This window comes from Amblyomma mixtum, chromosome 2 (assembly GCF_055824585.1).
Source record: "Amblyomma mixtum isolate Tamu chromosome 2, ASM5582458v1, whole genome shotgun sequence".
NCBI classification, from domain to species: domain Eukaryota; kingdom Metazoa; phylum Arthropoda; class Arachnida; order Ixodida; family Ixodidae; genus Amblyomma; species Amblyomma mixtum.
This window is the reverse complement of record NC_143013.1, coordinates 156,060,909-156,132,997: the sequence shown is the minus strand read 5'-3', so window position 1 is coordinate 156,132,997 and position 72,089 is coordinate 156,060,909. Positions and strand designations below refer to the sequence as shown.

Here is a 72,089-nt window from a genome sequence, read left to right as displayed (position 1 = left end):
GCGGGTAAACGTCCTTTTTGGTCACGTTAAGTTTCCTGTAGTCCGCGCAGAAACGCAGAGTATTGTTCTTTTTTTTGACAAGAACCACAGGCGATGCCAACGGACTGGTGGACGGCTGACTGACATCGTCTGCAAGCATCTCGGCAACCTGATTCTGAATGGCTTCTCTCTCCACCGGGGAAACACGATAGGGGCGCTGGCAGACGAGTCGCGTAGTCTCATCAGTGATGATACGATGCTTGGCGAGTGGAGTTCGGCCGACCTTCGAGCACGTAGCGAAACAGTCCGCAATATCTGCCAAGAGGTCCGACAGAAGATCCCCCTGAACCGACGGCAGGGCAGGATTTATTCTGACTGACTGAAGAACGTGATGTGGGCCAGCATACTCCGGAGTGGGTGCTCCCACGGTGCACAAACCTGGAACCTCAACAACGTCGTGGAGGAAGGCAATAGCCATGCCTTTGGCCAGGTGCTGACATTCGTTGGCAAAGTTAGTCAGGAGGACGTGGGTGTGGCCGTCACGTAGTTGGACGAGAGCTCTTGCAACGGCAAGTCTCCGCTTAAGCAGCAGTGGACTATTGCTGTCCGCTAGGCCCTCGTAGTCGTGAAAGAGGTCATTCCGCACGAGAACCAGAACACTGCACCGCGGCGGCACCGTAACGTCGTTCTCGACAATGCGCAGGGCGTTGCTGCAGGGATCGCGGGAGTCAAAGCGCGCCACGGCCTGTTTGGTCGAGAACGTGACGCGTGCCTCCTGAAAGTCAATCACAGCGCCGTTCGACTGCAGGAAGTCGATCCCCAGAATCAAGTCTCTGGAACACTCGGGGAGTACAACAAATTGACCAACGTACGTGAAACCACTAATCCCAACTCTAGCCGTGCACTTGCCCACAGGGGAAATTAGGTGGCCACCAGCGGTGCGAATGGAGGTCCCCGTCCACGGTGTCAGAACCTTCTTGAGTTCTCCAGGAAAGGCACGGCTCATAACAGAGTAATCAGCACCGGTATCGAGCAGCGCGGTAATCTGAGTGCCATCAATTGTCACACACAAATCGGATGCAGCGTATCTGATACTGTCGCTGCCTCTCTCTGTCCAGGTATCGTCGGCTCGAGGGTTGCACGATGGAGGATCTTGACACGTTTCGACGTCAGCGGCCTTGCCTCCAGAGGTCGCTGGTGTTAGTTTTCCCGACGCGGACTCGGCGAGCGACGGCCAGCAGAGGTACTCTGGAGGCCAGGGCTGGAAGAGCGATAACGTAGAGGCGAAGGCGAACGGGACTCGCGCCTTCCAGAGTAGACAGGGTTCTGGCGTGCCCAGAGATGCTGCGCAATCTCATGCGGTCGTTCGCCGTTCTGAGGGCAAGGTGCGTCGGGATGGAAACCGCGAAGGCCGACTTGGCGGTCCGGACACGCTCGGTAGAGGTGACCAGGCTCCCCACAGTGGTAGCAAAGAGGCCTGCGGTCCGGTGTTCGCCACAAATCCGACTTGCGAGGGCGTGGACCAGCTGTAGCAGCGGCGATGTTACTCACGGGGGTCGTAGGGGTCATACCGTAGCCAGGCATGTTTGCGTGACACGTACCGATGTTGGTCACGCCAGGCGTCGGGGTAATGGGACCGTAGCCAGTCGCGCGACGTACAACGGATGCGTACGTAGGTCTCTCATCGAACCGGGGCGGCGCTTCGGGTACAGGAGGCGCCTGCGCAACCTGTCGCACCCCGTCCCTGACGACTTCGGTCAGCGCTGCCAGCGGCGCAGGTGGTGCAGCCTGGGGCAGATGGATCCGTTTAAGTTAGTTCGCGCAGTGTGTCTGCACTGCCTCTGAGACACGACGAAAAGCCTTCGGGCACCATGCTGTTGATGTCCCGGATGTACTGGCGGGCCCGATGCTGCAGCGTCGTCTCCATCGTGGTCGCCTCGGTTATAAATTCCGCCACCGTGCTTGGTGGGCTGCTCACGAGGCCCGCGAACAGATCCTGCTTAACCCCACCCTTGAGATGGCGCAGCTTCTTCTCCTCTGTCATGTCGGGGGCGGCGCGCTTGAAGAGACGGGCCATATCTTCGGCATACATGCGCACACTTTCGTTCGTGCGCTGATTTTGGGAGTGCAGCGCAGCTTCAGCCTTCTCCCGGCGGTCAGCGTTGGGGCACGTGGCCAGGAGACTCCGGCAAAACGCCTCCCAGGTGGGAAGGGTAGCCTCGTGGTTCTCAAACCACGTCCTGGCAGACTCTTCAAGGGCAAAGTAGACGTTATGTAGCTTGCGCTCGTCGCACCAACCGTTGTAGCGTGCCACCCGCTCGAAAGTCTCCAGCCAATCCTCAGCGTCTTCGAACACGTCACCGTGAAAAGATGGCGATGTTCGCGGTGGGTGGCAAAGGATCGGCGCCAGGGACCTGGTGTCAGCGGCCATGGCAGTTGGACTCGACGGTAGAGGCTGGATCGGCGGCGGGGGCCTGGTTTCAGTGGCCATGTCAGTTGGGCTCGGCGGTCAAAGTTGCGTCGTCCTTGTTGGCGGGGGAAGAAGCCCAAATTCAGGCGACTCTCCGCGGAGACGGCGGCAGGGTCGCTGGTGAACCGGTGTGAGGTCCGTAGTGACGCTCTACGGAGTGCGCGGGTCGGGAGGCGTACCCAGCACTGCTCCACCAAACTGTAGCGTGCAACGCGAATAGAACACCGGCGCAGAGACGAAAAACCTGCGGCGGTCCCTCAGTGGTTCGAGCGCGCGCGCGAGAGACCACCAACTTCTTCCTCTACTAGCGCATGCACTACTTCTGTCTCTTCGAAGGCATGTATCAATATGTTATTGCTTAAAGCTATTTGATTAGAAAAGCAGAAGAAAAAAAATTACCGACGATTACGTTACTTCCTAATGCGAAATTTGAGCGCAGCAAATAAGCTGTTCCACCTTTTCGATAGATTGAGGCAAAGAAATCGAGCAACACATGTATGCGCTATCACAGAATTTTTTTTTTAGCAGACGGAGGACTTCCATCGGTCGTCTCGCTCATGGCTCAGAAAGAACTGGCAGATAATTTCGCAGTGGCGAACGGCAGCGGCAATTTCGGCTCGGGCGGTGCACATATACAGATCCGCCGCCACCGATCTGGCTCTCTGATTGCCACCGCACAGGGCGAACGGCAGCGGCAATTTCGGCTCGGGCGGTGCACATATACAGATCCACCGCCACCGATCTGGCTCTCTGATTGCCACCGCACAGGGCGAACGGCAGCGGCAATTTCGGCTCGGGCGGTGCACATATACAGATCCACCGCCACCGATCTGGCTCTCTGATTGCCACCGCACAGGGGTTGCATTGGAGGAGGAGCGAAGAAAGGAATTAAGTTCGAGCCGGCGCTTTGACAACCGGAGACTCGCAGGAAGAGGGGGGAGGGGGGCGGCGTGTACACCCAGCCGCAAACGATGGGGGCAGAAGCGCACGCAGCAAGCGGACAACACGATAAAGGGAGGAGGGAAGAGATAGCAGCGACTGACTGATGCCGCTGACGCCTATAGTGAGTCAACCCCAGCTGCGGATGAAAGGGGGGCGGAGCTGGTTACGAGGCCGACGCCGACGACAAGGGCCGACGACGACGCCGACGCGAAACCCAGGAACGGACGCCAAAGAGCTGCGCTCTAAAAACAACCACATGCCGCCAGTAGGATCCGAACCCACGACCTCCGAATTACGCGTCCGGTGCTCTACCGCTGAGCTACGGCGACGGCTGTCAAATATTCTGCTTGGGGGGGGGGGAGGGGGGTATTTATGTTTACAAATACCCTAGCCTTGAGAGTGTTCATCAGCGCCACCCACGTTCTTAAGCGGCGCACATAGCAGGTCCTGAGTTACCGCTGATATGACGTAGAACATCACAGAACTGTGAGGGTGGAAGCTGTGTGAGCACCCTCTTATGCTTCCTATGGCGTCAAGACTGCCTGAACCGATGCCCACGCTAAACAATTAGGCAAACAAGGAAAGGTTAATGAGGGGCTGGTTATAAATATGAGAGAAGCCAACAGCAACGGAAAACAAGGGGCAGAGGGGATTTTAAATTATTTTTTATTTTGTGCTGTTGTTCGGTTTAGAATATTACTGAATATGTTATTGCTTAAAGCTATTTGATTAGAAAAGCAGAAGAAACAACGACATGCCGCCGGTGGGATCCGAGCCCTCGACCTCCGAATTACGCATCCGGTGCTCTACCGCTGAGCTACGGCGACGGCTGTCAAATCTTCTGCTTTCGGGGGTATTTATATTTAAAAATAACCTAACCTTTAGAGTGTTCATCAGCGCCACGCACGTTCTTAAGTGGCGGACGTAGCACGTCCTGAATTACCGCTGATATGACGTAGAACGTTGTCGAACGGCGAGGGTCGAAGCTGTGTGAGAACCCTCTTATGCTTCCTATGGCATCAAGACTGCCAGAGCCGATGCCCTCGATAAGCAATTAAGCATACAAAGGAAGAGGAATGAGGGGCTCGTTTAAAATCTGAGAGAAGCCAGCAGCAACGGAAACCAAGGCACAGGGGGGATTTTAATTAATTTATGTATTTTGTGCAGTTGTTCACTTTAGAATATTACTGAATATGTTATCGATTAAAGCTAATTGATAAGAAAAGCAAAAGAAAAAACAAACACATGCCGCCGGTGGGATCTGAACCCACGACCTCCGAATTACGCGTCCGGTGCTCTAAGCACTGAGCTACGGCTACGGCTGTGAAATCTTCTGCTTTCAGGGGTATTTATGTTTTCAAATACCCTAACCTTGTGAGTGTTCATCGGCGCCACCCACGTTCTTAAGCGGCGGACGTAGCAGGTCCTGAGTTACCGCTGATGTGAGGTAGAACGTCGCCGAACGGTGACTGTGGAAGCTGTGTGAGAAACCACATATGTTTCCTATGGCGTCAAGGCTGCCAGAACCGATGCCCTCGTGACCATTGGCAGTTCACACTACCTTCTCTTGCAGCATGAATAATCACAAAAGAATTAAAAAGACAATTACACTTTATGATAAAGGCAATTACGTAAGCATAAATCGCGACCTTACAACCTTCTTAGATAAGTTTACACCTGGGTTTCCTTCTCGCTCCGTCGAATCAAACTGGATACTTTTCAAATCGGAATTTCAGCGTCTCTTAAAGCTATATATACCAACCAAAGAAATAACCAAGCGGGCTGGTTCCCCATGGTTTAACGTATCGTTAAAACGATAAATAACAAGAAAAAACGCATATTTCGAAAGGCTAAGCTCACTAACTCTCCCCTAGCATGGACGAAGTATTACGGCGCCGAAAAACACTACAACACGCAAACAGCGCAAGCAAAACGTACCTTCTTCTCCAACACTTTACTATCAATGCTACAAAATAACCCCAAGCGATTTTGGAAAACCATTATGCCTCATGAACCTTCTGTCATTACGCTCTGTGATAATTCCGGATTTCCGATTAATGAATCTGATGTGGCGAGTGTCCTTATCTGTGCGTTTTCTTCTGTGTTCACTAATGAACCTGCCGATAACCTTCCCGATATCCCATTTTTGGATCATCCTGTCATGGAAAGCATATCATTTGAACCTCAAGGCATTGCAAAAATTATTGACTCGCTAACCAATACTTCGTCCTCTGGTATCGACGCCATAAATTCAATAGTTCTCATGAATACTAAAGATATTATCAGTGTGATCTTGTCGCTCATTTTTCAGCAATCGCTGTCATCAGGGTCTTTACCACGTGACTGGCGGATCCGCAAAATCATTCTGGTGTTCAAAAAAAGGTAACCGTTCATTCCCGTTAAAATATCGCCCGATTTCACTCACCTGCGTTTGCTGCAAAATCATGCAGCATATTTTGTACTCGCATGTTGCTGCCTATTTAACTTCTGCAAATTTCTTCCATCCTAATCAACATGGATTCATTAGAGGCCGCTCACTCATGTGAGACACAGCTTGCCCTTTTCCTACACAATTTACACTCGTACTTAGACCGTATTATTCATTGTGACGCTGTGTTCCTTGATTTCGAAAAGGCGTTCGATAAAGTTTCTTATGGTCGCTTAATACACAAACTCTCCCGTCTAAATCTGCACCCCTTCATCGTTAATTGAATTCGTGCCTTTTTAACTGACCGTCATCAGTTCGTCTATGCTAATAGTCACTCATCATCTCTTTCACCTGTGAAGTCTGGTGTCCCACAGGGAAGTGTACTAGGTCCCCTTCTTTTCCTAATATATATTAACGATCTTCCACCTAGTCTTTCTTCCAACGTCCGACTGTTTGCTGATGATTGTGTCATATATCGCCCCATAACAAATTCTTCAGATATCGTCGCTCTTCAAGAAGACCTTTCACAAGTGCAACATTGGTGTAACACGTGGCTCATGTCTCTTAATATTTCAAACACCTCACTGATTTCTTTTCACCGTCGCCCCAACTTCATCGCGCCAGTGTACACTATTAATAACTGCCCCATTTCTTCGGTCAATCATTAGAAATACTTGGGCGTCCAATATCTCTCTTGATCTAACTTGGACTCTCCATATCACCAATATAACTAACTCCGCAAGCAGTGTCCTTGGGTACCTTCGGCGCAACCTTGCTCTAGCACCAATTTCTCTCAAATCGCTCGCTTACAAGACTTTCGTCAGACCTAAACTTAAATATGCTAACTCTGTCTGGGATTCCCAACAAACTAACCTAATTAGTACCATTGAGTCAGTTCAGAATCGTGCCGCGAGGTTCATCTCATCTGACTACTCCTATCATACCAGCATCTGAGGTCTGAAATCACGATTATAATTGCCTACGCTAAACACCTGTCGGAACACAGCACGTCTCTGCTTATTTTATAAATTCTTCCACAACTTTACAGAAGCCAACCAATTAATTCCACGTGTGCATCGCATTTCCCGCCATAATCACCCGAACGCTGTTTACCCTGAACGTGTCCATACCACGACTTTCCAGCAATCGTTTTTCTTAAAGACTGCCCGTGACTGGAATGACCTCCCTGCTGAAGTGGCCACCATCATGATTCACTGACTTTTCAAGACCACCATCGAGGAAGCTTATTCATCAATGTAATTTTTGTCCATTTTCTTATTAATGTATAATATTTTTTTTGCCGTGTTGTCCCCACTCCTCATGTAATGTCCCGAAAGGGACCTTTGAGGGGTAATAAAGAAATAAATAATTAAATAAATAAACAATTAGGCAAACAAGGAAAGGGGAATGAGGGGCTGGTTATAAATCGGAGAGAAGCCAACAGCCACGGAAACCAAGGGACAGAGGGGATTTTTAATTATTTTTTATTTTGTGCTGTTCTTCGATTTATAATATTACTGACTATGTTATCGCTTAAAGCTAATTGATTAGAAAAGGAGAAGAAGAAACAACGACATGGCGCCGGTGCGATCCGAGCCCACGACCTCCGAATAACGCGTCCGATGCTCTACCGGTGACCTACGGCGACGGCTGTCAAATCTTCTGCTTTCGGGGGTATTTATATTAACAACCTAACCTTGAGAGTGTTCATCAGCGCCACGCACGTTCTTAAGTGACGGACGTAGCACGTCCTGAGTTACCGCTGATATGACGTAGAACGTCGTCGAACGGCGATGGCCGAAGCTGTGTAAGAACCCTGTTATGCTTTCTATGGCGTCAAGGATGCCAGAACCGAGGCCCTCGCTAAGCAATTAAGAAAACAAGGGAAGAGGAATGAGGGGCTCGTTTTGAACATGACAGAAGCAAACAGCCACGGAAACCAAAGGACAAAGGGGATTTGTAATTATTTTTTATTTTGCTTTCTGGGGTATTTATGTTTACAAATAACTTAACCTTCAAAGTGTTCCTCAGCGCCACCCACGTTCTTAATTGGCGGACGTAGTATGTCCTGGGTTAATGCTGATATGACGTAGAACTTCATCGAACGGCGGGGGTGGAAGCTGTCTGAAAACCGTCTTATGTTTCTTATGGCGTCAAGGCTGCGAGAACCGAGGCCCTCGCTAAGCAATTAAGCAAACGAGGAAAAAGGAATGAGGGGCTCGTTATAAATATGAGAAGCCAACAGCCACAGAAACCAAAGGACAGGGGGATTTTAATTAATTTATGTATTTTGTGGTGTTGTTCTACTTAGAATATTATTGAATATGTTATCGATTAAAGCTAATTGATAAGAAAAACAGAAGAAAAAACAAACACATGGCGCCGGTGCGATCCGAACCCACGACCTCTGAATTACGCGTCCGGTGCTCTAGCGCTGAGCTACGGCTACGGCTGTGAAATCTTCGGCTTTCACGGGCATTTATGTTTACAAATAACCTAACTTTGAGAGTGTTCATCAGCGCCACGCACGTTGTTAAGTGGCGGACGTAGCACGTCCTGAGTTACTGCTTATATGACGTAGAACGTCGTCAAACAGCGAGGGTGGAAGCTGTGTGATAACCCTCATACTTCCTATGGCGTCAAGGATGCCAGAACCGAGGCCCACGCTAAGCAATTAAGCAATCAAGGGAAGAGGAATGAGGGGCTAGTTATAAATATTAGAAGCCAACAGCGACAGAAACCAAGGGACACGGGGGATTTATAATTATTTTTTATTTTGTGCTGTTCTTCGATTTAGAATATTACTCAATACGTTATCGCTTAAAGCTAATTGATTAGAAAAGGAGATGCAACGACATGCCGCCGGTTGGATCCGAACCCACGACCTCCAAATTACGCGTCCGGTGCTCTAGGGCTGAGCTACGGCTACGGCTGTGAAATCTTTTCTTTCAGGGGTATTTCAGCTTACAAATACCCTAACCTAGAGAGTGTTCATCGGCGCCACCCACGTTCTTAAGCGCCGGACGTAGCAGGTCCTGAGTTACCGCTGATATGACGTAGAACGTCGCCGAACGGTAAGGGTGGAAGCTGTGTGAGAAGCCACTCATGCTTCCTATGGTGTCAAGGCTGCCAGAACCGATGCCCTCGCTAAATAATTAGGCAAAAAAGGAAAGGGGAATGAGGGGCTGGTTATAAATATGAGAGAAGCCAAGAGCCACGGAAACCAAGGGACAGAGGGGATTTTTAATTATTTTATTTTGTACTGTTGTTCGGTTTAGAATATTACTGAATAGGTTATCGCTTAAAGCTAATCGATTAGAAAACGAGAAGATGCAACGACATGCCGCCGGTTAGATCCGAACCCACGATCTCCAAATTACGTGTCCGGTGCTCTAGCGCTGAGCTACGGCTACGGCTGTGAAATCTTCTGCTTTCAGGGGTATTATGTTTACAAATACCCTAACCTAGAGAGTGTTCATCTCCGCACCCACGTTCTTAAGCGGCGGATGTAGCAGGTCCTGAGTTACCGCTGATATGACGTAGAACGTCGCCGACCGGCGAGGGTGGGAGCTGTGTGAGAACCCTCTTATGCTTCCTATGGCATCAAAACTGCGAAAACCGAGGCCCTCGCTAAAAAATTAAGCAAACAATGGAAGGGGCATGAGGGACTCGTTATAAATCTGAGAGAAGCCAACAGCCACGGAAACCAAAGGACAAAGGGGATTTTTATTTATTTATTATTTTGTGCTGTTGTTCGGATTAGAATATTATTGAATATGTTATCGCTTAAAGCTGATTGATTAGAAAACGAGAAGAAGATGCAACGACATGCCGCCGGTGGGATCCGAGCCCACGACCTCCGAATTACGCGTCCGGTGCTCTACCGCTGAGCTACAGCGACGGCTGTCAAATCTTCTGCTTTCGGGGGTATTTATATTTACTAATAACCTAACCTTGAGAGTGTTCATCAGCGCCCCGCACGTTCTTAAGCGACGGACGTAGCACGTCCTGAGTTTCTGCTTATATGACGTAGAACGTCGTCAACCAGCGAGGGTGGAAGCTGTGTGATAACCCTCTTATGCTTGTTATGGCATCAAGGCTGCCAGAACCGAGGCCGTCGCTCAGCAATTAAGCAAACAAGAGAAGGGGAATGAGGAGCTCGTTATAAATAACAGAAGCCAACAGCCTCAGAAACCAAGGGACAGGGGGGATTTTAATTAGTTTATGTATTTTGTGCTGTTGTTCAATTTAGAATATTACTGAATATGTTATCGATTAAAGCTAATTGATAAGAAAAGCAAAAGAAAAAACAAACACATGCCGCCGGTGGGATCTGAACGCACGACCTCCGAATTACGCGTCCGGTGATATAGCGCTGAGCTACGGCTACGGCTGTGAAATCTTCTGCTTTCAGGGGTATTTATGTTTTCAAATACCCTAACCTTGAGAGGGTTGATCGGCGCCACCCACGTTCTTAAGCGGCGGACGTAGCAGGCCCTGAGTTACCGCTGTTATGAGGTAGAACGTCGCCGAACAGTGAGGGTGGAAGCTGTGTGAGAACCCACTTATGTTTCCTATGGCATCAAGGCTGCCAGAACCGATGCCCTCGTGATCATTTGGCAGTTCACACTACCTTCTCTTGCAGCATGAATAATCAAAAAATAATTGAAAAGACAATTACACTTTATGATAAAGGCAATTACGTAAGCATAAATGGCGACTTAACAACCTTCTTAGATACGTTTACACCTGGGTTTCCTTCTCGCTCCGTCGAATCAAACTGAATACTTTTCAATTCGGAATTTCAGCGTCTCTTAAAGCTATATATACCAACCATAGAAATAACCGAGCGGGCTGGTTCCCCATGGTTTAACGTATCGTTAAACCGACTAAATAACAAGAAAAAACGCTTATTTCGAAAGGCTAAGCTCACTAACTCTCCCCTAGCATGGACGAAGTATTAGAGCGCCGAAAAACACTACAACACGCAAACAGCGCAAGCAAAACGTACCTTCTTTTCCAACACTTTACCATCAATGCAACAAAATAACCCCAAGAGATTTTTGAAAACCATTATTCCTCATGAACCTTCTGTCATTACGCTCTGTGATAATTCCGGATTTCCGATTAATGAATCTGATGTGGCGAGTGTCCTTAACTCTGCGTTTTCTTCTGTGTTCACTAACGAACCTCCCGATAACCTTCCCGATATCCCATTTTTGGATCATCCAGTCATGGAAAACATATCATTTGAACCTCAGGGCATTGCAAAAATTATTGTCTTGCTAACCAGTACTTCGTCCTCTGGTATCGACGCCATAAATTCAAAAGTTCTCAAGAATACTAAAGATATTAGCAGTGTGATCTTGTCGCTCATTTTTCAGCAATCGCTATCATCAGGATCTTTACCCCGTGACCGGCGGATCGGCAAAATCATTCCAGTGTTCAAAAAAGGCAACCGTTCATCCCCGTTAAATTATCGACCGATTTCACTCACCTGCGTTTGCTGCAAAATCATGGAGCATATTTTGTACTCGCATGTTGCTGCCTTTCTAACTTCTGTAAATTTCTTCCATCCTAATCAACATGGATTCCTTAAAGGCCGCTGATGTGAGACACAGCTTGCCCTTTTCCTACACAATTTACACCCATACTTAGACCGTAATATTCATTGTGACGCTGTGTTCCTTGATTTCGAAAAGGCGTTCGATAAACTTTCTCATGGTCGCTTAATACACAAACTCTCCCGTCTGAATCTGCACCCCTTCATCGTTAATTGGATTCGTGCCTTTTTAACTGACCGTCATCAGTTCGTCTATGCTAATAGTCACTCATCATCTCTTTCACCTGTGAAGTCTGGTGTCCCACAGGGAAGTGTACTAGGTCCCCTTCTTTTCCTAATATATATTAACGATCTTCCACCTTTTCTTTCTTCCAACGTCCGACTGTTTGCTGATGATTGTGTCATATATCGCCCCATAACAAATTCTTCAGATATCGTCGCTCTTCAAGGAGACCTTTCACAAGTGCAACATTGGTGTAACACGTGGCTCATGTCTCTTAATATTTCAAACACCTCACTGATTTCTTTTCACCGTCGCCCCAACTTCATCGCGCCAGTGTACACTATTAATAACTGCCCAATTTCTTCGGTCAATCATTAGAAATACTTAGGCGTCCAATATCTCTCTTGATCTAACTTGGACTCTCCATATCACCAATATAACTAACTCCGCAAACAGTGTCCTTGGGTACCTTCGGCGCAACCTTGCTCTAGCACCAATTTCTCTCAAATCGCTCGCTTACAAGGCTTTCGTCTGACCTAAACTTAAATATGCTAACTCTGTCTGGGATTCCCAACAAACTAACCTAATTAGTACCATTGAGTCAGTTCAGAATCGTGCCGCGAGGTTCATCTCATCTGACTACTCCTATCATACCAGCATCTGAGGTCTGAAATCACGATTATAATTGCCTACGCTAAACACCTGTCGGAACACAGCACGTCTCTGCTTATTTTATAAATTCTTCCACAACTTTACAGAAGCCAACCAATTAATTCCACGTGTGCATCGCATTTCCCGCCATAATCACCCGAACGCTGTTTACCCTGAACATGCCCATACCACCACATTCCAGCAATCATTTCTCTTAAATACTGACCGTGACTGGAATGACCTCCCTGCTGAAGTGGCCACCATCATGATTCACCGACTTTTCAAGACCACCATCGAGGAAGCCCATTCATCAATGTAATTTTTGACCATTTTCTTATTAATGTATAATATTTTTTTTTTTGCCGTGTTTGCCCCACCCCTCATGTAATGTCCCGAAAGGGACCTTTGAGGAATAATAAATAAATAAATAAATAAACAATTAGGCAAACAAGTAAAGGGGAATGAGGGGCTGGTTATAAATGTGGGAGAAGCCAACAGCGACAGAAACCAAGGAATAGGGGGATTTTTAATTATTTTTTATTTTGTGCTGTTCTTCGATTTAGAGTATTACTGAATACGTTATCGCTTAAAGCTAATTGATTAGAAAAGGAGAAGATGCAACGACATGCCGCCGGTTGGATCCGAACCCACGACCTCCAAATTACGCGTCCGGTGCTCTGGCGCTGAGCTACGGCTACGGGTGTGAAATCTACTGCTTTCAGGGGTATTTATGTTTACAAATATTCTAACCTTCAGAGTGTTCCTCTGCGCCACCCACGTTCTTAATTGGCGGACGTAGCACGTCCTGGGTTACTGCTGATATGACGTAGAACTTCATCGAACGGCGGGGGTGGAAGCTGTCTGAGAACCGTCTTATGCTTCCTATGGCGTCAAGGCTGACAGAACCGAGGCCCTCACTAAGCAATTAAGCAAACAAGGGAAGGGGAATGAGGGGCTCGTTATAAATATGAAAAGTCACCAGCCACAGAAACCAAGGGACTGGGAGGATTTTAATTATTTATGCATTTTGGGCTGTTGTTCGGTTTATAATATTATTGAATAGGTTATGGCTCCAAGCTGATTGATTAGAAAAGTAGAAGAATAAACAACCACATGCCACCGGTGGGACCCGAATCCACAACATCCGAATTACGCGTTCGGTTCTCCACCGCTGAGCTATGGCGACGGCTGCCAAATCTGCTTTCGGGGGTATTTATGTTTACAAATAAACTAACCTTGAGAGTGTTCATCAGCGCCACGCACGTTCTTAAGTGGCGGACGTAGCACGTCGTGAGTTACCGCTGATATGACGTAGAACGTCGTCAAACAGTGAGGGTGCAAGATGTGTGAGAACCCTCTTATGCTTCCTATGGCGTCAAGGCTGCCAGAAACGATGCCCTCGCTAAACTATTAAGCAAACAAAGGAAGAGGAATGAGGGGCTCGTTATAAATATGAGAGAAGCCAACAGCCACGGTCGCCAAGAGACAGAGGGGATTTTTAATTATTTTTTATTTTGTGCTGTTCTTCGATTTAGACTATTACTGAATATGTAATCGCTTAAAGATAATTGATTAGAAAAGCAGAAGAAAAACAACCGCATGCCGCCGGTGGGATCCGAACCCACGACCTCCGAATTACGCGTCCGGTGCTGTACTGCTGATCTACGGCGACGGCTGTCAAATCTTGTGCTTGGGGGGTATCTAACCTTGACAGTGGTGATCGGCGCCCCCCACATTCTTAAGCGGCAGACGTAGCACGTCCTGAGTTATCGCTGATATGACGTACAACGTTCTCGAACGGCCAGGGTGGAAGCTGTGTGGGAGCCCTCTTATGCTTCCTATGTTGTCAAGGCTGCCAGAACCGAGGCCTTCGCTAAGCAAATAAGCAAATAGAAGATGGGGAATAAGGGGCTCGTTATAAATCTGAGAGAAGCCAACAGCCACAGAAACGAAGGAGCAGGGGGGATTTTTAATTAATTTATTTGTTTTGTGTTCTTCGATTTAGATTATTACTGAATTTTTTATCGCTTAAAGCTAATTGATAAGAAAAGCAGAAGACAAAACAACCACATGCCGCCGGTGGGTTCCGTACCCGCGACCACCGAATTACGCTTCCGGTGCTCTAGCGCTGAGGTACGGCAACGGCTGTCGAATCTCCTGCTTTCGCGGGTATTTCTGTTTACAAATACCCTAACCTTGAGAGTGTTCATCGGCGCCACCCACGTTCTTAAGCGGCTGACGTAGAAGGTCCTGAGTTACCGCTGATATGACGTAGAACGTCGTCGAACAGTGAGGGTGTAAGCTGTGTGAGAACCCTCTTATGCTTCCTATGGCGTCAAGGCTGCCAGAAACGATGCCCTCGCTAAACAATTAGGCAAACAAGGAAAGGCGAATGAGGGGCTGGTTATAAATATCAGAGAAGCAAACAGCCACGGAAACCAAGGGACAGAGGGGTTTTTAATTATTTTTTATTTTGTGCTGTTGTTCGGTTTAGAATATTGCTGAATATGTTATCGCTTAAAGCTAATTGATTAGAAAAGCTGAAGAAAAAACAGCCAGATGCCGCCGGTGGGATCCGAACCCACGACCTCCGAATTACGCATCCGGTGCTCTACCGCTGAGCTACGGGGACGGCTGTCAAATCTTCTGCTTGGGGGGGGGGGGGGGTATTTATATTTACAAATACCCTAACCTGGAGAGTGTTCATCGGCGCCACTCACGTTCTTAAGCGGCGGACGTAGCACGTCCAGAGTTATCGCTGATACCACGTAGAACGTTGTCCAACGGCCAGGGTGGAAGCTGTGTGAGAAGCCTCTTATGCTTCCTATGGCGTCAAGGCTGCCAGAACCGATGCCCTCACTAAGCAATTAGGCAAACAAGGAAAGGAGAATGAGGGGCTGGTTATAAATATGAGAGAAGCCAACAGCCATTGAAACCAAGGGACAGAGGGGATTTTTAATTATTTTTTATTTTGTGCTGTTGTTCGATTTAGAACATTACTGAATTTGTTATCGCTTAAAGCTAATTGATAAGAAAAGCAGAAGAAAAAGCAACCACATGCCGCCGGTGGGTTCCGTACCCGCGACCGCCGAATTACGCGTCCGGTGCTCTAGCGCTGAGGTACGGCGACGGCTGTCGAATCTCCTGCTTTCGGGGGTATTTATGTTTACAAATACTTTAACCTTGAGAGTGTTCATCGGCGCCATCCACGTTCTTAAGCGGCTGACGTAGAAGGTCCTGAGTGACCGCTGATATGACGTAGAACGTCGTCGAACAGTGAGGGTGTATGCTGTGTGAGAACCCTCTTATGCTTCCTATGGCGTCAAGGCTGCCAGAAACGATACCCTCGCTAAACAATTAGGCAAACAAGGAAAGGCGAATGAGGGGATGGTTATAAATATGAGAGAAGCCAACAGCCACGGAAACCAAGGGATAGAGGGGTTTTTAATTATTATTTATTTTGTGCTGTTGTCCGGTTTAGAATATTACAGAATATGTTATCTCTTAAAGCTAATTGATTAGAAAAGTAGAAGGATAAAACAACCACATTCCGCCGGTGGGATCCGAACCCACGACCTCCAAATTACGCGTCCGGTTATCCACCGCTGACCTATGGCGACGGCTGTCAAATCTTCTGCTTTCTGGGGTATTTATGTTTACAAATATCCTAACCTTGAGACTGTTCATCAGCGCCACCCACGTTCTTAATCGGCGGACGTAGCAGGTACTGAATTACCGCTGATATGAAGTAGAACGTAGTCGAACGCTGAGGGCGGAATCTGTGTGAGAACCCTCTTATGCTTGCAATTGCGTCAAAGCTACCAGAACCGCGGCCCTCGCTATGCAATTAAGAAAACATGGGATGGTGAATGACGTGCTCGTTATAAATCTGAGAGAAGCCAACAGGCACCGAAAGCAAAGGACAAAAGGCATTTTTAATTATTTTTTATTTTGTGCTGCTGTTCGATTTAGAATATTACTGAATATGTTATGGCTTAAAGGTAATTGATTAGAAGACGAGAACAAACGACTTGCCGCCAGTGGGATCCGAATTACGCGTCCGGTTCTCCACCGCTGAGCTACGGTGACGTTTGTCGAAACTTCTGCTTTCGTGGGTATTTATGTTTACAAATAACCTAACCTTGAGAGTGTTCATCAGCGCCACATACCTTCTTATGAGACGGACGTAACACATCCTGAGTTACCGCTGATATAACGTGGAACGTCTTCGAACGGCGAGGGTGGGAGCTGTGTGAAAACCCTCTAATGCTTCCTATGGCATCAAGGCTGCCAGAACCGAGGTCCTCGCTAAGCAATTAAGCAAACATGGGAAGGGGAATCAGGGGCTCGTTATAAATCTGAGAGAAGCCAACAGCCACGAAAACCAAGGGACAAAGGGGATTTTTAATTATTTTTTATTTTGTGCTGTTGTTCGATTGAGAATATTACTGAATAGGTTATCGCTTAAAGGTAATTGAGCCGCCGCGGTGGCTCAGCGGTTATGGTGCTCGGCTGCTGACCCAAAAGACGCGGGTTCGATCCCGGCCGCGGCGGCTAGAATTTCTTTGGAGGAGAAATTATAGAGGGCCCGTGTACTGTGCGATGTCAGTGCACGTTAAAGACCCCAGGTGGTCCAAATTTCCGGAGCCCTCCACTACGGCGTCTCTCATAGCCTCAGTCACTTTGGAACGTTAAACCCCATAAACCAAACCAAACTAAAGGTAACTGATTAGCAAATGCGAAGAAGAAACAACTTCATGTCAACGGTGGGATCCGAGCCCACGACCTCCGAATTACGCGACCGGTGCTCTACCTCTGAGCTACGGCGACGGCTGTGAAATCAGCTTTCAGGGGCATTTATATTTACTAATAACCTAACTTTGAGAGTGTTCATCAGCACCACGCACGTTCCTAAGCGACGGACTTAGTACGTCCTGAGTTACCGCAGATATGACGCAGAACGTCGTCAAACGGCTAGGGTGGAAGCTGTGAGAGAACCCTCTTATGCTTCCTATGGCGTCAAGGCTGCCAGAAACGATGCCCTCGCTAAACTATTAAGCAAACTAAGGAAGAGGAATGAGGGGCTCGTTATAAATATGAGAGAAGCCAAGAGCCACGGTCGCCAAGAGACAGAGGGGATTTTTAATTATTTTTTATTTTGTGCTGTTCTTCGATTTAGACTATTACTGAATATGTAATCGCTTAAAGATAATTGATTAGAAAAGCAGAAGAAAAACAACCTCATGCCACCGGTGGGATCCGAACCCACGACCTCCGAATTACGCGTCCGGTGCTGTACTGCTGATCTACGGCGACGGCTGTCAAATCTTGTGCTTGGGGGGTATCTAACCTTGACAGTGGTGATCGGCGCCACCCACATTCTTAAGCGGCAGACGTAGCACGTCCTGAGTTATCGCTGATATGACGTAGAACGTTCTCGAACGACCAGGGTGGAAGCTGTGTGAGAGCCCTCCTATGCTTCCTATGGTGTCAAGGCTGCCAGAACCGAGGCCTTCGCTAAGCAAATAAGCAAATAGAAGATGGGGAATAAGGGGCTCGTTATAAATCTGAGAGAAGCCAACAGCCACAGAAACGAAGGAGCAGAGGGGATTTTTAATTAATTTATTTGTTTTGTGTTCTTCGATTTAGATTATTACTGAATTTTTTATCGCTTAAAGCTAATTGATAAGAAAAGCAGAAGAAAAAACAACCACATGCCGCCGGTGGGTTCCGTACCCGCGACCACCGAATTACGCTTCCGGTGCTCTAGCGCTGAGGTACGGCGACGGCTGTCGAATCTCCTGCTTTCGCGGGTATTTCTGTTTACAAATACCCTAACCTTGAGAGTGTTCATCGGCGCCACCCACGTTCTTAAGCGGCTGACGTAGAAGGTCCTGAGTTACCGCTGATATGACGTAGAACGTCGTCGAACAGTGAGGGTGTAAGCTGTGTGAGAACCCTCTTATGCTTCCTATGGCGTCAAGGCTGCCAGAAACGATGCCCTCGCTAAACAATTAGGCAAACAAGGAAAGGCGAATGAGGGGCTGGTTATAAATATCAGAGAAGCGAACAGCCACGGAAACCAAGGGACAGAGGGGTTTTTAATTATTTTTTATTTTGTGCTGTTGTTCGGTTTAGAATATTACTGAATATGTTATCGCTTAAAGCTAATTGATTTGAAAAGCAGAAGAAAAAACAGCCAGATGCCGCCGGTGGGATCCGAACCCACGACCTCCGAATTACGCATCCGGTGCTCTACCGCTGAGCTACGGGGACGGCTGTCAAATCTTCTGCTTGGGGGGGGGGAGGGGTATTTATGCTTACAAATACCCTAACCTGGAGAGTGTTCATCTGCGCCACCCACGTTCTTAAGCGGCGGACGTAGCACGTCCAGAGTTATCGCTGATATGACGTAGAACGTTGTCCAACGGCCAGGGTGGAAGCTGTGTGAGAACCCTCTTATGCTTCCTATGGCGTCAAGGCTGCCAGAACCGATGCCCTCGCTAAGCAATTAGGCAAACAAGGAAAGGCGAATGAGGGGCTGGTTATAAATATGAGAGAAGCCAACAGCCATTGAAACCAAGGGACAGAGGGGATTTTTAATTATTTTTTATTTTGTGCTGTTGTTCGATTTAGAACATTACTGAATTTGTTATCGCTTAAAGCTAATTGATAAGAAAAGCAGAAGAAAAAGCAACCACATGCCGCCGGTGGGTTCCGTACCCGCGACCGCCGAATTACGCGTCCGGTGCTCTAGCGCTGAGCTACGGCGACGTCTGTCGAATCTCCTGCTTTCGGGGGTTTTTATGTTTACAAATACTTTAACCTTGAGAGTGTTCATCGGCGCCATCTACGTTCTTAAGCGGCTGACGTACAAGGTCCTGAGTGACCGCTGATATGACGTAGAACGTCGTCGAACAGTGAGGGTTTATGCTGTGTGAGAACCCTCTTATGCTTCCTATGGCGTCAAGGCTGCCAGAAACGATGCCCTCGCTAAACAATTAGGCAAACAAGGAAAGGCGAATGAGGGGATGGTTATAAATATGAGAGAAGCCAACAGCCACGGAAACCAAGGGATAGAGGGGTTTTTAATTATTATTTATTTTGTGCTGTTGTCCGGTTTAGAATAGTGCAGAACATGTTATCTCTTAAAGCTAATTGATTAGAAAAGTAGAAGGAAAAAAACAACCATATTCCGCCGGTGGGATCCGAACCCACGACCTCCGAATTACGCGTCCGGTTATCCACCGCTGACCTATGGCGACGGCTGTCAAATCTTCTGCTTTCTGGGGTATTTATGTTTACAAATATCCTAACCTTGAGAGTGTTCATCAGCGCCACCCACGTTCTTAATCGGCGGACGTAGCAGGTACTAAATTACCGCTGATATGAAGTAGAACCTAGTCGAACGCTGAGGGCGGAATCTGTGTGAGAACCCTCTTATGCTTGCAATTGCGTCAAGGCTACCAGAACCGAGGCCCTCGCTAAGCAATTAAGAAAGCATGGGATGGTGAATGAGGTGCTCGTTATAAGTCTGAGAGAAGCAAACAGGCACCGAAAGCATAGGAGAAAAGGCATTTTTAATTATTTTTTATTTTGTGCTGCTGTTCGATTTAGAATATTACTGAATATGTTATCGCTTAAAGGTAATTGATTAGAAGACGAGAACAAACGACTTGCCGCCAGTGGGATCCGAATTACGCGTCCGGTTCTCCACCGCTGAGCTACGGTGACGTTTGTCAAAACTTCTGCTTTCGTGGGTATTTATGTTTACAAATAACCTAACCTTGAGAGTGTTCATCAGCGCCACATACCTTCTTAAGAGACGGACGTAACACATCCTGAGTTACCGCTGATATAACGTGGAACGTCTTCGAACGGCGAGGGTGGGAGCTGTGTGAAAACCCGCTTATGCTTATTATGGTGTCAAGGCTGCCAGAGCCTAGGCCCACGCTACGCAAATAAGCGAACAAAGGAAGGGAAATGAGGGGCTCGTTGAAAATATGAGGGTAGCCAACAGCCACGAAACCAAGGGACAAAGGATTTATTTATTATTTTTTTATTTTGTGCTGTTCGATCTACAATATTACTGAATATGCTATCGCTTAATGCTAATTGATTAGAAAAGCAGAAGAAAAAACCACATTCCGCCGGTGGGATCCGAACCCACGACCTCCGAATTACGCGTCCGGTTCTCTACCGCTGAGCTACAGCGAGGCTGTCATATCATCTGCTTTCGTGGGTATTTATGTTTACAAATAACCTAACCTTGAGAGTGTTCATCAGCGCCACCCACGTTCTTAAGCGACGGACGTAGCACATCCTGATTACCGCTGAGATAACGTGGATCGTCGTCGATCGCTGAGGGTGGAAGCTGTGCGAGAACCCTCTAATGCTTCCTATGGCGTCAAGGCTGCCAGAACCGAGGTCCTCGATAAGCAATTAAGCAAACAAGAGAAGGGGTATGCGGGACTCTTTATAAATCTGAGAGAAGCCAACAGCCACGGAAACCAAAGGAGAAAGGGGATTTTTAATTATTTTTTATTTCGTGCTGTTGTTCGATTTAGAATATTACTGAATATGTTATCGCTTAAAGCTAATTGATTAGAAAAACAGAAGAAAAAACAACCACATGCCACCGGTGGGATCCGAAACCACGACCTCCGAATTACGCGTCCGTTTCTCTACCGCTGAGCTACGGCGACGGCTGTCAAATCTTCTGCTTTCGTGGGTATTTATGCTTACAATTATCCTTAACCTGAGAGCGTTCATCAGCGCCACCCACCTTCTCAAGCGCCGGATGTAGTCGGTCCTGAGTTAATGCTGATAGGACGCAGAACGTCGTCAAACGGCTAGGGTGGAAGCTTTGTGAGGACCCTCTTATGCTTCCTATGGCGTCAAGGATGTCAGAACTGAGGCCCTCGCCAAGCAATTAAGCAAACAAGGGAAGAGGAATGAGAGGCTCGTTATAAATCGGAGAGAAGCAACAGCCACGGAAACCAAGGGACAAAGGGGATTTTAATTATTTTTAATTTTGTGCTGTTCTTCGATTTAGAATATTATTGAATATGTTATAGCTTAAAGCTAATTGCTTAGAAAATGAGAAGAAGAAACAACGACATGCCGCCAGTGGGATCCGAGCCCACGACCTCCGAATTACGTGTCTGGTGCTCTACCGCGGAGCTACGGCGACGGCGGTCAAATCTTCTGCTTTCGGGGGTATTTATATTTACTAATAACCTAACCTTGAGAGTGTTCATCAGCGCAACGCACGTTCTTAAGCGACGGACGTAGCACATCCTGATTACCGCTGATATAACGTGGAACGTCTTCGAACGGCGAGGGTGGAAGCTCTGTGAGAACCCTCTTATGCTTCCTATGGTGTCAAGGCTACCAGAACCGACGCCCTCGCTGAGCAAATAAGCGAACAAAGGAAGGGGAAGGGGCTCGTTATAAACCTGAGAGAAGCCAACAGCCACGGAAACCAAGGGACAAAGGGGATTTTTAATCATTTTTTATTTTGTGCTGTTGTTCGATTGAGAATATTACTGAATACGTTATCGCTTAAAGGTAATTGAGCAGCCGCGGTGGTTCAGCGGTTATGGTGCTCGGCTGCTGACCCAAAAGGCGCGGGTTCGGTCCCGGCCGCGGCGGCTAGAATTTCTTTGGAGGAGAAATTCTAGAGGCCCGTGTACTGTGTGATGTCAGTGCACGTTAAAGAACCCCAGGTGGTCCAAATTTCCGGAGCCCTCCACTACGGCGTCTCTCATAGCCTCAGTCGCTTTGGAACGTTAAACCCCATAAACCAAACCAAACTAAAGGTAATTGATTAGCAAATGCGAAGAAGAAACAACTTCATGTCAACGGTGGGATCCGAGCCCACGACCTCCGAATTACGCGACCGGTGCTCTACCGCTGAGCTACGGCGACGGCTGTGAAATCTGCTTTCGGGGGCATTTATATTTACTAATAACCTAACTTTGAGAGTGCTCATCAGCGCCACGCACGTTCTTGGGCGACGGACTTAGTACGTCCTGAGTTACCGCAGATATGACGCAGAACGTCGTCAAACTGCTAGGGTGGAAGCTGTGTGAGAACCCTCTTATGCTCCTATGGTGTCAAGGATGTGAGAACTGAGGCCTTCGCCAAGCAATTAAGCAAACAAGAAAAGAGGAATGAGAGGCTCGTTATAAATCGGAGAGAAGCCAACAGCCACGGAAACCAAGGGACAAAGGGGATTTTAATTATTTTTTATTTGGTGCCGTTCTTCGATTTAGAATATTACTGAATATGTTATAGCTTAAAGCTAATTGGTTAGAAAATGAGAAGAAGGAACAACGACATGCCGCCGCTGGGATCCGAGCCCACGACCTCCGAATTACGTGTCTGGTGCTCTACCGCGGAGCTACGGCGACGGCTGTCAAATCTTGTGCTCTCGGGGGTATTTATGTTTACAAATAACCTAACCTTGAGAGTGTGCATCAGCGCCACGCTCGTTCTTAAGTGGCGGACGTAGCACGTCCTAAGTGACCGCTGATATGACGTAGAACGTCGTCGAACGGCGAGGGTGGAAGCTGTGTTAGGAGCCTCTTATGCTTCCTATGGCGTCAAGGCTGCCAGAACCAAGGCCCTCGCTAAGCAATTAAGCTAACAACGGAAGGGGAATGAGGGGCTAGTTATAAATATGAGAAGCCAACAGCGACAGAAACCAAGGGATAGGGGGATTTTTAATTATTTTTTATTTTGTGCTGTTCTTCGATTTATAGTATTACTGTATGCGTTATCGCTTAAAGGTAATTGATTAGAAAAAGAGAAGATGCAACGACATGCCGCCGGTTGGATCCGAACCCACGACCTCCAAATTACGCGTCCGGTGCTCTGGCGCTGAGGTACGGCTACGGGTGTGAAATCTTCTGCTTTCAGGGGTATTTATGTTTATAAGTACCCTAACCTAGAGAGTGTTCATCGGCGCCACCCACGTTCTTAAGCGGTGGACGTAGCAGGTCCTGAGTTACCGCTGATATGACGTAGAACGTCGCCGAACGGTGAGCGTGGAAGCTGTGTGAGAAGCCACTTATGCTTCCTATGGCGTCAGGATGCCAGAACCGAGGCCCTCGCTAAGCAATTAAGCAAACAACGGAAGGGGGTTTGAGGGGCTCGTTATGAATATGAGAGGAGCCAACAGCCACAAAAACCAAGAGACAGAGAGGATTTTTAATTTATTTATTTATTTTGTGCTGTTGTTCGATTTAGAATATTACTGATTATGTTATCACTTCAAGCAAATTGATTAGAAAACGAGAAGAAGAAACAACGACATGCCGCCGGTGAGATCCATGCACACGACCTACGAATTACGCGTCCGGTGCTCTACCGCTGAGCTACGGCAACGGCTGTCAAATCTTCTGCTTTCGGGGGTATTTATATTAAAAAATATCCTAACCGTGAGAGTGTTCAACAGCGCCACGCACGTTCTTAAGTGGCGGACGTAGCACGTCCTGAGTTACCGCTGATATGACGTAGAACGTCGTCGAACGGCGAGGGTCGCAGCTGTGTAAGAACCCTGTAATGCTTCCTTTGGCATCAAGGCTGCCAGAACCGAGGCCCTCGCTAAGCAATTAAGAAAACAAGGAAAGGCGAATGAGGGGCCGGTTATAAATATGAGAGAAGCCAACAGCCACGGAAACCAAGGGACAGAGGGGATTTTTAATTATTTTTTTATTTTGTGCTGTTGTTCGATTTAGAATATTACTGAATATGTTATCCTTAAAGCTAATTGATTAGAAAAGCAGAAGGAAAAACAACCACATGCCGCCGGCGGGATCCGAACCCACGACCTCCGAATTACGCCTCCGGTGCTCTGCCGCTGAGCTACGGGGACGGCTGTCAAATCTTCTGCTTGGGGGGGGGGTATTTATGTTTACAAATACCCTAACCTGGAGAGTGTTCATCGGCGCCACCCACGTTCTTAAGCGGTGGACGTAACACGTCCTGAGTTATCGCTGATATGACGTAGAACGTGGTCGAACGGTGAGGGTGGAAGCTCTGTGAGAACCCTCTTATGCTTCCTATGGCGTCAAGGCTGCCAGAACCGAGGTCCTCGATAAGCAATTAAGCAAACAAGAGAAGGGGTATGCGGGACTCTTTATAAATCTGAGAGAAGCCAACAGCCACGGAAACCAAAGGAGAAAGGGGATTTTTAATTATTTTTTATTTTGTGCTGTTGTTCGATTTAGAATATTACTGATTATGTTATCACTTCAAGCAAATTGATTAGAAAACGAGAAGAAGAAACAACGACATGCCGCCGGTGAGATCCATGCACACGACCTACGAATTACGCGTCCGGTGCTCTACCGCTGAGCTACGGCAACGGCTGTCAAATCTTCTGCTTTCGGGGGTATTTATATTAAAAAATATCCTAACCTTGAGAGTGTTCAACAGCGCCACGCACGTTCTTAAGTGGCGGACGTAGCACGTCCTGAGTTACCGCTGATATGACGTAGAACGTCGTCGAACGGCGAGGGTCGCAGCTGTGTAAGAACCCTGTAATGCTTCCTTTGGCATCAAGGCTGCCAGAACCGAGGCCCTCGCTAAGCAATTAAGAAAACAAGGAAAGGCGAATGAGGGGCCGGTTATAAATATGAGAGAAGCCAACAGCCACGGAAACCAAGGGACAGAGGGGATTTTTAATTATTTTTTTATTTTGTGCTCTTGTTCGATTTAGAATATTACTGAATATGTTATCCTTAAAGCTAATTGATTAGAAAAGCAGAAGGAAAAACAACCACATGCCGCCGGCGGGATCCGAACCCACGACCTCCGAATTACGCCTCCGGTGCTCTGCCGCTGAGCTACGGGGACGGCTGTCAAATCTTCTGCTTGGGGGGGGGGTATTTATGTTTACAAATACCCTAACCTGGAGAGTGTTCATCGGCGCCACCCACGTTCTTAAGCGGTGGACGTAACACGTCCTGAGTTATCGCTGATATGACGTAGAACGTGGTCGAACGGTGAGGGTGGAAGCTCTGTGAGAACCCTCTTATGCTTCCTATGGCGTCAAGGCTGCCAGAACCGAGGTCCTCGATAAGCAATTAAGCAAACAAGAGAAGGGGTATGCGGGACTCTTTATAAATCTGAGAGAAGCCAACAGCCACGGAAACCAAAGGAGAAAGGGGATTTTTAATTATTTTTTATTTTGTGCTATTGTTCGATTTAGAATATTACTGAATATATTATCGTTTAAAGCTAATTGATTAGAAAAACAGAAGAAAAAACAACCACATGCCGTCGGTGGGATCCGAACTCATGACCACCAGATTACGCGTCCGGTTCTCTACCGCTGAGCTACAGAGACGGCTGTCAAATCTTGTGCTTTCGGGGGTATTTATGTTTACAAATAACCTAACCTTGAGAGTGTGCATCAGCGCCACGCTCGTTCTTAAGTGGCGGACGTAGCACGTCCTGAGTGACCGCTGATATGACGTAGAACGTCGTCGAACGGCGAGGGTGGATGCTGTGTTAGGAGCCTCTTATGCTTCCTATGGCGTCAAGGCTGCCAGAACCAAGGCCCTCGCTAAGCAATTAAGCAAACAAGGCAAGCGGCATCAGGGGCTCGTTATAAATCTGTGAGAAGCCAAGAGCCACGGAAACGAAAGGAGAGAGGGGGTTTTAACTATTTTTTATTGTGGGTTGTTCGATTTAGAATATTACTGAATATGTCATCGCTTAAAGCTAATTGATTAAAAAAACAGAATAAAAACAACCACATGCCGTCGGTGGGATCCGAAACCACGACCTCCAGATTACGCGTCCGGTTCTCTACCGCTGAGCTACAGAGACGGCTGTCAAATCTTATGCTTTCGGGGGTATTTATGTTTGCAAATAACCTAACCTTGAGAGTGTGCATCAGCGCCACGCTCGTTCTTAAGTGGCGGACGTAGCACGTCCTGAATGACCGCTGATATGACGTAGAACGTCGTCGAGCGGCGAGGGTGGAAGCTGTGTTAGGAACCTCTTATGCTTCCTATGGCGTCAAGGCTGCCAGAACCAAGGCCCTCGCTAAGCAATTAAGCAAAGAAAGGAAGGGGAATGAGGGGCTCGTTATAAATCTGTGAGAAGCCAACAGCCATGGAAACGAAAGGAGAAAGGGGATTTTTAACTATTTTTTATTGTGTATTGTTGTTCGATTTAGAATATTACTGAATATGTCATCGCTTAAAGCTAATTGATTAAGAAAAACAAAAGAAAAAACAACCACATGCCACCGGTGGTATCCGAAACCACGACCTCCGAATTACGCGTCCGGTTCTCTACCGCTGAGCTACGGCGACGGCTGTCATATCTTCTGCTTTCGTGGGTATTTATGCTTACAATTATCCTTACCTTGAGAGCGTTCATCAGCGCCACCCACCTTCTCAAGCGCCGGATGTAGCCGGTCCTGAGTTAACGCTGATATGACGCAAAACGTCGTCAAACGGCTAGGGTGGAAGCTTTGTGAGGACCCTCTTATGCTTCCTATGGCGTCAAGGATGTCAGAACTGAGGCCCTCGCCAAGCAATTAAGCAAAGAAGGGAAGAGGAATGAGAGGCTCGTTATAAATCGGAGAGAAGCCAACAGCCACGGAAACCAAGGGACAAAGGGGATTTTTAATCATTTTTTATTTTGTGCTGTTGTTCGATTGAGAATATTACTGAATAGGTTATCGCTTAAAGGTAATTGAGCAGCCGCGGTGGCTCAGCGGTTATGGTGCTCGGCTGCTGACCCAAAAGGCGCGGGTTCGATCGCAGCCGCGGCGGCTAGAATTTCTTTGGAGGAGAAATTCTAGAGGCCCGTGTACTGTGTGATGTCAGTGCTCGTTAAAGAACCCCAGGTGGTCCAAATTTCCGGAGCCCTCCACTACGGCGTCTCTCATAGCCTCAGTCGCTTTGGAACGTTAAACCCCATAAACCAAACCAAACTAAAGGTAATTGATTAGCAAATGCGAAGAAGAAACAACTTCATGTCAACGGTGGGATCCGAGCCCACGACCTCCGAATTACGCGACCGGTGCTCTACCGCTGAGCTACGGCGACGGCTGTGAAATCTGCTTTCGGGGGCATTTATATTTACTAATAACCTAACTTTGAGAGTGTGCATCAGCGCCACGCTCGTTCTTAAGTGGCGGACGTAGCACGTCCTGAGTGACCGCTGATATGACGTAGAACGTCGTCGAACGTCGAGGGTGGATGCTGTGTTAGGAGCCTCTTATGCTTCCTATGGCGTCAAGGCTGCCAGAACCAAGGCCCTCGCTAAGCAATTAAGCAAACAAGGGAAGGGGAATCAGGGGCTCGTTATAAATCTGTGAGAAGCCAACAGCCACGGAAACGAAAGGAGAAAGGGGGTTTTAACTATTTTTTATTTTGTGTTGTTCGATTTAGAATATTACTGAATATGTCATCGCTTAAAGCTAATTGAATAAAAAACAAGAAAAAACAACCACATGCCGCCGGTGGGATCCGACACCACGACCTCCAGATTGCGCGTCCGGTTCTCTACCGCTGAGCTACAGAGACGGCTTTCAAATCTTGTGCTTTCGGGGGTATTTATGTTTACAAATAACCTAACCTTGAGAGTGTGCATCAGCGCCACGCTCGTTCTTAAGTGGCGGACGTAGCACGTCCTGAGTGACCGCTGATATGACGTAGAACGTCGTCGAACGGCGAGGGTGGAAGCTGTGTTAGGAGCCTCTTATGCTTCCTATGGCGTCAAGGCTGCCAGAACCAAGGCCTCGCTAAGCAATTAAGCTAACAACGGAAGGGGAATGAGGGGCTAGTTATAAATATGAGAAGCCAACAGCGACAGAAACCAAGGGATAGGGGGATTTTTAATTATTTTTTATTTTGTGCTGTTCTTCGATTTATAGTATTACTGTATGCGTTATCGCTTAAAGGTAATTGATTAGAAAAGGAGAAGATGCAACGACACGCCGCCGGTTGGATCCGAACCCACGACCTCCAAATTACGCGTCCGGTGCTCTGGCGCTGAGCTACGGCTACGGGTGTGAAATCTTCTGCTTTCAGGGGTATTTATGTTTATAAGTACCCTAACCTAGAGAGTGTTCATCGGCGCCACCCACGTTCTTAAGCGGTGGACGTAGCAGGTCCTGAGTTACCGCTGATATGACGCAGAACGTCGTCAAAAGGCTAGGGTGGAAGCTGTGTGAGAACCCTCTTATGCTCCTATGGCGTCAAGGATGTCAGAACTGAGGCCTTCGCCAAGCAATTAAGGAAACAAGGGAAGAGGAATGAGAGGCTCGTTATAAATCGGAGAGAAGCCAACAGCCACAAAAACCAAGAGACAGAGAGGATTTTTAATTTATTTATTTATTTCGTGCTGTTGTTCGATTTAGAATATTACTGATTATGTTATCACTTCAAGCAAATTGATTAGAAAACGAGAAGAAGAAACAACGACATGCCGCCGGTGAGATCCATGCACACGACCTACGAATTACGCATCCGGTGCTCTACCGCTGAGCTATGGCAACGGCTGTCAAATCTTCTGCTTTCGGGGGTATTTATATTAAAAAATATCCTAACCTTGAGAGTGTTCAACAGCGCCACGCACGTTCTTAAGTGGCGGACGTAGCACGTCCTGAGTTACCGCTGATATGACGTAGAACGTCGTCGAACGGCGAGGGTCGCAGCTGTGTAAGAACCCTGTAATGCTTCCTTTGGCATCAAGGCTGCCAGAACCGAGGCCCTCGCTAAGCAATTAAGAAAACAAGGAAAGGCGAATGAGGGGCCGGTTATAAATATGAGAGAAGCCAACAGCCACGGAAACCAAGGGACAGAGGGGATTTTTAATTATTTTTTTATTTTGTGCTGTTGTTCGGTTTAGAATATTACTGAATATGTTATCCTTAAAGCTAATTGATTAGAAAAGCAGAAGGAAAAACAACCACATGCCGCCGGCGGGATCCGAACCCACGACCTCGGAATTACGCATCCGGTGCTCTACCGCTGAGCTACGGGGAACGCTGTCAAATCTCCTGCTTGTGGGGGGGGGGGGGTATTTATGTTTACAAATACTCTAACCTTGAGAGTGTTCATCGGCGCCACCCACGTTCTTAAGCGGTGGACGTAACACGTCCTGAGTTATCGCTGATATGACGTAGAGCCTTGTCGAACGGCGAGAGTGGAAGCTGTGTGAGAACCCTCTTATGCTTCCTATGGCGTCAAGGCTGCTAGAACCGATGCCCTCGCTAAGCAATTAAGAAAACAAGGAAAGGCGAATGAGGGGCTGGTTATAAATATGAGAGAAGCCAACAGCCACGGAAACCAAGGGACAGAGGGGATTTTTAATTATTTTTTTTATTTTGTGCTGTTGTTCGATTTAGAATATTACTGAATATGTTATCGCTTAAAGCTAATTGATTAGAAAAGCAGAAGAAAAAAACAACCACATACCGCCGGTGGGATCCGAACCCACGACCTCGGAATTACGCATCCGGTGCTCTACCGCTGAGCTACGGGGAGCGCTGTCAAATCTCCTGCTTGTGGGGGGGGGGGTATTTATGTTTACAAATACTCTAACCTTGAGAGTGTTCATCGGCGCCACCCACGTTCTTAAGCGGCGGACGTAGCACGTCCTGAGTTATCGCTGATATGACGCAGAACGTTGTCGAACGGCCAGGGTGGAAGCTGTGTGAGAACCCTCTTATGCTTCCTATGGCGTCAAGGCTGCCAGAACCGAGGCCTTCGCTAAGCAAATAAGCAAATAGAAGAAGGGGAGAGAGGGGCTCGTTATAAATCTGAGAGAAGCCAACAGCCACAGAAACCAAGGAGCACACGGGATTTTTAATTAATTTATTTGTTTTGTGTTGTTGTTCGATTTAGATTATTACTGAATTTGTTATCGCTTAAAGCTAATTGATAAGAAAAGCAGAAGAAAAAGCAACCACATGCCGCTGGTGGGTTCCGTACCCGCGACCACCGAATTACGCGTCCGGTGCTCTAGCGCTGAGCTACGGCGACGGCTGTCGAATCTCCTGCTTTCGGGGGTATTTATGTTTACAAATACCTTAACCTTGAGAGTGTTCATCGGCGCCATCCACGTTCTTAAGCGGCCGACGTAGAGGGTCCTGAGTGACCGCTGATATGACGTAGAACGTCGTGAACAGTGATGGTGTAAGCTGTGTGAGAACCCTCTTATGCTTCCTATGGCGTCAAGGCTGCCAGAAATGATGCCCTCGCTAAACAATTAGGCAAACAAGGAAAGGCGTATGAGGGACTGGTTATAAATATGAGAGAAGCCAACAGCCCCGGAAAGAAAGGGATAGAGGGGTTTTTAATTATTTTTTATTTTGTGCTGTTGTTCGGTTTAGAAAATTACTGAATATGTTATCGCTTAAAGCTAATTGATTAGAAAAGCAGAAGAAAAAACAACCACATCCGCCGGTGGGATTCGAACCCATGACCTCCGAATTACGCGTCCGGTTCCCTACCGCTGAGCTACTGCGACGGCTCTCAAATCTTCTGCTTTCTTGGGTATTTATTAGGGGTGTGCGAATATTTGAAATTTTCGAATATATTTCGAATATTATATCTTTAGTATTCGAATTCGATTCGAAATCCAAGTATTCGTGTTGTTTCGAATATTCGACCCGACGCCAATATTCGTACCTTGCCGAATATTCATTGTGAGCACCGGCGTTCATTTCGGTCCGCAAGCACTATCGACAGATACATAACAACATGGCGGCGCCTACACGGAAGGAAAATTATCTCTTCCTCCAAGGCCCATGCGGTAGCTGACTGCACTGATGAGCTTTTTTGTGGCTATACCTGCCAAGCTGGTATAGTCAGAGGTGTGCACGAAGTACCTCGCAATACTTGCCAGGTCAGTGCCAAGTGAGAGGGCATTTTCTGTAGCTGGAGGAGTCGTTTCAGTTAGAAGGGAATTACTTCTGCCTGACCATGTGGTGCAGCTGGTTTTACTTCATGACAACCTTTTACGCCATCCCAACAACGCGCTTTTCTGCTGAAGGCAAGCTATCCTTAATCAATGCTGTGTACTAGCCATCTTCTCGGATATTTCCACTCTTCTATGAATAATGTTCGAGACTTGGATACTTTTTGTGCAGCCACGCAAACCTTTTGTGTTCATTTAATCATCGATAGTTGAACTGCGATGTTCTTGGGTGCCCAAATAAATGTTTCGTAGTGATTAAATGCGTCTGTCCTTGATTATTCGATATTCCATTCGATATTCGGAACTAAGTATTCGTATTTGATTCGTATTCGAAAAATTGGATATTCGCACACCCCTAGTATTTATGTTTACAAATATCCTTACCTTGAGAGTGTTCATCAGGGCCACCCACGTTCTTAAGCGACGGACGTAGCACGTCCTGAGTTACCGCTGATATGACGTAGAACGTCGTTGAATGGCGAAGGTAGAAGCTGTGTTAGGAGCCTCTTATGCTTCCTATGGCGTCAAGGCTGCCAGAACCAAATTCCTCGCTAAGCAGTTAAGCAAACAAGGGAAGGGGGATATGGGGCTCGTTATAAATCTGAGAGAAGCCAAAAGCCACGGAAACCAAAGGAGAAAGGGGATTTTTAAATATTTTTTTATTTTGTGGTGTTGTTCGATTTAGAATATTACTGAATATGTTATTGCTTAAAGCTAATTGATTAGAAAAACAGAAGAAAAACAACCACATGCCGCCGGTGGGATTCGAACCCACGACCTCCGAATTATGCGTCCTGTTTCACTACCGCTGAGCTACGGCGACTTTTTTTGTCTTTATTGCCTGTTTTGACAGATTACAACAGATCATAAACAGATGTTCTGCGCTGCACTTTCAACCATCCAGAGCGGACACGTGTTTCACTCGCGTGAGAAAATCAAAACTGTTTCAGGGAACACAAATCTCACATCAACTCGATAACTTCATCTCCGAAACATAGCTCCTTGTACACTTCACGTAGCTTAAATATGTTTTCTTTGAAGTAATCGCGGACAGAACGCGCATCTTCATCACAGTGTCGTACAGCCATCCTGCTTCGCCAAATACTGTGCAGGCCAAGCAAGAAAATTACATCATATTTATAAAGATCCGGCTCAACGTCCAGGAATCGTATCCCATATGGCGTCAAGGGTAAATCTTCCTTTATTGTACGCTGGAGCACGTCCCATAAGAGCAGCGCATCCCAGCAATCAATAAAGACGTGTTCTATTGACTCTGGTTTGTGACAAAACAAGCAGTCAGCACCCCATGGTAGAAACAATCCCTTCTCCTCCATCCATGTTTTAACCGGCAACGTCCCAGTGTGTAACTTGAAGAAAAACGTCTTCACACCCGCTGGCGCCACCATTTTTCGTACTCTTTTTAAAACATTTCCTGCTTGGCCTCCACTATACAGAGATCGATAGATTGGCTCCGGAAAGACAGAGTTCAGCAAATCTTTTAAAAGTTTCTTACGCGTGACATTAGAAAGATATTCTAAACTGAAGCGCGCATTCAGAAACCGGAAAGCAAAGACCACTTCTTTCAAAAACCTACTTGTACTGTATCTCATCCCGTCCACACTGGAAATAACATAGTTTGGCAAAGCCGAAGAAAGCCCCACTTGAATAAACGTCCGCAGAAAAGGGTCGCGTTGATCGCGAAGAAACAGAAATCTTGACACCACCTGCCCCAGGTACAAGTGTGGCAAGGAAAGACCCCCTTTTCTCAAACGCAGAATTAAATAATCACGTTTAGTCCTCTCCCATGAGGACTGCCAAACAAAAACTGCGAAGAGACGATGAAACTTTTGAATGCTAAGTCTAGAACATGAAAGGACCTGCAACAAATAGCACACTTTTGAAACCAGATATACATTGCATATGTTTGCGCGCGTGAGTACAGACAGTTCCTTCCCCCACCATTTCTGTGCACGCGTGGAGAGTTCTTGAATTTTCTCCTTCCAAAAGTCATCGTTATCTCGATACTTGTCAAGAGGTACACCTAGGTATTTGGAAGGAACATGTGACCATTTTACACTTGCATGAAACAAAGGCGATGATGCCCAATTCCCATGCTAAAGGCCCGCACACTTCTCCAGGTTAACAACGCTATTGGTTACATCACAAAACCTACGAACAACCGACATCGCATGTTCTATGCTGCTGTGGTCACTACAGAAAACTGCCACATCATCGGCATAAGCCAATACTTTAATTTCACATGCTTCCAGTTCGAAACCCCAAATACAGCTGTTATTTATTACATTTCGGCAAAGTGGCTCCAGGTACAGAGCGAAAAGTAGCGGTGACATTGGGCAGCCTTGCCGCACGGATGCTCGAACGGCAATTCTGTCTTTGAGCTCTCGGTTAACAACCAGATTTGTGGTACAGTTCCTATAGGCCATTTTAACCACTTTTAATATACGTTGTGCAACACAGACATGTTCGAGGATTTTAAAAAGAATGTCATGACATACACGATCAAAGGCCTTCTCTAAATCAATTTGCAACATTGCGACTCGCCTAAAGTCAGCGTCACAGCATTCCAGTATACTCCGAGTGACATGAACATTCGTGAAGATGGTCCGCCCTTGAATTCCACACGTCTGGTGGGGGCCAACCAAGATGTCCATAACTGATTGTAAACGTTTGGCTAATACTTTCATAAAGATTTTATAATCAACATTAGTAAGCATTATCGGCCGATATCCAGTAACTTGCTTAAGCTGAGCAGGATTGTCAGTTTTCGGTATAAGTACTGTATGTGCACGGGGACGGCTGTCAAATCTGCTTTCGTGCGCATTTATGTTTACAAATATCCTTATCTTGAGAGTGTTCATCAGCGCCACCCACTTTCTTATGCGGCGGACGTAGCAGGTGCAGAGTTACCGCTGATATGAAGTAGAACGTCGTTGAACGGTGAGGGTGGAAGCTGTATGGGAACCGTGTTATGCTTCCTATGGTGTCACGGCTGCCAGATAAGATGCTCGCGCTCAGCAAATAAGCAAACAAAGGAAGGGGGTGAGGGGCTCGTTATAAATCTGACAGAAGCCAACAGCCACAGAAAGCAAAGGGCTTAGGGGATTTTTAATTATTTTTTTATTTTCTGCTGTTCGATTTATGATATTACTGTATATGTCATCACTTAAAGCTAATTGATTAGAAAACGAGAAAAACAACGACATGCCGCCGGTGGGATCCGCGCCCACGACCTCCGAATTACGTGTCTGGTGCTCTGCCGCTTACCTACGGCTACGGTTGTCAAATCTCCTGCTTTCGTGGGTATTTATGTTTAGAAATATCCTTACACTGAGAGTGTTCATCAGCGCCACCCACGTTCTTATGCGGCGGACGTAGCAGGTGCAGAGTTACCGCTATATAACGTAGAACGTCGTTGACCGGTGAGGGTAAAAGCTGTATGAGAACCCTCTTATGCTTTCTATGGCGTCAGGCTGCCAGAACCGAGGCCCTCGCTAAGCAATTAAGCAAACATTAGAAGGGGATTGAGGGGCTCGTTATAAATCTGAGAGAAGCCAACAGCCGCGGAAACCAAATGGCTAAGGGGATTTTAAGTTGTTTTATTTTGTGCTGTTGTTCGATTTATAATATTAGTGAATATGTTATCGCTTAAAGCGAAATGATTAGAAAAGCAGAAGAAAAAGCAACCACATGCCGCCGGTCGAATCCGAACCCACGACCTCCGAATTACGCGTCCGGTGCACTACCGCTGAGCTACGGCGACGTCTGTCAAATCTACTCCTTGGGGGGGGGGGTATTTATGTTTACAAATACCTTAACCTTGAGAGTGTTCATCAGCGCCACCCACGTTCTTTAGCGGCGGACGTAGCAGGTGCAGACTTACCGCTGATATGACATAAAACGTCGTTGAACGGTGAGGGTGGAAGCTGTGTGAGAACCCTCTTATGCTTCCTGTGGCGTCAAGGCTGCCATTAAAGATGCCTTCGCTAAGCAATTAAGCAAACAACGGAAGACGAATGAGGGGCTCGTTATATATCTGAGAGAAGCCAACAGCCACGGAAACCAAGGGACAGAGACGATTTTTAATTATTTTTTATTTTGTGCTGTTCGATTTAGAATATTACTGAATATCTTATCATTTAAAGCTAATTGATTAGAAAATCAGAAGGAAAAACAGCCACATGCCGCCGGTGGGATCCGAACCCACGACCTCCGAATTACGCGTCCGGTGTTCTACTGCTGAGCTACGGCGACGGCTGTCAAATCTTCTGCTTGGGTGGATATTTATGTTTACCCATACCCTAACCTTGAGAGTGTTCATCGGCGCCACCCACGTTCTTAAGCGGCGGACGTAGCAGGTCCTGAGTTACCGCTCAGATGACGTGGAACGTCGTCGAACGCTGAGGGTGTAATCTGTATGAGAACCCTTTTATGGTTCCTATGGCGTCACGGCTGCCAGAACCGAGGCCCTAGCTAAGCAATTAAGCAAACATTGGAAGGGGAATGAGGGGCTCGTTATAAATCTGAGAAAAGCCAACAGCCACGAAAACCAAAGGGCTAAGAGGATTTTTAAGTATTTTTTATTTTGTGCTGTTCTTCGATTTAGAATACGAGTGAATATGTGATCGCTTAAAGCTAATTGATTAGAAAAACAGAAGAAAAAACAACCACATCCCGCCGGTGGGATTCCAACCCACGACCTACGAATTATGCGTCCGGTTCTCTACCGCTGAGCTACGGCGACGGCTGTCAAATCTGCTTTCGTGGGATATATGTTTACAAATATCCTTACCATGAGAGTGTTCATCAGCGCCACCCACGTTCTTATGCGGCGGACGTAGTAGGTGCAGAGTTACCGCTGATATGACGTAGAACGTCGCTGAACAGTGAGGGTGGAAGCTGTATGAGAACCTTTTTATGGTTCCTATGGCGTCACGGCTGCCAGAACCGAGGCCCTAGCTAAGCAATTAAGCAAACATTGGAAGGGGAATGAGGGGCTCGTTATAAATCTTAGAGAAGCCAACAGCCACGAAAACAAAAGGGCTAAGAGGATTTTTAATTATTTTTTTATTTTGTGCTGTTCGATTTATGATATTACTGTATGTGTCATCGCTTAAAGCTAATTGATTAGAAAACCACAAGAAAAAAACAACCACATGCCCCAGGTGGGATTCGAACCCATGACCTCCGAATTACGCGTCCGGTTCTCCACCGCTGAGCTACTGCGACCGCTCTCAAATCTTCTGCTTTCGTGGGTATTTATGTTTACAAATATCATTACCTTGAGAGTTTTCATCAGCGCCACCCACGTTCATAAGCGGCGGACGTAGCACGTCCTGAGTTACCGCAGGTGTGACGTAGAACGTCATCGAACGCGGAGGGTGGAAGCTGTGTGAGAACCCTCTTATGCTTCCTATGGCGTCAAGGGTGCCAGAACCAAGGCCCTCGCTAAGCAATTAAGCAAACAAAGGAAGGGGATGAGGGGCTCGTTATAAATCTGTGAGAAGCCAACAGCCATGGAAACGAAAAGAGAAAGGGGATTTTTAACTATTTTTTATTGTGTATCATTGTTCGGTTTAGAATATTACTGAATATGTCATCGCTTAAAGCTAATTTATTAAAAAAACAGAAGAAAAAACTGCCACATGCCGCCGGTGGGATCCGAAACCACGACCTCCAGATTACGCGTCCGGTTCTCTACCACTGAGCTACTGCGACGGCTGTCAAATCTTCTGCTTTCGTGGGTATTTATGCTTACAATTATTCTTACCTTGAGAGGGTTCATCAGCGCCACCCACCTTCTGGAGCGCCGGATGTAGCCGGTCCTAAGTTAACGCTGATATGACGTTGAACGTCGTCGAACGGCGAGGGTGGAAGCTGTGTTAGGAGCCTCTTATGCTTCCTATGGCGTCAAGGCTGCCAGAACCGAGGCGCTCGCTAAGCAATTAAGCAAAGAAAGGAAGGGGAATGAGGGGCTCGTTATAAATCTGTGAGAAGCCAACAAACATACAAACAAAAGGAGAAAGGGGATTTTTATTTATTTTTTATTGTGTATCATTGTTCGGTTTAGAATATTACTGAATATGTCATCGCTTAAAGCTAATTTATTAAAAAAACAGAAGAAAAAACTACCACATGCCGCCGGTGGGATCCGAAACCACGACCTCCAGATTACGCGTCCGGTTCTCTACCACTGAGCTACTGCGACGGCTGTCAAATCTTCTGCATTCGGGGGTATTTATATTTACAAATACCTTAACCTTGAGAGTGTTCATCAGCGCCACGCACGTTCTTAAGCGACGGACGTAGCACGACCTGAGTTACCGCTGATATGACGTAGAACGTCGTCGAACAGCGAGGGTGGAAGCTGTGTTAGGAGCCTCTTATGCTTCCTATGGCGTCACGGCTGCCAGAACCGAGGCCCTCGCTAAGCAATAAAGCAAACATTGGAAGGGGAATCAGGGGCTCGTTATAAATCTGAGAGAAGCCAACAGCCACGGAAACCAAAGGACAAAGGAGATCTTTAATTATTTTTATTTTGTGCTGTTTGATTTCTAATATTACTGTATATGTCATCGCTTAAAGCTAATTGATTAGAAAAGCAGAAGAAAAAACAACCACATGCCTCTGGTGGGATCCGAACCCATGCCTCCGCATTACGCGTCCGGTTCTCTACCGCTGAGCTACGGCGACGGCTGTCAACTCTTCTGCTTGGGGGGGGGGGGGTATTTATGTTTACAAATACATTAACCTTGAGAGTGTTCCTCAGCGCCACCCACGTTCTTAAGCGGCGGACGTAGCAGGTGCAGAGTTACCGCTGATATGACATAAAACGTCGTTGAACGGTGAGGGTGGAAGCTGTGTGAGAACCCTCTTATGCTTCCTATGGCGTCAGGCTGCCAGAAAAGATGCCCTCGCTAAGCAATTAAGCAAACAAGGGAAGAGGAATGAGGGGCTCGTTATAAATCTGAGAGAAGCCAACAGGCACGGAAACCAGGGGACAAAGGAGATGTTGAATTATTTTTTATTTTGTGCTCTTCGATTTATGATATTACTGTATATGTCATCGCTTAAAACTAATTGATTAGAAAAACAGAAGAAAAAACAACCACATGCCGCCCGTGGGATCCGAACCCACGACCTCCGAATTACGCGTCCGGTTATCTACCGCTGAGCTACAGCGACGGCTGTCAAATCTTCTGCGTTCGTGGTATTTATGTTTACAAATATCCTTACCTTGAGAGTGTTCATCAGCGCCACCCACGTTCTTAAGCGGCGGACGTAGCAGGTCCTGAATTAGCGCTGATATGACGTAGAACGTCGTTGAACGGTGAGGGTGGAAGCTGTGTGAGAACCCTCTTATGCTTCCTATGGCGTCAGGCTGCCACATCAGATGCCCTCGCTCAGCAAATAAGCAAACAAAGGAAGGGGGTGAGGGGCTCGTTATAAATCTGAGAGAAGCCAACAGCCACGGAAACCAAAGGGCTAAGGGGATTTTTAACTACTTTTTATTTTGTGCTGTTCGATTTATGATATTACTGTATATGTCATCGCTTAAAGCTAATTGATTAGAAAACCAAAAGAAAAAACAACCACATTCCGCCGGTGGGATTCGAACCCATGACCTCCGAATTACGCGTTCGGTTCTCTACCGCTGAGCTACTGCGACGGCTCTCAAATCTTCTGCTTTCTTGGGTATTTATTAGGGGTGTGCGAATATTTGAAATTTTCGAATATATTTCGAATATTATATTTTTAGTATTCGAATTCGATTCGAAATCCAAGTATTCGTGTTGTTTCGAATATTCGACCCTACGCGAATATTCGTACCTAGCCGAATATTCATTGTGAGCACCGGCGTTCATTTCGGTCCGTAAGCCCTATCGACAGATACATAACATGGCGGCGCCTACACGGAAGGAAAATTATCTCTTCCTCCAAGGCCCATGCGGTAGCTGACTGCACTGATGAGCTTTTCTGGGGCTATACCTGCCAAGCTGGTATAGTCAGAGGTGTGCCCGAAGTACCTCGCAAATACGTGCCAGGTTAGTGCCAAGTGAGAGGGCATTTTCTGTAGCTGGAGGAGTCGTTTCAGTTAGAAGGAAATTACTTCTGCCTGACCATGTGGTGCAGCTGGTTTTCCTTCACGACAACCTTTTACGTCATCCCAGCAACGCGCTTTTGTGCTGAAGGCAAGCTAGCCTTAATCAATGCTGTGTACTAGCCATCTTCTCGGATATTTCCACTCTTCTAAGAATAATGTTCGAGTCTTGGATACTTTTTGTGCAGCCACACAAACCTTTTGTGTTCATTTAATCATCGATAGTTGAACTGCGATGTTCTTGGGTGCCCAAATAAATGTTTCGTAGTGACTAAATGCGTCTGTCCTTGATTATTCGATATTCCATTCGATATTCGGAACTAAGTATTCGTATTCGATACGTATTCGAAAAATTGGATATTCGCACACCCCTAGTATTTATGTTTACAAATATCCTTACCTTGAGAGTGTTCATCAGGGCCACCCACGTTCTTAAGTGACGGACGTAGCACGTCCTGAGTTACCGCTGATATGACGTAGAATGTCGTTGTATGGCGAAGGTAGAAGCTGTGTTAGGAGCCTCTTATGCTTCCTATGGCGTCAAGGCTGCCAGAACCAAATCCCTCGCTAAGCAGTTAAGCAAACAAGGGAAGGGGGATATCGGGCTCGTTATAAATCTGAGAGAAGCCAAAAGCCACGGAAACCAAAGGAGAAAGGGGATTTTTAATTATTTTTTTTATTTTGTGCTGTTGTTCGATTTAGAATATTACTTAATATGTTATTCCTTAAAGATAATTGATTAGAAAAACAGAAGAAAAACAACCACATGCCGCCGGTGGGATTCGAACCCACGACCTCCGAATTATGCGTCCGGTTCTCTACCGCTGAGCTACGGCGACGTTTTTTGTCTTTATTGCCTGTTTTGACAGATTACAACAGATCATAAACAGATGTTCTGCGCTGCACTTTCAACCATCCAGAGCGGACACGTGTTTCACTCGCGTGAGAAAATCAAAACTGTTTCAGGGAACACAACTCTCCCATCAACTCGATAACTTCATCTCCAAAACATAGCTCCTTGTACACTTCACGTAGCTTAAATATGTTTCCTTTGAAGTAATCGTGGACAGAACGCGCATCTTCATACCAGTGTCGTACAGCCATCCTGCTTCGCCAAATACTGTGCAGGCCAAGCAGGAAAATTACATCATATTTATAAAGATCCGGCTCAACGTCCAGGAATCGTATCCCATACGGCGTCAAGGGTAAATCTTTCTTTATTGTACGCTGGAGCACGTCCCAAAAGAGCAGCGCATCCCAGCAATCAATAAAGACGTGTTCTATTGACTCTGGTTTGTGACACAACAAGCAGTCAGCACCCCATGGTAGAAACAATATCTTCTCCTCCATCCATGTTTTAACCGGCAACGTCCCAGTGTGTAACTTGAAGAAAAACGTCTTCACACCCGCTGGCACCACCATTTTTCGTACTCTTTTTAAAATATTTCCTGCTTGGCCTCCACCATACAGAGATCGATAGATTGGCTCCGGAAAGACAGAGTCCAGCAAATCTTTTAACAATTTCTTACGCGTGACATTAGAAAGATATTCTAAACTGAAGCGCGCATTCAGAAACCGGAAAGCAAAGACCACTTCTTTCAAAAACCTACTTGTACTGTATCTCATCCCGTCCACAGTGGAAATAACATAGTTTGGCAAAGCCGAAGAAAGTCTCACTTGAATAAACGTCCGCAGAAAACGGTCGCGTTGATCGCGAAGAAACAGAAATCTTGACATCACCTGCCCCAGGTACAAGTGTGGCAAGGAAAGACCCCCTTTTCTCAAACGCAGAATTAAATTATCACGTTTAGACCTCTCCCATCAGGACTGCCAAACAAAAACTACGAAGAGACGATGAAACTTTTGAATGCTAAGTCTAGAACATGAAAGGACCTGCAACAAATAGCACACTTTTGAAACCAGATATACATTGCATATGTTTGCGCGCGTGAATACAGACAGTTCCTTTGCCGACCATTTCTGTGCACGCGTGGAAAGTTCTTGAATTTTCTCCTTCCAAAAGTCATCGTTATCTCGATACTTTTCAAGAGGTACACCTAGGTATTTGGAAGGAACATGTGATCATTTTACACTTGCATGAAACAAAGGCGATGATGCCCAATTCCCATGCTAAAGGCCCGCACACTTCTCCAGGTTAACAACGCTATTGGTTACATCACAAAACCTACGAACAACCGACATCACATGTTCTATGCTGCTGTGGTCACTACAGAAAACTGCTACATCATCGGCATAAGCCAATACTTTAATTTCACATGCTTCCAGTTCGAAACCCCGAATACAGCTGTTATTTCTTACATTTCGGCAAACTGGCTCCAGGTACAGAGCGAAAAGCAGCGGTGACATTGGGCAGCCTTGCCGCATGGATGCTCTAACGGCAATTCTGTCTGTGAGCTCTCGGTTAACAACCAGATTTGTGGTACAGTTGCTATAGGCCATTTTAACCCCTTTGACAATAAGTTGTCCAACACAGAAATGTTCGAGGATTTTAAAAAGAATGTCATGACATACACGATCAAAGGCCTTCTCTAAATCAATTTGCAACATTGCGACTCGCCTAAAGTCAGCGTCACAGCATTCCAGTATACTCCGAGTGACATGAACATTCCTGAAGATGGTCCGCCCTTGAATTAAACACGTCTGGTGGTTGCCAACCAAGATGTCCATAACTGATTGTAAACGTTTGGCTAATACTTTCATAAAGATTTTATAATCAACATTAGTAAGCATTATCGGCCGGTATCCAGTAACTTGCTTACGCTGAGAAGGATTGTCAGTTTTCGGTATAAGTACTGTATGTGCACGGGGACGGCTGTCAAACCTGCTTTCGTGGGTATTTATGTTTACAAATATCCTTAATTGAGAGTGTTCATAAGCGCCACCCACTTTCTTATGCGGCGGACATAGCAGGAGCAGAATTACCGCTGACATGACGTAGAACGTCGTTGAACGGTGAGGGTGGAAGCTGTATGGGAACCGTGTTATGCTTCCTATGGCATCACGGCTGCCAGATCAGAGGCCCTCGCTCAAAAATAAGCAAACAAAGGAAGGGGGTGAGGGGCTCGTTATAAATCGGAGAGAAGCCAACAGCCACGGAAAGCAAAGGGCTTAGGGGATTTTTAATTATTTTTTTATTTTCTGCTGTTCGATTTATGATATTACTGTATATGTCATCGCTTAAAGCTAATTGATAAGAAAAACAGAAGAAAAAACAACAAAATACCGCCGGTGGGATTCGAACCTACGACCCCCAAATTACGCGTCCGGTTCTCTACCGCTGAGCTACTGCGACGGTTGTCAAATCTCCTGCTTTCGTGGGTATTTATGTTTACAAATATCCTTACATTGAGAGTGTTCATCAGCGCCACCCACATTCTTATTCGGCGGACGTAGCAGGTGCAGAGTTACGGCTGATGTGACATAAAACGTCGTTGAACGCTGAGGGTGGAAGCTGTGTGAGAACCCTCTTATGCTTCCTGTGGCGTCAAGGCTGCCAGAAAAGATGCTCTCGCTAAGCAATTAAGCATACAACGGAAGAGGAATGAGGGGCTCGTTATAAATCTGAGAGAAGCCAACAGCCACGGAAACCAAGGGACAGAGGCGATTTTTAATTATTTTTTATTTTGTGCTGTTGTTCGATTTAGAATATTCCTGAATATCTTATCGCTTAAAGCTAATTGATTAGTAAAGCAGAAGAAAAAACAACCACATGCCGCCGGTGGGATCCGAACCCACGACCTCCGAATTACGCGTCCGGTGCTCTACTGCTGAGCTACGGCGACGGCTGTCAATCTTCTGCTTGGATGGATATTTATGTTTACCAATACCCTAACCTTGAGAGTGTTCATCGGCCCCACCCACGTTCTTAAGCGCGGACGTAGCAGGTCCTGAGTTACCACTGATATGATGTAGAACGTCGTCGAACGCTGAGGGTGGAAGTTGTGTGAGAACCCTCTTATGCTTCCTATGGCGTCACGTTTGCGAGAACCGAGGCCCTCGCTAACCAATTAAGCCAACATTGGAAGGGGAATGAGCGGCTTGTTATAAATCTGAGAGAAGCCAACAGCCACGGAAACCAAGGGACAAAGCAGATTTTTAATTATTTTTTATTTTGTGCTGTTCGATTTAGAATATTACTGAATATGTTATTCCTTAAAGATAATTGATTAGAAAAGCAGAAGAAATAACAACCACATGATGCTAGTAGGATCCGAACGCATGACCTCCAAATTACGCGTCCGGTTCCCTACAGCTGAGCTGCTGCGACGGCTGTCAAATCTGAGGCTTTCGTGGGCATTAATGTTCACAAATAACCTAAACTTGAGAGTATTCATCAGCGCCGCGCACGTACTTCAGTGGCGGCCGTAGCACGTCCTGAGTTACCGCTGAAATGACGTAGAACGTCGTCGAACGGCGAGGGTGGACGCTGTGTGAGAACTCTTTTATGCTTGCTATGGCATCAAAGATGCCAGAACAGAGGCCCTCGCTAAGCAATTAAGCAAACAAGGGAAGAGGAATGAGGGGCTCGTTAGAAACCTGAGAGAAGCCAACAGCCACGGAAACCAAGGGACAAAGGGGATTTTTAATTATTTTTTATTTTGTGCTGTTCTTCGATTTAGAATATTACTGAATATGTTATCGCTCAAAGCTAATTGATTAGAAAAGCAGAAGAAATAACAACCACATGATGCTAGTAGGATCCGAACGCATGACCTCCAAATTACGCGTCCGGTTCCCTACCGCTGAGCTGCTGCGACGGCTGTCAAATCTTGAGCTTTCGTGGGCATTAATGTTCACAAATAACCTAAACTTTAGAGTATTCATCAGCGCCGCGCACGTACTTAAGTGGTGGACGTAGCACGTCTTGAGTTACCGCTGATATGACGTAGAACATCGTCGAACGGCGAGGGTGGAAGCTTTGTGAGAACCCTCTTATGCTTCCTATGGCGTCAAGGATGCCAGAACCGAGGCCCTCGCTAAGCAATTAAGAACACAAGGGAAGAGGAATGAGGGGCTCGTAATAAATCTGAGAGAAGCCATCAGCCACGGAACCCAAGGGACAAAGGGGATTTTTAATTATTTTTTATTTTGTGCTGTTCTTCGATTTAGAATATTACTGAATAAGTGATCGCTTAAAGCTAATTGATTAGAAAAGGAGAAGAAACAACGACATGCCGCCGGTGCGATCCGAGCCCATGACCTCCAAATACCGCGTCGGGTGCTCTAGCGCTGAGCTACGGTGACGGCTATCAAATCTTAACTTTCGTGGGCATTAATGTTCACAAATAACCTAAACTTGAGAGTGGTCATCAGCGCCACGCACGTTCTTAAGCGCCGGACGTAGCAGGTCCTGAGTTACCGCTGATATGACGTAGAGCGTCGTCGAACGGTGAGGGTGGAAGCTGTGTGAGAACCCTCTTATGCTTCCTATGGCGTCAAGGTTGCCAGAACCGATGCCCTCGCTAAACAATTATGCAAACAAGGATAGGTGAATGAGGGGCTGGTTAAATATGAGAGAAGCCAACAGCCACGGAATCCAAGGGACAGAGGCGATTTTTAATTATTTTTTATTTTGTGCTGTTGTTCGGTTTAGAATATTACCGAATATGTTATCGCTTAAATCTAATTTATTAGAAAACGAGAAGAAGAAACAAGGACATGCCGCCGGTGGGATCCAAACCCACGACCTCCGAATTACGCGTCGGGTGCTCTAGCGCTGAGCTACGGCGACAGCTCTCAAATCTTCTGCTTTCGTGGGTATTAATGTTCACAAATAACCTAAACTTGAGAGTGTGCATCAGCGCCACGCACGTACTTAAGTGGCGTACTTAGCACGTCCTGAGTTACCGCTGTTATGACTTTGAACGTCGTCGAACGGCGAGGGTGGAAGCTGTGTGAGAACCCTTTTATGCTTCCTATGACATCAAGGATGCCAGAACAGAGGCCCTCGCTAAGCAATTAAGCAAACAAGGGAAGAGGAATGAGCGGCTCGTTAGAAATCTGAGAGAAGCCAACAGCCACGGAAACCAAGGGACAGAGGGGATTTTTAATTATTTTTTATTTTGTGCTGTTGTTCGGTTTAGAATATTACCGCATATGTTATCGCTTAAAGCTAATTGATTACAAAAGCAGAAGAAAAGCAACCACATGCCGCCGGTGGGATCCGAGCCCACGAGCTCCGAATTACGCGTCCGGTGCTCTACCGCTGAGCTAAGGCGACGGCTGTCAAATCTGCTTTCGTGGGTATAAATGTTCACTAATATCCTTACCTTGAGAGTGTTCATCAGCGCCACGCACGTACTTAAGTGGCGGACGTAGCACGTCCTGAGTTACCGCTGATATGACGTAGAACGTGGTCGAACGGTGAGGGTGGAAGCTGTATGAGAACCGTCTTATGCTTCCTATGGCGTCACGGCTGCCAGAAAAGATGCCCGCGCTCCGCAAATAAGCAAACAAGGGAAGAGGAATGAGGTTCTCGTTAGAAATCGGAGAGAAGGCAACAGCCACGGTAACCAAGGGACAAAGGGGATTTTTAATTATTTTCTATTTTGTGCTGTTCTTCGATTTAGAATATTACCGAATATGTTATCGCTTAAAGCTAATTGATTAGAAAAGCAGAAGAAAAAACAACCACATGCCGCCGGTGGGATCCGAACCCACGAGGTCCAAATTACGCGTCGGGTGCTCTAGCGCTGAGCTACGGCGACGGCTGTCGAATCTTCTGCTTTCGTGGGTATTTATGTTCACAAACAACCTAAACTTGAGAGTGTTCATCAGCGCCACGCACGTACTTCAGTGGCGGACGTAGCACGTCCTGAGTTACCGCTGATATAACGTAGAACGTCGTCGAACGGCGAAGGTGGAAGCTGTGTGAGAACCCTCTTATGCTTCCTATGGCATCAAGCATGCCAGAACAGAAGCCCTCGCTAAGCAATTATGCAAACAAGGGAAGAAGAATGAGGGGCTCGTTAGAAATCTGAGAGAAGCCAACAGCCACGTAAACCAAGGGATAGAGGGGATTTTAAATTATTTTTTATTTTGTGCTGTTGTACGGTTTAGAATATTACCGAATATGTTATCGCTTAAAGCTAATTGATTAGAAATGCAGAAGAAAAAACAACCACATGCCGCGGACGGGATCCGAACCCACGACATGCGAATTACGCCTCCGGTGCTCTACCGCTGAGCTACGGCGACGGATGTCAAATCTCTTGCTTTCGGGGGTATTTATGTTTAAAAATAAGCTAACCTTGAGAGTGTTCAGCAGCGCCACCCACGTTCTCAGCGGCGGACGTAGCACGTCCTGAGTTACCGCTGATGTGACGAAGAACGTCATCGAACGGCAAGGGTGGAAGCTGTGTGAGAACCCTCTTATGCTTCCTATGGCGTCAAGGGTGCCAGATCCGAGGCCATCGCTAAGAAAATAAGCAAACAAAGGAAGGGGATGAGGGGCTCGTTATAAATCTGAGAGAAGCCAACAGCCACGGAAACCAGGGACAAAGCAGATTTTTATATATTTTTTTATTTTTTGCTGTTCGATTTATAATATTCTTGAATATGTTATCGCTTAAAGCTAATTGATTAGAAAAGCAGAAGAAAAAACAACCACATGCCGCCGGTGGGATCCGAAACCATGACCTCCAAATTACACGTCTGGTGCTCTACCGCTTACCTACAGCGACGGCTGTCAAATCTTCTGCTTACGGGGGTATTTATGTTTACAAATAACCTAACCTTGAGAGTGTACATCAGCGCCACCCGCGTTCTTAAGCGGCGGACGTAGCACGTCCTGAGTTACTGCTGATATGACGTATATACATATATATATATATATATATATATATATATATATATATATATATATATATATATATATATATATATATATATATATATATATATATATATACATATATATATATATATATATATATATTAACACCGAGTTTATTTCGGACGGAGTTTATTTGATCCCGCTGCCAAACAAGCGCCTCTGCGAACAACCCCTGCGACGGCGATGAATATTCATTTGTGCAGGAGGATAAGTGGCAGAAATATAGCTGAAAGCGACAAAGTCAAGCACGCACGCGCGCTCGCACGCGCACAGATACACACACACACACACACACACACACACATATCCACCTTGTGCAATTTCTGATATGGGCTTTTCACTGACATAAGAGCACAATTCTCCGAAAGTGAGAGTATAGTACCTTTGTAAACAACTTTATTTTGCCCCTCATCAAATACCTCACGATGAATAGAACTGCGTCGAAACTGTTCGGTGGCGTGAAGTTTTAACTTCGCCCCGCACCACGTGTACTTTCCAGAAGTGAAATCAAACTAGGCTGTCAAAATGTTCGGAAAAAAGACGAGTGCTTTCACTTGCCCCCCCAAAAAACGACCAAACCATAATCGCCTTCTAAGCGGAAAGCAACATTGCTCACCTCCAGCCCTTTTGTAAAAATAATGAATGAATGAATGAATGAATGAATGAATGAATGAATGAATGAATATTACTTGGTAAGTTATGTATATGCTGTCTGAGCCCCTAGCTTAAAATCACTGAAGGCTTTGTTCGTTTTCGTAAATGTTACAAATATTTCCCTACCTGCTCATGACGGCTTTGCCGGTCGAGCGGTGTTAGATCTGTGCAACCCGGCGACCGGCGCAACTTGCGGTTCACGGACCTCACATAGCAGTTCTAATTGGTTACGAACATCGAGATCTCATCGCTCACAGACTTTCGAATATTTTCTGGTAGCTTCTCAGAATAGTGAGAACGTTACCCCCATGAAGTCTCTGAAACCTGTACTTGGTACATCAGACCACCTTCTCTACCACCGAACTGCATTCCCGTCAGGGCCATATATCCTTTCCTGAGGAAGAGCTAGTGCTCATGCGAACCTGGAAGGGAAAGGAAGAGATATGCAGGACTGCAGTTTCTTTCCGTCTTGAAATATCTTACATTCCTGTTGAACTCATCCCTAATTTAAAGCTCTCACACCGGGGGTCCTTGATGTAGCTAAAAAAAAGACGAAAAAACAAGCTCCACCTGACTGCTCTAAGGATAAATGCGTGAAGAATGCTTACGAAACAGCGCACTCGATCTTCCTTTTTCTCCTTCGATCTACGTCCACCAAAAATATGAGATTTTAGCACACATGCCTTTCTTGTGTTTGATCCAAGTTCAGGTTAGGATCATGCGTGCACATGGATATTGGCGAACGCTTTTCGGATTTTTTAGATAATTCTGGGCTCTATTGGAATCTCAAAAGCTGTAATCGAGAGAAAAAAAAAACAATTTGGCGATCTCATCAACTTTACTCATAATATCCTAAAGATGATCGCACCAAACATTGAGATAACTGCCTCGGGTCTGCGCTGAATCGATGTTGTGTTCAACAATACGAATATGTCCCGACAGGTAACGTTCATGAGTTCACAGCCCAGACAACGAGGCAGCCTGCCTCAACCAAAATAAAAAACTGCTGAAAACATGAGCTGTATGTCGTCTTGAGAAAACGGCGAATGATGAAACATTTTTTGAGAAACTAAGTGCAATACGCTAATAAAAAGGTTTTATGTTATGAAATAAGTGCTTAAAACTACTGCGGAGTCTCAGTCGTTATGGCGCATGGTTGCTGACCTGAAAAAAAGCGTGTTTGATCTCGGTGGCGGCGATCGCATTTCGATGGAGGCGGCATTGTAGAGGTCCGTGCACTGTGAGATGTCAGTGCATCTTAGAGAACTCCAGGCGGACGAAATTTCCGGAGCCCTTCACTATGATGTCCCTCACAGCCTGAGTCGCTTTGGGATGTTAGATACCCCTAAATGAAACCAAATAATTGCTTAAAATTGCACAAATTGCCCGCACAAGCTTTTTCGTGACCAATACCGAGTGCCGTAATCGCCTTTAGAGTTTCTTTACTTTTACTGTGGATTTAGGGATAAATGAAGCTCGTTGCAATCTAATATTGGCTAAGTGTACAGTTTTTATTAGGAGGTATATATCCACGTTATTTTTGCAGAGGCAATGATTCTAAGGGGGCTGTAATGATACTGGTTATGGTAATCTTACAAATGCAGTGCTCATCAGATGGTGCGAACCTGCTCTCCATGTAAAAGTGACGTAGGTAGTAAGAATCATAATTATAAATGGAATAGCACGTCGCAATAAACAACACGAACTCGCCACAATGTATCGTAACAGGGAGCTACCGCATGAATTACCCCTGCACCCTCAAAAACGCGAAGCAGGTGCGATAGAGGCAGGATACAATAGAGAAGAGATGCTATGTGGCGATCTCAGGTGCATATTTATGCTGGCCAGCATTGAAGCTGGAGGCCTGACGTTGCATTCGCCTTTCATACCCGTACTCTTCGTGGCAGAATTCCCCGATTGTTCACTTGCTATAGCTCGCATTCCTGCAGTGTGGGTTTCTAAGTTTTACCAGCGCCCGTACTTTCAGCGACAACTGTGACACGCTGATACGTTTTTCAAGAAATTCAAATTATTAATCTAATGTCCTCGCAACAAACTGAACTTGTTCCTGCATTGAATGCCATTGTGTTTTTGATATTTTTCTCCGCCTGGTACGTAACCTTTTTATTATCAAGCATTGGCAACTGTGCGCACCGCATGTGGCGCATGCACAAAGAGCGCCAACTGGCACATAAAATATTCTGTGTTAAGTCCCGTTTTGAGAACGGAAGCAGCTGTCCGTCATTGCCCGTCGTGCACGTTGAAGGAGTATCACGCGACGGTTATCTGGTACTGAAGCCCACCATTTTAGCCACTTAACCAACCTACTTTTGAAGGTCATGGCCACCATGCTTCTGCGTGAAGGTGTCCATGGCCCGAAGGTGGCACAATTTTCTGTTTTTCTTTTAAAAATTGGCAGTGGCTTAGCTCAGCTGTGCCAGGTTATACGTAGCGGGAGGTACAGGTTTAACTTGGTTACACCTTGTCGTTTAGCTTTGGTGGTTTCTCCCCCCGGTTAGGTGTAATTGTTAAGCTTTGGTTTCTCTCCTTCCACCCCCCCCCCCGTCCTCCCCCTGTTCACGGCATCGGTTACACGGCGGGCCTTCAAGTCGTCCTCCGTCGCCTCATCGCGTTCCAGCCAGGCCAGGGCCCGCCGCTGCGCGTCCCAACGCCCTCTCTTGGGCAGTCGCTCCTCTCTCTGCTCCGGCGTCCCAGCCTCTGGCTTGGCCTTGCGCTGTTCATTCTTCCTATTCGCGGCAGCCAGCCGCTAGGCGGCAACCTCGGGGTCGGAGGAGTTCAGATTCTCCAGTCTAGAGCGCCGCTCGGCAGCGGCCCGACTCGATGTAGCTCTCGCGACAAAATTGTATAAACATTCAGGGGGCAGATTTTCTTTTTAAAGTGCTGCAAGGCGAAAGCTTTTTCCTAACGCACAGTTTGTTTCTTTATCGATTTTTTATTTTTCATATTTTTTATAATATTTTTATTTTTGTTTCTTTTCTTATCTTTACCTTTATTTTTATTTTCACGTTTTTTACGGTTATTTTTATTTTCGTTTCTGTTTTACTTTGTTGCTTTTTAGTTTTACGAAATTTTATTTCCTTTTATTTTTGTATTTCTTGTCTTTTTTTCCACTTTTGTTTTAAAAGAGTGGTAGCATCTCCGCTTCAAATGCCAAACTTTTACATTTGGCATTTTACGTTTGGCATTCGTGCTCTGGTTCGATTCGCATCGTCGACGCAGTTTGTTTTTAAGTAGTGACGCCGAAATGCGGACTAGTCTACGGACATGGGTCCCTAACGGCAGTATGAGGCATTAAAGGCTTTCGCCTTAATGTTTGGCACGGTTGAATCTCGGCTGTGGAATAGATTGTAAACGTCGAAAGGGAATGAGTTTGTCTAGAGAATTCCATTATTCACGACAGAGGAGGAGCCGGCTTTGCGTCGTATATATAGAACGGGCGGCTCGGTGGGATTCGCCTGAAAATATCGAAAGTGAGTCGGAGAGACTGAAAGAAGCCAGGCTTGGGGGTCGGAACAAAACCAAGAGGAGGCAGCGAACTAAGGAGACGGAGAAAACTAACAAAAACTAAGAAAAAACGAGAAAAAAAAACAAGATCAAACCTTGGCCTCAAAGTACTTTGTCGGAGCCATTGACTCAGCTGCTTTCTACTTCACCGACCATCGGGCCGTCTTTGTGGCAGCTGCGAAACAACAAGACGAAGACTTTGAAAATAAATGCGTTACACTTAAAAAATGGGTAGTCTCTAAGTTTATTATCTATTTGTGTATAGAATACTGCAGACCCTAAGATGTGTCCAAGCAGGAGGGGAAAAAATCATATAAAGAAGCGCGGCAACTTACATCGCAGAAAACTAAAATATGAGTAACAGGACATAGTAAAGAACAAGGAAAAGTGATTCATGAATAAGCAATTTTTTCAATGGCATCGATGCTGCAATCTTTACTTAACGATACGTATCAACAAAACCTAACGACTGAGACGTACCAAGCTAAACGAAAAAGATGTATGAGATAACCAAGGTCAACAATAAGATTAACCGTACTTCTCGCTACGCACATCCACGCATAACTGCGCTGAGCCACAGCCAATTTTTTTTTACTGCATCACAGCCCCCTTGCTCCTTGGAGACATGAAATCTGGGTACCGCATACTGCACACACGCTTTGAGGAGGGTTATTCATGTTTAAACACGGTAGCGTGGAAGGCCCCGTTACGCGGAAAAATGAGGCGTCGGCGCTGTGAGTGAGAAACCACGAGAATGGCTGGCAGTGCCCAGAAAGCGACCTAGGTGGTAGTTGGCCCACCTAGGTGATGTGACCTTGCGGCATCATCCCAACCTGCCCACTCGGCTTAGAAAAGTGCCACCGTGGCTGGTGGCAATTTAGTTAATGGCTGGACCCGCCGCGGTGGCTCAGTGGTTACGGCGCTAGGCTGCTGACCCGAAAGACGCGGGTTCGATCCCGGCCGCAGCGGCTGAATTTCTTGAAGGCGAAATTCTAGATGCCCGTGTGCTGTGCTATGTCAGAGCAGGTTAAAGAACCCCAGGTGGTCGAAATTTCCGGAGCCCTTCACTACGGCGTCTCTCATAGCCTCAGTCGCTTTGAGACGTTAAACCCCAATAAACAAAACCAAACCAAACCTGGGAAGAGCAGCCTGGACCCAGAGAACCCACAATCGCTGGGCAGCGGATGCATCTCTTGACCACTGCATCACTGCGCCAGGTGGTACGTGGACTTCTAAGAATCTGTGAACGTGGAGCGGAAGATTAGCTTTCGCATATATCGGAATTAACCGATTACGCTATGGGTTCACGCCCTTGAGGAGTGCTTTAAATTTACCCTCAAATTTTTTCCTATGAATTGTGACATTGTTTGGGAAGCTCTACTCGGCGCTTCACCGCACCGAACGCCATTTGTCCAAAATCAAGCCATAACTAGGGTGTGGGACCGGAACTTTTCGGGTTCGGATCGGGTTCGGATTCACGCATTTCGGATCAGTCGCGGGTTCGGCTGGAGAGGGACGTTCTGTGCTGACCATATTGAACCAGTTGAGACGGGTTCAAGTCATAAAAAAAAATTGAAAGTAGATGGGTTTCAGCCAACCCTTCTCTGCTGTTTACTCTTTTCTGGCACATCGATATACAAAAGAGAAAATGCAAAAATTTGTATACCAGAACGGAAAACTGGACTTGCTAAGGGTTCATGCTTAAGCAGCGCAATAGACAGCACAAAATGAAGAGGGCCGCCGCGGTGGCTCAGTGGCTATGGTGCTCGGCTGCTGGCCCGAAAGACGCGGGTTCGATCCCGGCCGCGGCGGTTGAATTTCTTTGGAGGAGAAATTCGAGGCCCGTGTACTGTGCGATGTCAGTGCACGTTAAAGAACCCCAGGTGGTCGAAATTTCCGGAGCCCTCCACTACGGCGTCTCTCATAGCCTTAGTCGCTTTGGGACGTTAAACCCCATAAACCAACCAACCAAAATGAAGACGAGAGACGACTCGAGCGCTAACACACAACTGGTTATTTTATTCACGGGAAAGGATATAAGGCGCAGGACAGAGTGAATTTAGAAGAACGTCAATTTGGGCTAGATGGTGCATTATTTGAGACTGAAATGGCAATAGCGCTACAGCAAGATGTACACAACAAAGACCGACACAGGATATCTGCTAACTTCATCTGAGTTCATTTACTGCGAAGCCAGCAAATATGTAGAAAATTTAAGGCATGCGCAAAAAACCGGTACAACAAGGCATCTACAAAACCGTTCAAAATATGGTATCTCAGTTTTGAAAAGGCAGACCGAAGTATCACTTACTAAATTTAATCCCCTCTTTTTAACGTGCAATGCTTCCAAAAGCTCCCGCTCCTTCATATCTCCACTCCTGCCCAGAATCTTTATCTCCTTATCTCTGGCTCACACTTCTTGCATTGCTGGCATCTTTTTTGCCCCGGCCCTTGTTCTGCCGCACGATTACACACGAAGCACTCAGTGCAGTGCTTCGAAAGATGTGCACCTCCTAGTTTTTTTACGATCGTGTGTGCTCAGCCACTCGGTCTTTAACGCACCGCCCCGTTTGGCTAACATAGGCTTTTCCGCAGGTCAGGGGTATCTCGTATACCACACCTGTGCAGCACTTCACGTACTTCTTGCCACGCTTTTTGTTGCAGGAGCTCTATTTATCGCTCCCAATTCGCGCGCATAGCTCGGAAAGCTTTCGTGGAGCAGAAAACACGAACGGCACGTCAAGTCGCTTCGCCACTTGTTTCACACTGTCTGCGACTTTGTGCACATAAGGCACCGCTTCTGGACTCAGGGAATGTTCTTCTGGCTCACACGACTTCTGAAACATGGCACACTTGATTTTTCTTAAGAGGGCTTCAACAACTGGTGTGTGTGCTTCAGCACTTGCAGTGTGTGCTTCAACAAATCAAGTGTGCCATGTTTCAAATGTAGTCTCAGCCAAAGAATCCTTCCGTGAGACCAGAAGTCGTGCGTTATGTGCACAGGGTCGCGCACAATGTGCAAAATGTGGCGAATCGACTTGGCGCGCCGGTCGTGTTTTCTGCGCCACGAAAGCTTGCCCAGCTACGCGCGCGAATTGGGGACGATAAATAGAGCTGCTGCAAGCAAAATGCATGGCAAGCAGTACGTGAAGTGCTGCAAAGGTGTGCTTACGAGGTACCCCTGACCTGAGGAAAAGCGTCTGTTAGCCAAACGATGCGGTGCGTTAATGACCGAGTGGCTGAGCACGCACAATCATTAAAAAAACTAGAGGTGCACATGTTTCGCTGCACTGCGCTGAGCGCTTCGTGTGTAATTTTGCGGCAGAACAAGGGCCGGGGCAAAAAAGATGTCAGCAATGCAAGAAGTGTTAGCCGCGGCGTAAGGAGATAAAGATTATGGACAGGAGTGGAGATATGAAGGCGCGGGAGGTTTTGGAAGCATTGTACATTAATTACAGGGGATTAAATTTTGTAAGTGATACTTCGGCCTGCCATTTCAAGACTTAGATATCATATATTGAACGGTTTTCTTCATGCCTTGTTGTACCGGTTTTTTGCGCATGCCTGAAACTTTCTGTATATTAGCTGGCTTTGCAGTAAATGAACTCAGATGAAGTGAGCGCATGTGCTGTGTCAGTCTTTCTTGTGTACATCTTGCTGTAGCGCTACTGCCGTTTCAGTCTGAAAGACATATCATCCTCATCATTATCATCAGCCTGACTGCACCCACCGCAGGGCAAAGGCCTCTCCCATGTCTCTCCAATTAACCCTGTCCTTTGCCAGTTGCGGCCAGTCTATCCCTGCAAACTTCTTAATCTCATCCGCCCACCTAACTTTCTGCCGTCTCTTACTACGTTTGCCTTCTCTTGGAATCCACTCCGTTACCCTTAAGGACCAGCGGTTATCTTGCCTTCGCATTACATGCCCTGCCCGAGCCCTATTTCTTCCTCTTGATTTCAACTAGGATATCGTTAACCCGCGTTTGTTCCCTCACCCACTCCGCCCTCTTCCGATCTCTTAACGCTACACCTATCATTTCTCTCTCCACAGCTCGCTGCGTTGTCCTTAACTTAAGCTGAACCCTCTTTGTTAGCCTCCACGTTTCTGCACCATAGGTGAGTACCGGTAACATACAGCTGTTGTATACCATTCTCTTGAGGGATATTGGCAAACTGCCATTCATGATCTGAGATACAGTGAAAAGAATAAAAAAAAGACACTGAACAATAAAAAAAAAACAGAAGAACAAAGATTAAAACTTAAAAACCATACTGCTTATGGACATCACAGTCAAACCCTTACTTCTTTTTCAACGAAATTCGAAGACAATCTGCCATAGTAGACTGCACTCCCTTATCTCCTGGACCATACACTGTTGCCAAGAAAGCCTAACTCCATATATGCCACACTGATAGATGGTGAAGCAACACACTATTCTGCTTCCTACCTGATTATAAAGGCCTCCACCGGCTCCCTACAAATTCTGTCAGAGCTATTAAAGAGGCCACTTGTCCTATCTAAGTGTGGGAAGCAATGAGCATTTGTTCGAACATCGCAGATGGGTGAAAAAAAGGAGCGGGGTTGTACAACTTGGCTTTGCATTGCAGAAATTGCATCTATTACTTCTCTCGCCCATTAGATAAGAAAAGTTTCCCGTTTGATCACCCTGATCTAATTTGTAGGGAGCCCGTGGTCAGCAAAGAAGCAGATCAGCAAGCAGATCAGATGATCAGCAAAGAAGCAGATGAGTGTGTTCCTTCACCATGGATCATGTTGGTAGATAAGGAGTTACGCTTATTTGTCTACTGTATGAGGTGCAGAAGATAAGCGAGTGCTGTCTACTATGGGAGACAGTCTTCGAATTTAATTGAGAAAAATGTTGTGACTCGACTGCGATGTACATGTGAAGTATGGTTTCTAGGTTTAATGTTTATTCTTATGCTTTTTGTTGTTTACACTGTCCTGCGCCTTTATATACTTTTCCCAGAATAAAATAACCAGTTATTAGCGCTCGTGTCGTCTCGCATCTTCATTTTGTCCTATTTACTGCGCTGCTTAAGCATGAATAATATATTTAATGCGAGATGTTCTCATTTTGCCCAATTTTTTGATTGTCCGCAACAAAAAGACGGATTTACAGCAAGAGCCGTGAAATGAAATGGTCTCGAAATTAATCTGAATCGGAGATGTATACGCTTCAGTCCACCTTATCAGGTAAAAGGCGAAAAGCCGGTGGATTTTTCACCTCCACCTACAAAACCCTCCAGCTTGGGCAGTTTCAGGGACCCCGTTGCGCGAGTAATAGGTCTGCCCTGAAGCTTAAGTCACTCGGGAATTTCTCATACGCATTGTACTTAGCAGGCGCCGATGGATGGATGGATGGATAGGAGCGCCCCCTTTGAAACTGGGTGGCGGCAATTGCCACCATGCCCAGCTTTTCTTTATTTATTATTATTTTTTTTGTTCACTGCGTTGGCAATTCTCATTAAGATTCTCCATCACCTTTGCCTAGGGTTTCCTACTATTCTAACCTTATGCCACATCTCTGCTTTTCAGCCACCAATCCTCCAATCGCTTTTTGCTGACTTCCACTGCAGATTTATTTACATGACCACTGTTATCTTTAAACCCTAGGGCCTCAGAAAGAGCGACTGTGCCTGCATCGACATCCGGATGGATACCATCACATTTGATTATGAGGTGTTCAATTGTTTCCACAGATCTACCACACACTGCACATGTGTCATCTTCTTCGTTAAATTTCTTTTTGTAGCTGCGCGTTCTAAGACACCCTGATCTAGCTTCAAAAAGTAGGGCACTGCCTCTTGAGTTATCATCGAAAAATTCTTTCCTGATCTGCCTTTTCCAGAATCGATATAGTTCTACACTATGTTTCTTTTCCATTGAATTCATCCAATTTTTAACTTCCGCGCTTTTAACCTGTCGTTTAATGCTCTTTCTTTCTCCGTCCTCATGACCGGCATACTTACTGGTTAGTTTTCTAGTTCTTTTCCGCCACTGTGAGTCAACGTTCTTTCTGTATAAATATTTAAATACCTTAGCTGCCCATCTGTTATCGTCCAATTTCCTCAGGCGTTCTTCATATAGTATTTTACTCTTAGCTTCCCGTGCCTCGAACGATGCCCAGCCCATATCCCCTTGTACTGCCTTGTTTGTGGTTTTGCTGTGGGCACCTAGTGCTAATCTTCCAACAGCTCTCTGATTTACGTCTAATCTCGACTGAACTTCTGCCCTTAAGCACAGAACCGCATTGCCGAAAGTAAGTCCCGGCACCATTATTCCTTTCCAAATACCTCTTAGTACTTCATATTTGTTGTACCCCCATAATGCCCTATGTTTCATTATCCCGGCGTCTCTTCGTCCTTTTGCCCTAAGAGCCTGTTCATGCTTTTCCGTGTATATCTGCCCTTCGTTTAGCCATATCCCGAGGTATTTGTATTCGGCCACTTTGGGTATTTCGTGGCCTTGTATGGTAAGCACCTGATCAGTTGTATCGTTAAAAATCATCAAATCTGATTTAGTTGCGCTAAAACCGAATCCTAGAGCGTCTCCTTCGTCTCCACAGCAATTAACCAAAGTTTGTAAATCTTCCTGGCTATCTGCTAACAGTACAATATCGTCCGCATACACTAAACCCGGGAGTCGCTGCTCAACTACATTTCCGCCTCATCTGTACGATAGATTATAACCCAGATTACTTTCTTCTAGCCTTCTTTCCATATTTATCACGTAAAGCATGAACAGCAGCGGTGATAGAGGGCAACCTTGCCTTAATCCTTTGTGCACCCCTACAGTTGTGGTACTTTTTTTCCCTTCCCATGTAATTTCAACCTCATTATCTCGGTAGATTTCCTGTAGAAAATCAATTAGCTCATCACCAATACCTAAATCTTTCAATATGCTCCACAGGAGTTCCCTGTTCACGTTATCGTATGCACCGCTTATGTCTAGAAAGGCTATAAACAGAGGTCTATTTTCCGCCTTAGCTATTTCTATGCATTGGGTAAGCACGAACAGGCTATCATCTAACCGCCTACCCCTTCTGAACCCATTCTGAAGTTCTCCGAGTATCCTATTCCCTTCTACCCATGACTGCATTTTTAATTTCACCGCCTGCATTGCCAGCCTCTACATAACAGATGTTATCGTAATCGGACGGAAGGATTTTATGTTCATCTTATCTCCTTTCCTTTTATAAATCAAATTCATTTTACTCTGTCTCCAGCTGTGCGGAATTTGCTGATTTGTTATGACTGCCTCCAATGCTTTTATCAGCGCGTCCTTGCTTCTTGGGCCAAGTTCATTAATCAGCTTAATTGGAATTTCGTCTATCCCTGCGGATGTGGTTTTAGGAATATTCGCTTCAGCCTTTTCCCAGTTAAGACTAGTCAGTTCTAAGCTGCTCTCTTTTGTGCTGTCCTGTGTTGCCTCCTCACTTGGGGAGATTACCCCATTGGCGTCGCTAAAAGACGCAGCTATAAATGACGTAATGTAGTCCACAGCATCGTCTCCCTCTAAACATTTTCCCTCAGCATCTATAGTCTGTTCCTGCTTTCTTTGATTTGTTTTTCCCAACCAGCTTATATGGTTCCAGAATTTTCTTGGCCCCCCTTTATTTGCCTCGCGAACTTCAGCCAGCCATTTATCAGAGGACTGCTTTATTTCAGCCTGGACTAGGACCTGAACTTGCTGTTTCTTTTGTCGATAAGATTCCCATTTTTTTCCTATTTCCTCTACAGATAACTGCGCCCTCTTTGCTTCTCTGTGTTCCCTTGAAGCCACCCGTCGTTGTTCGATGGCCTCCTTAATTTCCATATTCCACCAGCTTCGTGGCTTCCTCTTTCCTCTCTAGCGGTTAACTCCTTTCACTTGTTTCATTTTTGTAGCGATGAGCAGTTCCAACTGATTATAATCCCAATTTTCCATGTGGCGTTTCTCAATTACTTCTATATCGGCTGATATTAGCGCTATTTGTTCATCATTTAATTTTGCGTTGTCTTTTGGACTTCGTTGCATTTCTATTTTGACTAGGGCTCCCAGCTGTAGACTAATACGTTTATGATCACTTCCTAGGCTGTCCTTCCCCTCTTCGTCTATTTCCATTATTGCGAGCTTGCTATAGATGCCCTGCGACATTAGACAGTAGTGAATGGTTGTTTGCCTGTTACGGGATTCCCACGTGATTTGTCCCTCACATTTAGTTTCTCTATTGACAATAACTAAGTTGTGCCGCTCACACAAGTCTAGCATTAACTTCCCCTTACAATCTGTGTATACATCCAGATCCTCGATGTGGCCGTTCATGTCTCCAAGCAAAATAATGACCGAAATGACCGCCACACGCGCCCTCTATGTTCCCGCGCACTACTGAGAAAAGAAGCTGTCGTGTATCGGCAACTATATACAGACTGACACCTTTCCATCGCCCCGAAAGCGACTTGCGATTCCATCCCCCCTCCTTTTCTACACGTAAGAAAAAGTGTGAAAATCCCCCCACTACCCATCGCCCAACAGCGAGAGCCTCGTGGAAGCACTGGCTCTCCCAAACATCCAGAGCTAACCCAACATATTTTATTCAAATCACGTCTTCGACATCACCTGTCTGACTCGCGTTATATACCCTGAGTCCCTATAGCTGAGTATCTTCAAAAACACAGCTAATCGTAGCTTCTCGCTAGTACTGTGAAAAATTACTTTAGCCTATTATGATGACGCCGACGTTTTTTCTTCACATAAGAGTATGATAAAAAAAAAACATGCTTGGTTGGGTTGAGAGCGTTTCGTCTTTACACGGACACAAAATGGCAACATCTTCGTTGCGACGTTGCGTTGCAACGTTATTGCAAATGCAGCATTGTGAAAAAAAGAAGTTATACTGGCAATGCGTAGAACTTTTGTGACTTTTCCTGGGGCGCTATCAAAGGCAGCCTTTGGTGAACAGAATTATTTGCGCCCTTGATGGAGGCTGGTTAATCTGGCATCCACCATTTGTCCACCAACTTGTTTCAGGCATTTATTTTCAAACCTACAAACAACACCTTTCTGGCAGCTGAGATTAATTGGCAACTAAGTGCTGTCCCGTCTTCTCTGGATATCCTCGCGAGAAAACTTTGCGCTGGTTGATTCGGTTGTCTCAATTTTCGCTTTTCCTTAGGATACGCATCAGGCCTATCCTCAAGGCAGACGACAAAGTGCTCAGATGAATAATTACTTCTTCTTCCCATACAGCTACAGCCTTACCTATACTTTCTTGACACCGCTGTATGAAAGCGAATTCCGCGGATGTACAGTCAAGCCCAATTTAACGGCCGCAGTTATAAGGAACGCTCGTTTATTATGAGCGAATGCGGTGCTGCCGTCAAAATATTCATAAGGGCAATGCAAAGTCGTCGCAGATACAACGAACAACTCTGGCCACACCACTAGGCTAGAGCTAACGAGGAGGCGCGGTAAACTACACTCGAAGTTGAAGAGGTCGTGCTTCCACTAAGCCGGCAGGTGAATGAGCGTCTCTCATCCTTTACGACTCCACCTTGGAAAAAACACGCCGACCCAGAACTGGAATGAAAAGGCGGCAATGGCGTGCACAGCGCTACCCGGAAACTCCGGCGTCCGGTAACAGTGTAAACGGTATAGTAAACGCGGTAACTCTCCATTGAAAAAGTAAGTAACCGCCGGCCAAGCCCGCGTCGATGGCCTACGAGGGAAAAGTTTTGCCTATGTTCCAGCAATACTTTGATTTGAGCTAGTTGGTTGTAGCATGACATGTTTACGCAAAAGGCGTACTGGCGCTAAAAACGCGGTAAAATTCATTGCAAGGTCAAAAGACAGATTAGAGCGTGAAATAATAGAAGCCAATTACATCAAGCAGAGGGGCGATATCTTGAAGAAATTGGTGAGCGCTAAAAACCACGGAAATAGGACGAACACACAGGCGATATCTGCATAAGCAAGCCATCTGGGTCACTGTCAGAAGAAGAGATTAGGTTTCTGAGTGGGACCCTGCCAGCGTTATAATCATTCCATTGGTCCGTTTGGCACGTGTATCTTTGTTAAATCACCCCTTGTATCTGGTTTGTCTGTATCTTTTTGCATGCAGTGTGGTTATTAAGTGGTTTTTCTGTGAATAAACCCAGTTGGAAGTTGGCGCCAGCCCTGTCCTGTTGTGTGTGTTGTCTTCGTTTTTTAGCGCCAATACGCCATTTGCGTAAACATGTTTTGCCTACGTGTTCGCCGGCTGGGCAAAGCATCCCAAATGGAAGAAGCGCGGTCCGCGCGAGATGGGGCATTGTCGAAGGCGAAGCTACTGACCACGGCCGTGGATGAATTAAAAGCACACATTTAACGCTTTTGAAATCCTTGCTGGCTATACTGGTCACATGCCATCATAGCCTGCCCAGTCAGCTCCAAATTTTGCGCTGCTACTACGTGCAGGCAGCATGATACAGCAGAACGTGCAACTGATGCGCTGTGCGCGACAAGCGCTGCGCTACTTTCTTCGCTGCATCAGCCCTGAAATGACACAAGCAGCTCGAAAACACACGTGACGAGGCGCATGTAGATTCCTGACAATGCTTCGGTAATCCTTAGCTGGACAGATGATTCCTCCGATAAATACCTTCCTGCGGACCACCAAATCGCAGAAGCGCATGCTCTGACGAAGACGCTGAACACCAAACAAAAGTTCTCCCCTACTGCGAAGAATCTTATTTATGTGACCAAAATGCCACCTGTTGCCGTGTACGCGTCATCCACGATTAGTTATACCCTATCCCTAAATTTGATAGTTGGCAGCAAGGGTCTCGACGAGGATTAAATTACCGCTCTAGACAGCCTAGAAATAGCCACGGCAGGCTCTGATTTGCACAAGTAGGCACGCATAACGCTGTGTTATACGAAATAAACGCCACATTTAGCGGCCTTAGTATTTTGGCTGTTGTACGAAGATTGGTTTATTGGGGTTCAATGTCCCAAAACGACGCAGACTATCAGGGAAGCCGTTGTGAAGTGCTCCGGAAATTTCGACGACCTGGGGTTTTTATCATGCACTGACATCGCAGAGTATACCGGCCTATAGAATTTCGCATCCATCGAAATTCGGCAGCTGCGGCCGGGATCGTGCTATGCTAAGAATCTACTTGCTGCGAACATCAGATATAACGAACGGAACTCACGTGACCGTCAGGTTCCGTATAAGTGGGCTCGACTGCAGTTTCAATTGGACAGAAATACCTTTTGCACGTTTCAGACATGGACCTTACGCGTTAGGACGTACCTTCCCGCCAAGGGGACGTTTGTGCCGTGGTCAGTGATTTTCTGCCTGTCCGAGCAACGAGAAACATTGATCAATGAAATGATAATTTTGTCGTGATACTGCGTTCTTTTGGGGACATACATAAGCAATCTCTTAAAGCAACCATTTACATCATGCATATTACCACGTATCATTATATTGTTTGTTCGTTCACGCTCAAGGCTGCAGGAAAGGGTTGTTATCACTTTTGTTCGAGACGCGAGAAGCGACCAGATTAATCTCGATTGATCGCAGCCATGAAAGGCTGCATCTAGGCTTTTCCAGAATACTGTAGATGATCATGTCCTGTTATCTGGAAGTTTCCTTAACGGCTTTAAATTGAGCGATGTCGCGAGCGGCGGGCATTCGTAGTTCGACGATTGACGAGCACGCTTGTTGCTTACGCCGCCACCGAGTGATTTAGTTCTTTATCTGCTGAGTGATTATCCGAGTGATTATCCGCAATACCGAGTGATTATCTGCAATACGTCACATGACGTCAACATGGACTTCACGAGTGTGAAACTTGAATCCGCAGCAGCGGTCCAACTGAAGGCTGAGTCGCTTCCACGAAGTAGGGCGCGCATAGGCTCAACGACGTCGGAGTAATGCGGGATAAAAGTGGAGTGGAAACCCGCAAGTCCATGGAGGGAGCGAAGCTCCGTGATGTTTGATGGAGTCGGAGACTTCATAATCGCCTCGATGGCAGAAGAAAGCGGAAACACTCCTTCACCGCTGACAACGTGCCCCACGAAAATGAGCTTCGGAACATCGAAGACACATTTGTGCTTGAGCTTCAGTCCGGCTTGCGACAGGCGCTCGAGAACAGCACGCTGGTTGGTCAGGTGCTCCTGTCGGGTGGTGCCATGGACTGTGATGTCGTCGATATAGAAGAGGACACCTTTGCACCCTTTTAAAATTAAGTGCATCATTTTCTGAAAAGCCGAAGCAAGGCTGAAACACACTCGCTTGAAGCCGAAGAGGCCATCATGGGTAATGAATGTGGTCAATTTCCGACTCTCAGGGCTAAGTTGTACTTGATGGTAAGCCGACGCGAGGTCAAACTTCGAAAAACGTTCTGACCCGGCCAAGCTCTGTAGAAGTTCTTCCGTTTGAGGCAAAAGAAAACTGTCGACCACAAAAGCTTTATTCTACTCACGCAAATCGACACACATTCGAATGGAGCCATCGTTTTTGCGAGCAACGACTATCGGCGAAATTCACTTGGAAGCGTCGACCCGTTCAATGATGTCTTGAGCTTCAAGCTTCTGGAGTTCCTCGGATAGTTGCTATCGAATGGCAAACGGCAGCCGTCGGAGCTTGCAAGCAACAGGAGAAACGGAATCCTGCACTCTGACTTTGCTCACGTAGCCACGGGCAACTCCGAGTTCCTTGGAGAAGAGATCTTCGAATTGTGGACGTAGTTCAGGAGGTAAGAGAGGCGTATCAGGTGTCATGGAAAGACATTCCAACGATGCACCTTTGATCTTCATTTGTAGGGCTGCAATGGAATCCAGACCCAGCAGCGGTGTGCCTCCCGAGACAACGTACAACAGGATGCAGGCGGTACGGTCGTGAAACTTGGCTGTGGCAACAAAACACCCTTAGACTACAATCCGAGACTTAGAATAGTCCAAGAGTTGAACTACAGTTGATTTAGGCGGGAAACTTTCAGCGAAGAATCGTTGGTATAGGTTTTCAGAAATAATTGGCACGGATGATCCGGCGTCATTCAGGAAGCGGATGGACTTGCCTTCAATCAGGACTGAGGCGAAAATTTCGTTTTTTTTTTTGACTTTCAACATTGAGAATAGATGCACTGCTGGAGCCATCCGGCATTGACGACGTGTCAGCAGAATCTGCAACTTGCTGAACTTGAACAGGACGGTCGGACGACTTGCAGAAAGCGTCTAAATGGCCCATCTTGGCGCACTAACGACATTTGCGGTTGCAGGCTCGGCATGCAGGGTTGTTCGCTTGTGGGCCGTAGAACCGCTACGGTAGCACATGCGGTCTGGTACTACAGCAGCAGGTTGCGATGGTTGACTTTGACTTCGGCACTTTCAGCAATGGACCTGAGGTGGTGTGTGTCTCGATCCGCGATCGCATCCCACACGCTGTGCTGGAGCGACCTCCCCAGCCAATTCCCTGGCTTCACGGGAAGCTTGCTTGCACTGTCGAGCAAGGAGCACGGCGCGCGACAGTCACACCCCGGAATCAGTCGCACGAAAAGTCGGCTCCCAGAGCTCTACTGGTGGCCGCGAATGGACGAGCACGTCGAAGAAACGGTACGGACATGCGTCGTGTGCCAGTCCTGTGACAAATCGGCTCGTCCGGTGGCAGCTCCTCTGCAACCTGTCTCATTGCGAGAATAACCTTGGGATAAGGTTGGAATTGATATCGTGGGGCCTTTCGACCAAGTTTCCAGTGGCTGCCGCTTCGCGATCACTCTCAAGGATTATTATAGTAAGTGGCCAGAGGTTTAATTCGCTGATACCATCACAACTCAAACAGTTCACGAATTCCTGCTAGGCCTCTTTTCTCGTGAGGGGTACCCTGAAGAGATTGTCTCTGACCACGGACCTCAATTCTCATCGATTGCCATGCAAATTTTTCTCCGCGAACGGGGGATACGCCATTGCTCCTCTTAGGTGTATCATCCCCAAGCCAATGGACTTGTTGCACGATTCAATCGAGTGCTTAAGTCTTATATTGAGCTGGCTCTGTGCGAGCGACGCGACCTACGTACAGCTATTGTGGACTACCTCGGTGTCTACCGCTGTACGCCACATGCCACGACAGGAATTGCACCAGCCGTCCTACTGCATGGCCGGTTGCCCCGCACAAGACTCAACGTCGTAGGACTGCTGGATCAGTGCTTCGCAATGGATCCGATAAAAGCGCTTAAGCTTTTGCGGCAGAATCTTGAGGAGAAGCAAGCGCAGTACAAGCTTTATGCGGACCAGCGGAGTGGTGCCAAGTGTCGTGACTTCCAGATTGGCCAGAACGTGCGTGTTCGCAATCACAGTATACGAGGCAAACTGTCCGCTCGGTTTTCGGAGCCTCGGAAGGTTGTGGAGCAGCGTGGACCTGCATCTTATGTGCTGGATGATGGGCGAGTGTGGCACTCCTCTAAGGTTACTGCGGTTCGTCCAGAAGTGGTTAAGCAGCAACTGTCCTCCCTAGCTCCAGCGGCCCTTTCGCTGATATTTCGCCGCCTATCGACTGCAACAGAATGCCGCCGCTGAGTCCACAGTCCGGAACCGTGGTCCAGGGTTCATCTTCGGACGCGCCTTAAATCCATCTGATGCCAGCCGCTCAAGTTAGCTGCCAGAGCCCTTCATCGCACCTGGTTTCGCCCACTCCGCAATCGGCAGCCGCTCCTAAACCCCCATGTAGTACATCCACCACGGCAACTGCAGCTTCACTTCCTGCGGCGCCTCGTCGAAGTACTCGCAAAAAGATGCGGCCCGCATGGTTCAAAGGCTATGACATTCAGTATACATTTTTTTTAAGTGCGGCGAAAATGCAATAAAAATAAGTGTCGCAGGTGCGCTGCACGCAGTCGCGCGCACAGTAGTAGAGAAGACGACGAAGTAGGAGAATACAGATCGGCTTGACCGTATGGTACCTGTACTGTTTAATTGCTAACTATCATTAATTGCGAACAACACCGTTGAATCAACTGGAAACCAAATGAACTAAGCGTATGTTGAGCCTACTCAATACCTGCTACACAAAATTTTTGTTGACCGTAGTCAAGACATTAACTGATGAGCAATTTCTGTTGAATTTAAGTTGAATCAGCCGCCGCGGTGGCTCAGCGGTTATAGTGCTTGGCTGCTGACCCGAAAGACGCGGGTTCGATCCCGGCCGCGTAGGTTGATTTTCTTTGGAGAAATTCTTGAGGCCCGTGTACTGTGCGATGTCAGTGCACGTTAAAGAACCCCAGGTGGTTGAAATTTCCGGAGCCCTCCACTACTGCGTCTCTCACAGCCTTAGTTGCTTTGGGACGGTAAACCCCATAAACGAAACCAAACCAAGTTGAATCATCTCAAGGGACCCGTTCCTAAGCCTAACTGAATGAAATTATTTCGACGTGCATCGTGTTAACAGAACCTGATCACATTACCCAAATTAAGAACGCATGCAGCACAAGTTAAAACTCTCATAAACCGCTCAAAGTCATTTTCTTGCATAGAATAAAGTGCTAGTAGTGAAATATGCTTATTCAGGCATACCTACTTTGGAGGATTCGTATGTGCGCTCACAAAAAAGGGCGCTTAATTATTGCTTTATTTAAGTTGCTTATGAATGAATCAAGGTCGTCAAATAACAGAACGTTGCATATGAACTTGATTACTTCTGCTACTCCAAATTAAATAAACATTAATTAAATAAACAGACATAGCTTTTCTGATCGGCAGGCCACAACCTGCGGAGGTCCGACACCCCCGAGTAGGACTATATAAGGGCGTAGCCGGGGTTGGACTAAAGATCGTAAGATGAACTGTTAGTCAGTTCATGAGTGGTGCTCACGCTGTCCGACGGTTGCTCAGTGTAGCTTGTAGTCGACGAGTGGCCGTCTGTCTGCTCGCCCTGGGCCCGCGCCGTCCACCGTCGCGTCCCAGGACCGGCCTGCGATGGGCACCCGAGCCTCCCCCCCCCCCCAACCACCCCCCCAACCGGCCCCCTTAAGGCACATTGCCTCTACATCGTAGCGCCTGAGGGCACTCCTAGTCATCACAATGTCGTCATTGATGACGACATTGTGATGTCACTAGTGCCGACAGCGTGCTGTACCTGCAGCACCTCGGCGACAGCAAGTACTTCGTGTGCGTGCGGTCCCAGGCGCACGCCAGCAAGTTATTGCGTTCGGGGCCGTCAACCTGGGAAACCAACGTGTCCCCGTCGATCCAGTGGGCCCGCCAGTCCTGTTCGTGACCATCTGCCGACTGCCCCCGTACGTGTCCGACGACATACTGGTCGCGGCTTTCGCCCCCTACGGCAAGGTGCGCGGCGTTCAACATGTGAACTTCCGGGACAACCCGCGCAAGTTTACTGGCACACGGGTGGTGCGACTGCAGATGCGGAACCCTGTACCAAACCTTTTGACCATTCAAGGCCACAAGGTGATGTTGGAGCACCGGGGGATGCAGCAGGTCTCCGTCCGGTGCAGCCAGGCTGGCCACGTGGCGGCGGGGTGCAAGACACAGAGATGCGAGCGGTGCGCTGTCTTCGGGCATGCGACGGAGGGCTGCACAGCGAATTGCGAACGGTGCGGTGGAAAACACGCCAACGTGGACTGCACCCCGCGGCGGTCGTATGCGGCTGCAGCTCAAGCTAAGGTCCGTGGTGAGACGGCGGGTAACACGAACTTCATTGACGGCACCGAGGAGGGGGGGGGGAGGTGGGCTACGCTCAGCGGTTGTGGGCCGACTTCTCCCCTCGTCGGCGAGTCTCCAGAGGGCCCTAATTTAAAGTGGATAACACCAGACGACGGCTCTGTTGTCACGTCGGCCGATGAACCAGCACAGGCCCAGACAGCCGAGGCGCCCATGAAGTTACCTGCGGAATCATCTGCTGGGCTTCTGGCCCGGATAACGCTTCGCAGCAGCCGGCTTCAAAACCCTGCACCGCGGCACTTGGCGCTGGGCTGCCGGCAACTGCGGCTGCAACGGCAACCGGAAAAAAATGGGCAGGCGGCCGTGGACGACAGAACCCCTGAGCAACCTGGGCAGAGAGAGTCGAGTCGCCCTCTAAGGACGACACTCCGTTCGCGGACATCAACACCTGGTTCTCGGACTCGCAGGTCTTAGATGACCTCCTCGGAAGCCAGCCGATGCGCGCTCAGCGTATCCCACGGAACAATTCTTCACCCGGCGACACGGATGCTTCGTCACCGGTGCCAACTGCCAAGGAGCCTCGAGTCGGGCGCCAGGAACCGGGCACGGACCGCGGCTCCTCCAAGGATGAAATCTAATTCTAAAATTCCCGCAGGCAAGATGGCTATCATCAGCTTTTTTTCTTTCAATTCCCATTTTCTTAACTTTCCTCACGCTTAACGTTCAGGGCTTTCGTAACCCAGACAAGCAGCGTGAGGTACTACATTTTCTAAGAGGACAGAAAGATGATTTATTGTTTCTGCGAGAATGAAACCTTCGTACTTCCCGCGATGTGAATGCTTTCAACGACCACTTTTCTGTGAAAGGTTTTTTTTTATCTCGTCTCGCTCTCGTGGTGTGCGAGTGGTGGTGTTTAGGCGCAGCCTGCTTCATGGCAGTCGCTGCCTGTTAGACCCTCAGGGGCGCGTTATCGCCTTTGATTCTTGTCATGGACAGCGCAAAATCCGCGTCGTCAATGTGTATGCGCCCGCTGACCGCGCCCAGACCAAGGACTTCTTTAGCACTGTTTCTTTTGAACAGCAACCTGTTCTTTCTTGTTGGGGATTTTGAATGCGTGCTTGACCTCGACCGAGATGTACGTTCAGTCGGTGAGGTGCGGCAGTCTTTAACGCAGACTGTTGAATTGCAGCGCATCCTAAGCCAATACAGTTTGAGTGACGCGTAGATCCATCTACTACAAGGCGCTGCGTTTTCGGCCATTTGGCTCGGTAGGTTAATAGCAGCAGGCGTGCCCGCATGTACGTCCCATTGGAATTTTTGCAGGTGGTCGCACAGTGCCGTGTCCTAAACTTAAAGAGAGACGCAGGTCACGTGTCGTACCATCACCCGCTCTCACTTGTCCTGAACCTGGCCGGTCGGCCCGGAGACCGTAGCGGTATCAGGCGATTGGATGTATCAGTGCTGCAAGATACAAGTTCTCTGAGAGAAGTGCAGGATGCGGTCACAAAGTCGCTGGCGCGATCCGAGTTCCAGCCATTAGCCTGGGACTCCCTCGAAAAGGAGTGGCGGGGCGCGTGTATCCGTGCTGGGCGGCGGAAGCGAGAGCAGGAGGCAGCTGACATAAAAGATTGTCTACGACGCATCCGTATTGTGAGGCTGGGAGGATCACAGACTCCGGAGGCGCGAGCGTACCTCCAATTTCAGCACGAATGGTACTCGCGACTTTTATGTCAGCGGTGGGGCGCCGCGGTTGCTTCGCGGGCCCACCACCGCCCCATTTCGAACCCAGATGTCTTGCACGTGATGCAGGGGTGACGGGGAAAGTGTCGTCACACGTCTCGTCAGTGTTCTGTGAGGACGGATGGGAGAGCTCTGAACGGCGCGATACAGAGCGCATGTTTTGGAATTTCTTCTGGGAACTGTTTTCCCGCGAGCAATATGGTGCATGCCGCGAATTTGCAAAGCGCGTGGCTTGTTTCGCCTTCGATCTCCCGCGGCTAGACGACGTGGAAGCGCAATCAATCATGCGCCCAATCACAAGCAGCGAAGTGTGGGATGTTGTGCGCAGGATGAACTCTGGCGTATCCCCGGGAACCGACGGCATCCCATTAGAATTCTAGAGTGGTTTGGTCCCGCATCCAACATGCTCTTGCAGCGACTTTGAATGCTCTTTTCAAAGGAGAGTTTATCCCGCGCTCTTGTGGCCGCGGTCGTATAACGCTGCTCCCGAAATCTGGTGCGGACAGGCGCAATCCGTCAGGCTGGCGACCTATTACGCTGCTTAACGTAGATTATAAGATCCTCGCAGCCCTTCTTGTCGCCCGAGTCAACCGCTTTCCTCCGAAGCGAATTAGCTCCCACCAATTTTTCTCCGTTCCGCGCCGCAGTATATTCGCTCCGTTGGGCCTTATTCGTGACCTGATTGCTTACACCAACAACCGCGACGGTAGCGGTGTTATAGTCAGAGTGGACCAGGAGAAGTGGTCTGACCGCCTAGAACCTGTTCGTAGAACCTGTTCGTAGAATCTGTTCGAAGTGCCCACGTGTTATAACTTCCCCGCTGGCTTGATCACATTGATAGGACAGTTATACGCGACGACAACGGCGGACATCTTGCTTAACGGCGTTGCCACGGCGAGCTTTCCCGTCACGCGGGGTGTCAGGCAGAGCTGCCCACTGTCGCCAGTTCTGTTCGCCCTCGCGATAGACCCACTGCTGCGACGTGTGCAGGGCTCCGTTGGGATACGCAGACTGCCGCTGCTGGGTAGAAGAAAAAAGAAAAAAGAAGAAAAAGAAGAAGAAAACAGAAGGCAAAAGATTAAAACCTAAAAACCATACCGCGTATGGACATCATAGTCAAACCTTTACATCTTTTTCAACGAAATTGGAAGACTATCTGTCATAGTAGACTGCACTCCCTTATCTCCTGGACCATACACAGTTGCCAATAGAGCCTAAATTCATATCTGCCAAACTGATAGATGGTGAAGCAACACACTATTCAGCTTCCTACCTGATCATAAATGCCTCCACCAGCTCCTTGCAAATTCTTTCAGGGCTATTAAATACGCCACTTGTCTTATCTGAGTGGGGGAAGCAATGAGCATTTGTTAGAACATCGCAGATGGGTGAAAAAAGGAGCGCGGTCGTACAACTTGGCTTTGCATTGCAGAGATTGCATTCATTACTCCCCCCCCCCTCTTAAATAACACATGTTTCTTATTTGATCACCCTGATCGAATTTGTAGGTGGCCGGTAGAGGGCTATAAGATCAGCAAGGAAGCAGAGGAGTGTGTTGCTTCACCAGCTATCAAGTGTGTAGATAAGGAGTAACGCTTTCTTGGCAACTGCATGAGGTCCAGAAGATAAGCGAGTGATGTCTACTATATAAGGTAGTCTTCGAATTTCGTTGAAAAAGATGTCATTACTCGACTGTGATGTACATGTGCAGTATGGTTTATAGGTTTTAAGCTTTGTTCTGATGTTTTTTTTCGTTGTTTACTCTGTCCTGCGCCTTTATATACTTTTCCCTGAATAAAATAACCAGTTGTTAGCGCTCGTGTCGTCTCCCATCTTCCTTTTGTCCTATTTACTGCGCTGCTTAAGCATGTAATTTTTTTTTTTAATGTGAGATGTTCTCATTTTACCCATTTTATTGATTGTCCGCAGTAAAAAGGCGAATTTACGGCAACAGCCGCGAGATGAAATGGTCTAGAAATTAATCTGAATCGGCAATGTATACGCTTTAGTCCACCTTATGAGGTAAAATGCGAAAAGCCGGTGGATTTTCCACCTACACCTACAAAACCTTCCAGCTTGGGCAGTTTCAGAGACCCCGTTGCGCGATTAATAGGTCTCCTCTGAAGCTTAAGTCAGTCGGGAATTTCTCGTACGCAGTGCACTTAGCGGGCGCCGAAATGACCGCCACGCGCACCCTCTATTTTCCCGCGCACTAGTGAGAAAAGAAGCTTTCGTGTATCGGCATCTATATACGAGGTCTGTTGGAAAAGTATCCAACCTTTCCACCAAGAAAAAAAACTGCCATAACTGGAGCGCTAAAACCTAAT

General features: G+C 47.0%; 1 non-coding gene across 1 annotated transcript; it reads right to left on the bottom strand.

Annotated features, from left to right (window-relative positions):
• Positions 1 to 40,096: 40,096 nt before the first annotated feature.
• Positions 40,097 to 40,168, bottom strand: TRNAM-CAU (transfer RNA methionine (anticodon CAU)). The gene has a single exon. It is a non-coding gene; the product is annotated as a tRNA-Met (tRNA).
• Positions 40,169 to 72,089: the final 31,921 nt, after the last annotated feature.